We start from the raw sequence: 72,089 nt of genomic DNA on the forward strand, positions 1-72,089 counted from the left end.
GGAGTGCACAAAAAGCAATTCTTTTTGTTTGTTGGGATATGGAGAATTCAGATTTTTCCTTGATTCTAATTTTTGTGAATAATAAAATAATTCAGTAAAGGTTATGGATTTTATATAAAGTTCTCTGGTTACTTTTGTAATTATATAAATATTGTAATGGTATAACGCTGCATCTTTCACACTGTTCACTGTTCAGTAAGTCTATGGATTTATTGAATTTTTTTTTTAATGTTATTTCCCATTAAAGAAGATAAATCCTCAAAGATATTAATCCCCATTTTCTCTCAATTTTTTTTGTTTTAAATGTTGATCTCATTTATTTATATAAATTTAATTCTGCTGTGTTTTTGTTCGATGGATATGGGTCCACTTGTCATTGCCGGACTGGTATCGTAAAGTTTTTTTTTTTGGTTAGGTAATAAAAGGTTTAGTATATTGCTCGACTCATTAAGGTTAATAAAAGAAAAATCAAGAGACAAATTTGTAAATATTGTCAATGTTTTTATTTATTTATTTGATAGAATCAATGCTAAACTAGTATTTAATGGGATTCGCTCATTTTAAGGAAATGTAAGATAGGTGCAATGGATTTTCAGAACTAGGTGTATATTCATTTTTTTGACGCTCCATGTCTAATTTAGGTAAATCCTAATCAAATCCCATTTCTTTGAACTGTGCTAGATCTCACTACTAGAAGTTTGGTAGAATTTTCCTGTCAAAGACAGATATTGAAAATCAATTTTATGGTTTTTTTTTTTTAATTCTTTTTTCATAGGACAAGAAACTTTGGAATTTGTTTCACAAATAAATTATAAATTCTTCTATTTAAAGTAAAGTATAATAATTCATGAGAAACCTAAATTTCTGTACTTTAAATTTTCTTAATTGGTGGAGAGACGTTAGCTCATAGAAACGATGTTTTTACTCAACTTGCACTAATAAAGAGCCAACCAAATTGGTTTGTTCAACGCACAATGTCATAGAATTAATTAATATATATCTTTATTAATATGGTCTTTAATTATATTAATCAACCTTCTCATAATCATAGCGTTTTTGTAACTACTCCATCCATTCACTCTTAATTCACAAGTTACTTTGTAACCAATTTAAACTTTCCCATATGTTTAAGTTATATTTTAATCAAGGTCGTTAACCACACAAGTCATGACTTTTGCTTGTGATTAATTTTTGTTTAAAAAATTAGATTAAAAAAAAAAAAAAACCCCACCAAGAATGACATTTTTTTTTTGTTGGCCTAAAAATTATTCAGGTTGCTAGTTGGGGAGCATATCTTCTTTCACGTAACATTGTTACAGTGTCATTTGCACCAAGAGATACACATGAAGCTCAGGTCCAATTTGCTCTTGAACGAGGAGTACCAGCATTGATTGGAGTTCTTGCTTCAATTAGGCTTCCTTATCCTTCAAGAGCCTTTGACATGGCTCACTGCTCACGTTGCCTCATTCCTTGGGGCCAGTATGGTAATCCAAGCTCTTCATTTCTATCTGTACTACACTACTTCCTCATTTAGTATTTGAAATTTTTTTTTCTTGCTTATAATTTTTTTTTTTTTTTTTAAATTATGGATGTGCAGATGGGCTTTATTTAATTGAAGTTGATCGAATTTTACGTCCCGGTGGGTATTGGATTCTGTCTGGGCCACCAATAAACTGGGAGAAACACTGGAAAGGTTGGAACAGAACACAGCAAGATCTTAAGGCAGAACAGAATGGTATTGAGAATGTAGCAAAAAGTCTATGCTGGAAAAAACTAAAACAGAAGGATGACCTTGCTATTTGGCAGAAACCCACTAATCATATCCATTGCAAGATCAATAGGAAGGTTTTCAAGAAACCACAGTTCTGCCAGGCACAGGATCCAGACAAGGCTTGGTAATAATGTGGCTCTTTTAATTTTAATGTGTTACTATTTTTTTGTTCCTTTTCAAATAATGTCGGGTTCTAAGCCTAAAAAAATAGGAGGGTTGTGACGACCAGACTAATATTTAGTCACTCTATTATGGATAGGTCCACTATAGATACATGTTGCAGTGTCCACTATATATGTGGTCAACCTTAATTAATTTGTTAAGGATGCATAGTTGACCCTAAAATTTTAGGACTAAGCTTTGATTGTTGATTTTGGTTGATTTCTTTTGAGTTTTTGAAGAAATAAAATAAATGATTGACTTCTAGTTGTAAATAAATATTAATTATTGGCTGCCCCATTGAAATCTGCTTTTTGTAGGCTCTTCAAGTAAATGGCTAAAGCAGGTTCTTCTCACTGCTAGAGAACACTTTAGCAGTGATACCAAAACCGATTGAGTGGTAAAGGCAGTGCGAATCAGATGTCGTTCTTAGCTAGTTGTTTGTGGACTTGAAATCCACCTTGTTTTTAGGTCTAACATATCCAACCACCACCTAAACATTTTTTGTTGTATTGATGCTTTTCTTATGCCTTGACCTTTACTTCATCACCATTGTTTGTTTAATTGTTTGGTTGGTTGCTTCAAAGATTGCAACTTTAAAGTCATAAGTTGAAAGAATATTTTAATGCACTAATTGAATCATCATTTGCTCTGTTCCTTTGAGTCTAATATCACCCGCTCCTTTGCAGGTACACTAAAATGGATAAATGTTTGACCCCACTTCCTGAAGTTTCTGACATTAAAGAAGTGTCAGGTGGGACATTAGCAAAATGGCCAGAAAGGCTAAATACAATTCCACCAAGGATTAGTGAAGGAACTTTGAAGGGAATTACAGCTGAGACTTTCACAGAAAATACAGAGCTATGGAAAAATAGAGTAGCACATTATAAGACCTTGGACTATCAACTAGCTGAGCCTGGCAGGTACCGTAACTTGCTGGATATGAATTCTTACTTAGGAGGATTTGCAGCTGCACTAGTTGATGATCCAGTGTGGGTTATGAACATTGTACCTGTTGAGGCTGAGATCAATACCCTTGGAGTCATCTTTGAACGTGGATTGATTGGAACATATCAAAATTGGTATGCTTTTTTCTCTCTAATTAATAAAATTATCCAATGGTTCAATCAAAGGCACTTATAAAAGAAGTTGCCCAGAAAGTGGCTTTATTTTGCTTATTAAACTAATGTGTGAAGTGTGATACTTTAGGTAGAACATAAACAACTGCAAAAAGCAAATGGAAATTCGATAGCAATTCTTGATTGTTGTCTTCACTTTTCTTACTTTTCTAGAAACTTCCAAGAGGATCATTGTTGTTTTGTCTTAAATACCAAGGCAACCAACCTTTTCACAAACAATAGCAATTTCAATATCTTTAAGAAACCCTATATTTAAGGAAACTATATATATATTCACAATTGTTTATATGACCCGTTGTGATTTATGTATAATAAAAGTGATATTAGTACTCAGCATTTTTTTTTTTGAGATATAGTACTCATAATTAGACTCAAGTGAAAGTGATATTAATCCAATTATAACTGATAAAAAGTTATCCTTAACATTATATTAAAAAATTTCTCCTAGCTCACCAAATTGAATTTCAATTACATAGTTAAACTATCCGCATTATAAAATTTTAACTAGAAGTTTGCTATTATATTCTGTAATTTTCATAATTGTTGCTAATAACTCTATCCTCTGCTCCATTTTACTTGGCAAACAAGAATTATTGCTAATAACTTGTCTTCTCTTAGGTGCGAGGCCATGTCCACGTACCCGCGTACTTACGACTTCATCCATGCTGATTCAGTTTTTAGCCTCTACAAAGACAGGTAACATTAGCTTAATAATAGTATTTTCCTTGGAGATTAGAACTTAAACTATATATTTGTTTATATCATTGCACATCAATTACTTGACATTATGGAATTGAAATTGGTCACTAATTAATTGCGTTGCAGATGTGATATGGAAGATATTCTTTTAGAGATGGATCGGATTTTAAGGCCAGAAGGTAGTGTGATATTCAGAGATGATGTAGATTACTTGGTAAAAATAAAGAGCATAGTAGATGCAATGCAATGGGATAGCAGAATTGTAGACCATGAAAAGGGACCCCTTCAGAGAGAGAAGATTTTATTGGCAGTCAAGCAGTATTGGACAGCTCCAGCACCTCAAGAAGGCAAAAACGCTTCATAATGCTAATCTTGCTCTGCTTTATTGATTAAATTCTTCAATTTTTCTGTTAATAATTTAATCAGAAACTGATTCTTTGACACACCCACATTTTTTTTATAAATTTTTTTTTGGGTGGGGGTAGATAACAGAAAAAAAGGCCTTTGTTTTTTTATGCTTTCTTGTTCCAAAGGTTTTTCCTATCAGTAATGATCGTTGCAATACTCATCTTAGCTTAATTCGAAGTTGGGTTCTTTTATAAAAAGAAGGGAAGAAAAAAACAAAAGAATTGGTCCCTCCCTCTCTCTCTCTCTCTCTCTCTCTCTCTGTGTTTTCATTTATTATATTATATTATTTATTTCATTAAGGCAGGTATATTGGAAGCAACTAGGCTATGATAAAAGGGCTGGTGGGTGCAATGGGAGATTTCGTTGTGAAACATGTAGACGTGGGTGGAACAAGAATTTCAAGGCTGAGGGGGGGTATAGTAATAATAATCATTATAAAAATTTAACCGATTTAAGGTTGTGTAAGAAATATGAAGAGTTTTGGGAGTGGGGGAGAAATATATCTTAGGTAAATAAAAGGGGGGAAATCTTTTTATTTTTATATAAATTTATTTTGGTGGAGATGAGATGAGTTTTTATGTAGTTTAATTGACATGTTTAACACAACCCATTTAACTCATCATATAACAAATAAATTTTATAATTATTTTAAATTTATCAAATAACTTTTTATATCTAACCTATATTTTAAACTAAAAAAGAAAAGTGAATAATTAAAAAAACTTATAAGTGATATAATTGTAAATTGAAACTTTACAAACTAATCTCTTAACCTTCATATAAAAACTATGTTATTTTGATTTTGGATCAAGGTATATGCACTTATTTTGGGATTTTTTTTGGAGATAGTTTTAACCTATGACGTTTGTTCGTAATAATAACCTTTATCATTAGACCAAGACACCAATTAGTTTTGGTGTAGACGGAGATTGAACTCTAGATTCCTTATTCAACCATCCGAGATTTCACCAATCAATTTTTGAGATATAAAGAACTTATTTCTAGATGAATGGTACTACATTAAGGACTTAATATTTATTAATTACTTTGATATTATTTTGAATTTTTGGACTATGTGTTTTAAGTATTTGATATTATTTTGAACTTTGATATTATAAGTTTGTATTAAATTTATAACAATATTAATTAGGTGTTTTTTTAAGTGGGTTAAATAGAATGAATTTATGTCAGTCAACCTAACCTGCTTAATATTAAACGGGTTGAAATAGGTCATTACATTATCAATTTTACACGCATTTCATTAAAATATCAATTTTTATTGATTTTTTTAATTGTTTATCTTTCTTTACATGCAACAACAACCATTTGCTTTCTCCCTTTATCTTGGGAAACATAAAGAAAGAATAAAAAATAAAATGCAAAATAAATTATGCTAATGTAAATTTACAAGCAACAATGCATATTTACACAATTTTGGCTTGTCTAATGTGGGTAGTTTTTGAACAAAAATGTTTACACATCCTCTAATGTGAGTGCTATAAGTATCTATAGAGTTAAAAATGTTCTGAGTATTGATAAATTTTTTAATTTAGGGGTGGCTCAACCGCTAAGACCCCTAAATGGAAGAAGGTCCCTTAAAATATAATAATAATAATATATTTTTTTTGTATTATAGTATTGCAAAAATTAATTCTTTGAAAAAAGCTCTCACCTAGCAAAAAAAAAAAAAACCCTACTAGTGGTCAATAGAATGCTTTGGTTCCTTGTCTCACAATATTCAAATTTTAATTAAGGTGGTTTAACAAATAAATTTTTTTTATAAATATTATATTTTTTTAAATGTTGTGCATTTTATAAGTACGTTTTATTATGTTTGCGGCTGTGGCGGGGCAAACATAGGACAAGTTAGCTTTTTACTTCACACAATTAATTAATAGAAATATGATGCCAATCAACCTTTGCTACCCTTGTTTAAATGAATTAAACTTGAAATAAAAGGATAAATGCTAAGAAAAAGTATGAGACAAGGAAATTTGGATTAACAGTAGTCTTAGATTGCTTATATTACGTTCCTCAGAATTGGTCTGAGATACAGATTTACACTTGTTCTTAGGTTGCAATGATATTTCTTTCTTTCTCTCTTTCTCTAGATCTTTCATCCTCTCTTCATAGAGGCCTTTTTGCCTTATATAGTCACCTAGGTTATATCTCGGCCTTCCATTTGGAGGGCTAGGGTTCATTTCCCTTCATAATTGTTCAATCAGGGCCTTACTACAAGGTTTTTACACTAGGCTTTGAGTTGTGATGACATTGTTCAAGGGTCATTTCTTTATTAATGCTGCCAGCTAAATGGGTTTAGAGCATTGAATGTGGAGGTGATGGACACTTTATTTGCATTATTCCTTTTCTTGCTTGATGACAAATCTTCCATCTCTTCCTCGATTTGTGCCTGATGGTCTTTGGAATTGGGCCTCAGCCCTTTTGAGGATGCGACAGTATCCTCGAGGTCCTTGGGTATTATGGTCTCCATGTGCTTGTGGTGAGTTGTTTATATTTGCCCCGAGGATTGCTATCAATGCTTTTCAAGGTTTGTTCTTCTGACATTGGCCTTCTCTCATTTGTCCCTGTTCTCGAATTCTCGTTCTCCCACAGTGGCAATTTAAGATTGTGAAAATTTTTGTTCTCCCAAAAATTTTACTTCGTTTCTCTTTATATTAAAATTAAAATTGGAATTAATAGTTTTCTAGACAAATTCATTGTTAAAACCCACAATACAGTGACAATTTCATATATGATATTTTTAAACAATTTTTTCTGATACTTGTTTATATTAATTTTTATAATTAGTACTTTTATATATTTTTTATAAATAGACGAAAATTGTCAAATTAACATATTAAATTATGAAAAAAAAATACTAGATTCTTTTTCTAAAACACATTTAATTCGCTTATAAAATAGTAACTAACAATACATTTTACTTTTGCACATACAAAAAGAAGTGATTAAAAATTAAAATTGATAACATCATATTTAAGATTGGTTATATCACAAGAAAATTAAGTGAACATCAATGTTATCAATTAAAAAGGGAATCTTAGCGAACGTTGAACACAAAAATATAATTATAGTAATCTTGCATCTCAAAAAGTAAGAAAAATAAATTTTTAAATAAATAAAAATCAAAACATAAATATTATTCAATTAAAAGAAAACTCCAAAATGTGTTGATTTGGTCCTAAATTAGGCCTTATTATTACGAACCACGAGTTTGAGCAAGATTTGAAATGAATTTGTTTAAAGCTAAATGAAGGTGTTTGATAGAAACAATACTATTTAAAATTTATAAGTTTTTTTTAAAAACTTTTTATTTTTTATTTAAAATGCTCCTCACATATGAAAAATTAACATAGCAATGTGGCCATATTTTGAATGAAATGCATTTAACATGCCAATAACATGGTTAATATTTCATGATTTGGCATGATCATCATTTTATTAGTACAAAGAAATTAATTCATTTGAGGCTAAAATTGTTAAAAACACACAAATATTAAATTGATGGCTTTACAACAAAATGTTTAGCAAAGAATACCGTTAAGATATTGGAAGAAACTAACCATTTTCAAAGAAAATGAATTATAAGAAAAGACAAATTGCCGCATTGTTGGGTACCTCACGTATTTTTTTCTTTATGTACAAAGAGAACCTATTGGTTTGAAATCCCCTTCCAAATCTACCAGTGATGCTAGTCCTTGTGGCCATCTTTGCCAGCATTTATTATGGTTTAGGCGCTATTGCCCAAGAGAAAGTGGGTGCATTGGGGTGTAAAACCTCATAAATTGCTATTTTAGACCCACACACCCAAAACCTAGTTTATCCAAGTTGTCATTGCTAAAAGTGTTTAGCAACAATGAACACTAAGAGGGGAAATATAGTGGTGGTTAAGATCAAAGATAGTGGTGAGTTTTGATCAACAGTGGTTAGGCACGGTGGAGTTCTGGTGGGTTTAGATAAATAGTGGTTTGGTGCCATGGAAATCGGTTTGGAGTAGTGGAGATCTGGTGGGCAGAGATTGGCTTGGCATGGTGGAGATCTGGTGGCCAGAGATTAGCTTAACATAGTGGAGATTGGTATGATGAAGTGGTGTTTGTTCTGGTTGTATTTTTTTTTATTGGTTCAATTTTTTTTTTGGTTTTGGTTATGGGTGATTTTGGCGGGTGGTAGAGGGATTGGGCAGGAGAGAGACATGGATGAGAAAAGAGTGAAACATGGGGTGGTAGAGGGATTGGGCAGGAGAGAGACATGGATGAGAAAAGAGTGAAACATGTTTTTTATATTATTAATTTGATTGTATAATTTATATTATTTTATTGGGTTGTATGTAAAAATAAGAACTGAGATGTTGGGTATACTATTAAGTGAGTTAGCAAAATAGATAAAATCGTTTTTTTGAAGTATAAAATTGATATTTTTTAGAAACATAGATGTGAATGCTCTTATGATCCAAATGTGTGAGTTGGCTCTATTTTTATTTTCTATTCATAAAAAATTTCTTTATTTATTTATTTTTGTACATTTTCACTTTTTAAAGGTAAACATTTAAATTGTAATAATGTGTAGAATAAATTATAGCTTATCATTTGAAGTTCAATCATCAAATGATTCATTTGGAGTGAGACTAATCAATATCACAAATGGTTATTTTTTTCTTCTTAGATTCTCTCATCACCAGAGATTTTTTTCACCTTAAAAAGTCGAATGGTCAATTTCTTTCCAACCCATGTCTTCACAATGTACACATAATTGTATTTCATACTTATAGATTTTTTGTTAATTACCTCTCAAATCTCAATTTTTAGTACCTAAGTTTTGAGTGGTCCATTTACAAAAAATGTTGCCATTCATATTCAAGAGCAAATTACATAATTATTCTTATAGTTGAGGTAGTTTTAAATTAAATCTATATCGATTTGAATTGGGTTTCACTTAAAATGCTTTATCTTTTAAAGTCTATTACCTCAAATTGTCATCCTTAACTAAAAGTTTATTTGTATAAACTAATTTACGCTAGACTTGTTTGTGTACTAAAAGACTCGTCACATAAAAATCATGTATATTAACATAAATAACCACAATTCATTAATATGAAGTTATCCATTAGGATTATTAAAAAGTTATTTTGTAAGTTTTTTGATACCAAAATACTATACGATTCATATAGAGGGATTTTTTAAAAATTTAATTTTTTGGATAATTACACTTTACCCACTTGTAGTTTGCCTCTAATTCGATTTGCCTACCTGTGGTTTCATTTTTGACACTTTACCCACCTGAGGTAACTTTTGTTTATGCTCCGTAACCCACCTCTATTAAAATTAAGGGTAAATAGGTATTTTTGCTCACGTTTTATGTCTCTCTCCTCTCAAAACAAAAAATAGCACAAAAATCCAAGAGAAAGAAGATCAAAAAGTGGTATTTGTCTTGAACATGAAGAACATACCCAAAAAAAAAAAACCCAGATCAACCTACAAGATCACTGACTTAATGAAACATCTTCGAAAAATCATTTCTCCAGTTGGCAAGAGGCGCCACTGAAGCCGAATCAATTCCTTGTCCCTCAAAATTGGGTTCTAATCTTGCAGCTTAACTCTTCAAAACCCAAAATTTCCCAATGACAAATTTATATTGTCATTGGGAAATTTGTTCTTGATAATGATAAAGATTATCATTTGTTGGTTTATTAAGAGAAAAACAAAACAAAAAGATCATATTTCAGGAATTGGCATTTACCACTTGACTCATACAAGAGAAACAATTGCGCTTATCATATTTTTTACAGTGAAAAGACTTGTAGTCTTCGAACCTCATCCTCCCCACCCCTTTTTTCGTAGAGAAGAAAAAATTGCTAAAGATTTTGTTTACATTTGTGATGAGAATATCCTACCCAAAAAAAAAAAGATGTACCACATCTAATATTGATGAGAAAGCTTTCACTAGAAAAAGTTACAAACCTCCTTCATAGCAATCTCAGCTACCATATGCTAATGAAAACACATTTTACCACCAGTTGAATCCACAGCACAAACCTCCTTCTATTTTCCTTGTAAATATTATAAAAAAAAAACTACATATTATAAAATAAAAAACATTCTTTTTCTTCTTTCTTTATTTCTGTTTTAAGCCATCCCCTTAAATTTTTTCTTTATAAGGAGTCAATTTCCAGAATTGGGCACCTGGAAATTCTAAAAAATAGCGGGTCAGTGCCGTAGCCATTGTAGCTGTTGTGATTCATTAGAAGAAGAAGGGCAGCGAACATTGAAATGAGTGAAGGCATCGTTGTAGGCCTGGCGGTGCAAGTGGTTGGACTCGAGGATCACGCCGTTGCAATCGAATACCAAAGCTTGTAGAGAAGCCGAAGCCGAAACTGAGAGCTGTTTCTTGGAGGAGTTGAGAGATTTTGATCTGAAGGTTCGGAAGCGACGAAGAGTGGTGACTGAAGCTGAATCAGTTCCTTGTCCCTCCATGAAAATTGGGTTCTAATCTTACAGCTTAATGATTTTTCGAAGGTGTTTCATTAAGTCAGTGATCTTGTAGGTTGATCTGGGTTTTTTTTTTTTGTTGGTATGTTCTTCATGTTCAAGACAAATACTACTTTTTGATCTTCTTTCTCTTGGATTTTTGTGCTATTTTTTGTTTTAGGAGGAGAGAGACATAAAACTTGAGCAAAAATACCTATTTACCCTTAATTTTAACAGAGGTGGATTACGGAGCATAAACGAAAGTAACTTCAGGTGGGTAAAGTGTCAAAAATGAAACCACGGGTAGGCAAATCGAATTAGAGGCAAACCACAGGTGGATAAAGTGTAATTATCCTTTAATTTTTTTTATGTATACTAATATTTAAGAAGAAGAAAATTCCTCTCGTACTTTGATTTAGTTTATTTATCTATAAATACTATATAATCGAAGCTTTTGACTTTTATTTGACTTCATAAGAGCTTGCCATATAAGCTTTAAAACTCTCATAATTTTCCACATCATTTATATTTTTTAAGATTAATTTAATTTATTTTAACTTTGTAATGATAAGCACTCCCATTCTCCCAATATTAGCACCCTCCTCTCTTTTTCTAGCAGATGTGTTTCAGCGTCTCTCCACGCTTAGCACCATTGTAAAATTTTCAACCAATTTCGAACAATTCCTCCATGCCTCTCTCTACAGTCTACACGTTGCCTTGCTTCCAGTCTAATATATAGTAATTCATGCTTGTGATTAGTCAAAACCCTTATCATTTCATTTATCATCATCCCATGGCATTAGAGGTAAAATAACTTGGATGACCTTTGGAAGATAAGTTGTAAAGAAAACAGAGATCTAGTTTTCTGCAAATTGAGAGAGAAAAGAAAAGAAGAACCTTCTAGAAGAAGTTTCATTCACTAAAAAATGATATATAAAACTGAAACATACAATAGGGTTCACTATTTATATTACACAATGAATAAAAAAATCACTAACCTAAACATGCTGAAAACTAATTACACTAACAAAAATGCAGCTATAGTAATTACAAGAAACTTGTGCATCAAATAACTTCAAGCCACGTGTCCCACTTACTAACTAATCCAAACCTTTTAATTAAACGACCTCGTTTCATTCTTCTATTCATTTAAGCTTTCTTCAAACGATGTCGTTTTCCTTCTGCCTTGGTACTCCTGCTCTGCCTCTCTGCCTCAATCTTGACACTCCCCTCAAGTCCTGAACTGATGATTATTCAGTGACTTGAACTTGTGAATGAGGCTTGATGGATTTAGGAACAAATACGTTTATAAGACCAAGTATACTTGCCAGCCTAGTAAAAGCTGATATTCCCAATGCTTTGATGAATATGTCAGCAACCTATGAGTTGCTAGCAACATGAAAAGTTTTGATCTTGCCTTCTTGAATTTTCTCTCTTACCAGGTGAAAATCGACTTCAATATGCTTTGTTCTCTCGTGGAACACAGGGTTAGCAGCAATGTGTAATGCAGCCTGATTTTCACAGAATACCGTTGCTGGTCTTGAATGATGAACTCTCAAATCCTTAAGCAATTGTGGAACCCAAGTAATTTCATAAGCTATTGTTGCCATAACTCTGTACTCAGCCTTAGCTGATGATCTAGAGACTACACCTTGTTTCTTTGACCTCCATGAAACTAAAGAATCTCCAAGGAACACACTGTAACCTGTCAAGGATCTTTTAGTGTCAGGACAGCCAGCTCAGTCAGCATCACAATAAGATTTTATCTGCAAATCTGAAGTGCTAGAGAAGAATAATCCTTTGCTAGGCGAAGCTTTGATGTACTGAAGCACCTTGTTCACTGCCAACATGTGAGGTTCTCTAGGTTGAGCAAGAGATTGGCTCAACCTGTGCACTGCATAACAACCTTCCTATGAGCCTCCTATACTGATCTGGGTCTACTAAAGGTACACCCTCATACTTAGACAACCTTAAATTCTGCTCCATAGGTAATTTGATAGGTTTGCAGCCCAAATAACCTTGAGTATCTCAAGTGCATATTTCCTCTGATTTAGGCTAATCCCTTTATTAGTTTTAGCCACTTCAAGACCAAGGAAATATCTCAATGATCCAAGGTCCTTAATACCAAACTTTTTGTCAAGTACCTGTTTCAGTTGCTTAACACAATTTGGATTATTTCCTGCCAGCAAAATATCATCCACATACATTAACAAGATAGTAAAAGAAGAATCTTTTGAATGTGAAAAAAGGGAATAATCAGCCTTTGATTGCACAAAACCCATGCCCAAAATGGTTGTGGAAAGCTTCTCAAACCACTGCCTGGAAGCTCGCTTCAAACCATACAAACTTTTGTTCAATTTACACACCAAATTCTCACCCTTGCTATGAAAGCCAGGTGGCAAAGACATGTAGACTTCCTCAATCAAGTCTCCATGTAAAAAGGCATTGTTTACATCCATTTGATGTAAAAACCATCCTTTTACAACAGCCAGGGCCAAAACCATTCAAACCGAAACAGATTTGGCCACAGGAGAGAACATTTCAGAGTAATTGAGTCCCTCCTTTTGTGTGTACCCCTTTGCAACGAGTCTTGCTTTGTACCTTTCAACTGTGCCATCAGGGTTATACTTGATTCTGTATACCCATTTACATCCAATTGGAATTTTCCTAAAAGGTAATTGAGTGAGTGTCCATGTATTGTTCTTTTCTAGGGCAGCAATCTCTTTGTCCATTGCTACTCTCCACTCTGCAGATTTCACTGCTTGATGAAAATAAGCAGGCTCTGTAGGTGTAGCAGTAACAGACATGACAAAAGAGTGAAAGAGCTACCAAGTTTCTCATAGTTGAGATAGTCTGAAATGTCATAAGGTGATCCTAGACAGGGTTTGGAAACCATTGCCTTACAAGAATAATCTGTGAGATATGCAGGTGCATTGTGAGGTCTAGTTGATCTCCTAGGAAAAATAGGAGTTGATGTAGTGGAAGTTGGAACAATTTCAGGGGAAATAGGAATGATGTCAGTGAGAAAGGAGGTGAAGATGGATCAATGGAACAATGAGAATCAGAAATAAGAGAAACAACATCAGATGAAGTGGGAATAGAATGATCTAAAATAGGAACAGAATCTGATGGAATGATGTTTGACATGAAATTAGGGGGTTCATAAGCAGATGGAGATGCATTTAAAAACTCACAGAACCAGTATGAGGAAAATCAAAATTGTCAAGGTTAGAAGACATTGAGGAATCTATTTGAGCAAAAGGATATACATATTCATAGAAAACTATATCCCTGGAAATGTGTATAGAATTAGAATCTAGGTCCAAAACCTTGTAACCTTTAATGCCATGGGGATAGCCTAAGAAAACACACCTTCTAGCTCTAGATGCAAATTTGTAGATCGATCCACAATTCTTGAGCAGTATTGATATACCTCACACTTGCTTGAATATCCTTGCTAAGTGAATTCACCAACCATGAAAGAACCATGGTGTTGCATCTACACCAAGAATTATACAGAGGTGAAGTAACCTCTGGTTTGGAAATTGCTCCATTGACAACCACAAATTTGTTCTTCGCACTCAAGGCTAAGAACACAAATCTGGTTCAAGCAGCATAATTCTCTAGACCTATCAAAGGTTGTGAAGAGAGAATAATCCTTGGATTTTCAGCAGTAGGAAGAAAGTATGGATTGTTGGCTGATTCATTTACCATCAATGAATTCAAAGCATTTTGTGAGGATAAACTTGCTTGTGGAAGAGTAGTAGTGTTGAGATTGGAAGCCATGAATGGAGCTTCAAGCTTTGATACCGTGTAAAGAATATAGAGATCTAGTTTTCTGCAAATTGAGAGAGAAAAGAAAAGAAGAACCTTCAGGAAGAAGTTTCATTCACTAAAAAATGACATATTAAACTAAAACATACAATAGAGTTCATTATTTATATTACACGATGAATCAAAAAATCACTAGCCTAAACAAGCTGAAAACTAACTACACTAACAAAAATGTAGCTATAGTAATTACAAGAAACTTGTGCATCAAATAACTTCAAGCCACGTGTCCCACTTACTAACTAATTCAACCCTTTAAATTAAATGACCTTGTTTCATTCTTCATTTCATTTAAGCTTTCTTCAAACGATGCTGTTTTCCTTCTGCCTTGGTACTCTTGTTCATGAAGTATTTAGAAGTTTGTTTCTAAAGAATGCAATAGTTTTCCTAACTTGCTTTAGAAAAAAAGAAAGAAAACAAAAACGACTCAAACAAATATTAAAAATCACTTATGTGTGTTGGAGGGCTTTGTTATATATAATTTTAAGTGAGCTTTGAATTTGGATTTCATTATCATTGTGTTCCTATGATGTTTACTGTTGCTCAAATATTTTTTTAAATCTTACATTCAATAGCTTTCTCGTGCACTACATGGTTTAACGACTAATTTATATAATATAATTGTCTCTCAATATATTGCATTGTGGTTAAAAGTGAGCTGGGCACTCGCTTAGGAGCCTAACTCTAAGGCAAGGCGCCTGCTTTTAGAGCCTTGGCTAGCATGACAAATACCTCAAGCCATAAATAAAAAAAAGGCGCTAAGGCAAGAGGCCAACTTTGCAAATTCAAGATTTTTTTTCATTGATTTGTCAATGAATGTAGTGTGTAATCCAGAAGAGGATCAAATTGAATCCAAATTCGACAATATCAAAGTACTCGTTGGAACAGTAGTGGATGGTTAGGGTTTCTATCATAATTTGTAATCTTAGATTGTTGTTAATTGATTTTCTAGTTATTGTAAGCAAATACTATCCATGTCCAATGTAGTTTGTTGATAGTTTGTAGTTTTTTGCTATTTTGGTGTCAAATTCATTAAGCAAAATCTGCTGAACCTTTCACAATTGTCAAGTGGAATAAACTTACTTTTGTTACCAACCTAGTTGAGTTATACACATTCATATGATAAAAAAATCTATATATGATTTAAATTTTAAGTCACAATATTTTTTTATTAATTTTGTTGGTACTCAATGCAATTTCTGTGTGTTATGCACCCTTAATGATAGCCTCCAGTTACCTCTTTCTATAGGGATTCAGTAGGTTGATTGCTAAATTGAATAATCTTATTTTGGTTTCATTTTTGAATAATTCTACTAAAGTTAACCTAGTATTGTTTTCTCTATTTGAAGATTGCAAGTCTCTCTTTCACAGCTTTCTTTGCAAGAAAATTATTCATATGTTTAGGGAAGCTAACTAGAGTCCTGACTTTGTTGTATTTTCTTCTTTCGTTTGGGAGTTCTTAGTTGTATTAATTTGGACTTGTCTGGTTCCTACTATCATACTTGTTTTATGTATTCTCGGAGAATAGGTATTTTTTATGCAAATGATTACTGATTGGACAAAAGAATTCCATCTCACTATAGTTTTGTCAACATATAAGTTTGATATCATAGGAGTCTAATGCGGATGTTCCGGGCAACATATAATAGAAACAAAACCACCATCTTCTTCAGCAAGCAAACTTTTGAGGATAAGAGAGAACACATCATACAAGCTTTGGGGGTTCCAAAAATAAAACAATATGAGAAGTACTTGGGCCTGCCATCTTTTGTAGGGAAGAGGAAAAAAGCCAGTTTTAATTTCATAAAAGAAAAAGCGTGGAGGAAGATGCAAGGGTGGGAGGAAAAATTATTATCACAAGCAGGAAGAGAGATTTTAATTAAAGCCGTGGTTCAAGCAATACCCACTTATACAATGAGTTGCTTCAAACTTCTTTTGGGGTTATGCAATTATATTGAAAGCCTCATTCGAAAGTTTTGGTGGGGACAACGAGGAGAGAGATGAAAGATTTACTGGGTGAAGTGGGACTCTCTATGTCAACCAAAGTCTGATGGAGTTATGGGGTTTAAAGACTTGACCCTTTTTATAGGCACCCTTTTAGCCAAGCAAGCCTAGCATCTTTTACAAAACAAGCAGTCCCTCTTTCATAAGATCTTCAAAAGCAAGTTTTTCCCTACATGTTCTTTCAAAATTTCCCTGGAGAGCTCTAGTGGGTCGTACGCATGGTGTAGCAGACTCCAAGGTAGAGAAGTCCTAAAACAAGGTGCACGTTGGAGAGTGGGGTGGAATGATTCGATTAAAATCTGGGATACCCTGTGGCTACCTTCCTTTACTCACCCAAGAATTCTGTCACCTATTCTTGAAGGCATGCAGGAAGCTACAGTAGACATCCTCATTGACTAGCCATCCAGATGTTGGGATGTAGAAATCCTCAATGGTTTTTTTGCCCCGATGGAAGCAGACCTCATCCTCAAAATTCCACTCAGCTCCAACTATGTAGAAGACAAAATTTTTTGGCCCTATGTTGCAAATGGTATTTACTCGGTTAAATCTGGGTATAACTTTCTAGCTAAAGAAAAATCCTTGCTCTCGCCGGCTTCCACTTCTCAAGGTGATATTTGAAGCATCTGGAAAAAACCTTTGGAGTCTTTCGATGCTGAATAAGTTAAAAAACTTCTTGTGGAGAGCATGTAGAGAAGCGATTCCTATAAAGAAGAATTTGGTTGTTCGAAAAGTAATAAATGAAGATGTATGCTGTCATTGTAAAGTAGCCATCAAAGATGTCCACCATGCCTTGTGGGACTGCCAAAAATTGTCGGGCATCAGGGAGGCTGACTCGTTGTGGTTGTTTCACAGAACAAAGAAATTTTCAATTTTTTTTTTGAGTTGACAAGCTTCGTTTTCGAGGAAAAGAAATATTTGGAGCTCTTTGCAACCTTGGTCTGGACTATTTGGTACCATCGAAATCTGCTTCAGACCAGTAACAAGCCCTTCCCACTTTCTCAAGTGATCCTATCAGCCTCACAAACTCTTCAGGACTTCACCCAGTTTCTACCGATCCCAAAGATGTAGTCTAGTGATTTGCTTAAGCCTCGAATCAGCTGGACTCCACCTCCTCTGTCGCTCCTCAAGATCAACTTTGATGGTGTCGTGTTCCGAAAGATTGATGAAGCTAGCTTGGGAGTGGTTGCTTATGACCACTAAGGAAGGGTGATGGCCTCCATGTTCGAAAAAATCAGGTTACCAATGTTAAATATTAGCATTGATACACCATGTTGAATATGCTAGTGTAGATGCGGAAGTGAAAGCATAAAGTATAGAACACAATAACACACGAGGGTTACGTGGTTCAGCTTAACGGCCTACATCCACGGAAGAAACTCTAAAGAGCTACATCAATAATATATTAGAGTGTAGTACAAATCCTGTGTTACAATGAACCATAACATGTGTATATATAGTAGACTAAACCCTAGACTAATAGACTTTTAGTACAAGTAGAAGATTTGGCTTGCACACAAAGTAGAAGTAGGCTTGGGTTTTTACTAATGGGCTAATATATCTTTAATGGTGGCGTGTGGGTGTGTGTACTACTTGGTGGAATCCTGACTGTCATCAGAGGCTCCATGCATCGATCACAGTTACGACAACAAGATCAGAGAAACCCTGGTGGCGTATGGGCGCGTGTATGATTTTGCCGTAATTGTGACCGGTGCGTGGAGCCTCCTATAATGGTCAGGATTCCACCAAGTAATAGATTGGCGAAGGACGATCTTAGTGGTACCTGCAAAAACTAAATCGGGGCAAGGATCACGACGACGATGAAATGGCAGTGGTCTTGAGACTCTGAACGGCGGTGGCTGCAGGTCCGGAACTAGAGACAGTGACTGAGATGCATCATGTATTTAGTATTTCTAACATGGTATCAAAGCCATTACTTTGACTTTTTCTTTGCAATCTTGTCTCTCATTGGTGTTATTCCAAACTCACAATTGCTTACGCCGTTACAACTGTTGCTGCAGCCATTTGCCGCTAAACCTCTAACGCATTTCAATCATCGTCTCTGGTTCCGGACCTCCAGCCACCGGCGTTCAGAGTCTCGAGACCACTGCCATATCGTCGCCGTTGTGATCCTTGCCCCGATTTAGTTTTTGCAGGTACCACTAAGATCGTCCTTCGCCAATCTACTACTTGGTGGAATCTTGACCGTCATTGGAGGCTCCATGCACTGCCACGTGTCGGTCACAGTTACGGCAAAATCATACACGCGCCCACGTGCCAGGGTTGCTTCGATCTTATTGCCGCTGCCACTATCGGAATCGTCTTTCTCCGATCTACAACTTTGGAAAAGAATCGGCTTCATCGGATAGGGCATGTGCTCCCATGTATCACCAGTATACCCACCCCATGTCACGCACCGTCTACGCTGCATCACGTGTGCCATGCACAACATGCGCCAACTGCTCTGCCATGTCAGCCCTAGCTGACGTTAGCATCCTGTCAGCTGCTGATGTCATCCGTTGATCGTTGACCGTTGACTTCTAGAGTTGACTTTGACCAGAGTTGACCGTTGACTTTTTCCAGAGTTGACTTTTTGCAACCTAGGTGCTTCTTACCTAGTTTTTCATGTAAATTTCATTTTTGCAGTCCATTTTTGCATTTTTTACTTCTAAATGAAGAATAAGGACATGTTTTCTTCTTGTTGCAATAATCGTCGCTAACAATCTAGCAAACGTTTTGACCACAATATTGAGACTTGCTATCATCGCAACAAATCAGCTGTTTCAACTTCTGCTGCTACTGTTGCTAACACTGAGAGTATCCAACCAGTGACTCCCATCTCTGCACAGTCTAAGTCTTCAGGTCACACTTTCACCATGTCCACAGATGACCTTAAAAACATCATCGCCAATGTCATTCGTATGGTTGGTAATGCATCTTATTCCTCTTCTCTCTCAACTTTATTTGGTATGTCTCTTTCCTCTTGGCTTATGGATTCTGCTTGTTGCAATCACATGACACCTCATTAGTCCTTATATTTTAGAACTCAAACCTGCACCACACCCTCTTAATATTCGCACAACAAATAGTTCCACAATGTTTGGTCATAATATAGGTTTCGTTTCGACCTCCAACCTTTCAGTTCCTAGAGTCTTTAATGTTCCTGACCTTTCTTACAATTTGTTTTCTATGGGACAATTAGCTGAGTTGGGTTATTATATTATATTTGATTATTCTGGGTGTATTATGTAGGATCCAAGGATGGGACAGGAGCTTGGGACCGATCCCAGAGTTGGGCGTATGTTTCTTGTGGACAACCTTCGTCTTCCACTTGTTGCTCTTGTTTATGTTGCTGCAGCTGCTGCAGTTTCTTCTATTCCTTCCCTTGCACTTTGGCATGCTCGACTTGGTCACGCATCTTCTTCTCGGGTACAACCGTTGGTTTTTACTAATGGGCTAATATATCTCTAACAACCAACTTCCTCAGATGAAGTCGAAGCGATGGTAGCTGTTAGAGCTATCCCTTTCACTCTTGACCTTAATCTACCCTCTATTATTGTCAAGGGAGTTTCAAAGGTGATTATTTCAGCCTTACGAAGGGAGGAGGAATCCTTTTCTTCCTTTGGTCATTTGATTTCATCAGTCAAATAGAATTTAGAAGCTTTCTCTTGTATTTCTTTTTCGCATACCCGTAGGTCGAGTAATTCTCTAGCTCATAATCTAGCTCAACATACAAGACATATCAATGATCTCATAGTGTGAATGGAGGATGTTCACCCACATCTTAATCATGCTCTTCTAGCCGACTTTGGCTGATTTTGAATAAATATTTTTTGAGGTCTTGATTCTCAAAAAATTAAAAAATAAAAGTTTGATTTACACATGATTGGTCCTTGTAACATTTTTTTCCCCAAAAAACTCGTTGGTAAATTTGATTAAGGACTTTATGTTATTGTAACTCTGTTTTCATTGATTCCTTATTGAACCTTAACGATAATCCCAAAAAAGACAAAAAAAAAAAAAAAAAATTGTTGAACCTTATGACCTTATCTACAAATTCTGGCATTCTACACACTGAAACTTGGGTTGGGCCGATATGGGTTTATAAAATTGCACACAAATAAGTGAATAACCTGATTTAAGGCATTGTATTAATAGTTTTAAAATATATATATATATTTAAATTTGTTACTTTGATTTTTTTAAAATAGGAGTTTGATTTATTTTGAATAAAGAACTCAATTTAAATTTATTAGTTTGATTTATTTTGGAAATTGGAGACTAGTTTTAATGAAACTGAAACTTTAGTCTCAAATATGTAAATTGTAATCAATTTATTGAATAATAGGTTTTTCAAATGAAATAAATATCAAAACATAAATATTATTCAATGAAGAGAAAACTCCAAAATGTGTCGAGTTGGTCCTAAATTGGGCCTTATTATTGCGGATCGTGAATTTGTGCAAGGTTTGAAATGAATCCTTTTGAAGATAAATTGAGATATTTAATAGAAACGATACAATTTAGAATTTACAAGTTTTTTTTTTTAAAAAAATATTTTATATTTGATAGCTCCACACGTGAAAATCATCATAGCAATGTGGCCATATTTTGAATGAAATGCGTTTAATATGGTTAATATTTCATAATTTTGGTATGATCATTGTGGTATTAAAACAGAGAAATAAATTAAATTGAGCAAAAATTGTTAAAAACACAAAAGATTAAATTAATGACTTTACAAAGAAGTATTTAATGAGAACCACCATTGAAATATTGTAAAAAACGAATAATTTTCACATAAAATAAATTATAAGAAAATGCAAGCTCTAAGATGCGTGAGCCAACTCTAGAAATTATATATTTTATTACAAATTAAACTCATAAAATGACCACAATTTGTCAGAGTTTGGATAAGTGCATAGATAAGAGCAAGAAGGAGAAGACCGATGCAAGCATTGAAGTGAAGAATAGTTGAAGAGTTAGTTTAGGCAGAGAGGCAGAGCAATGGAACAGAGTGTTGGAAGAACAGCTTGCTAAACGACTGACCTGAGTAAATGAGTTCTAGTATACGACTTGTAGTTTAGTTTAAGTTAAATAGAAGATGTATATAGGGACACATGTAATACTGGGTTTGGTTGAATTGGGAGTTAGAATAGGATCCGTGTAATGTGGAGTTAGTTAAAGTTAGTTATTTTAGCTTCCTGTTGTTAGTTCTAGTATAAATACACATTGTACAATGAGTTTTGATTCATTCAATACAATTACAGAAATTCATCAATCTTCTCTCTCTAGCTTATCTTCTCTCTACCCTAGCATTTTGTTTTTCTCATACAATTCATTAATCTGAAATTGTCCATAAGGATTATTAAAAAGTTATTTTGTAACATGTGATTTATATAGAAGTATTTTATTTTATTTTAGTTCTAAAAATCTACAAAAATAAGAAAATTAAGTTTTTCTTAATTAATATAGTGCATTGTAGTCAAAAGCGAGCTGGGTGAGGCAAGACAGCATTAAGGTACCTTCAAAGCTATAAGGCGAGGTGCTTGTTAGAGCCTTGACAAGCCTTAGCTTTGCAAATCCAAGGATTTTTCGGTTGATTTGTTGGGGTCTTATTTGAGATCATTTTGGCCAATGGATTTGTGGTTTTATTAAAAGATTAGTAGAAATTTTAGTATAGCAACTGTGTTATGTACCCTTAATGATGGCCCCCAATTATTTTGGATTCACGAGGTTGATTGCTAAATTGGATAATGTTATTGTGGTTTCATTCTTGAATAATTCCACTGAAGTTAACATAGTGTTGTTTTCACTAATTAATGATTGCAAGTCTCTCTTTCACTACTTTCGCTACAAGAAGATTAATTATTCGTTTAGGGAAGCAAACTACGACGTCATTCCTTGCGGCAACCACTGGAATATTACAGAACGATCTAAAGAGGGTCATAGCTTATTCAACTTGCAGTCAATTAGGCTATATGATCTTTGCTTGCGGCATCTCTAACTATTCGGTTAGCGTCTTTCACTTAATGAATCACGCGTTTTTCAAAGCATTACTATTCCTGAGTGCAGGTTCGGTGATGGATTTCCTTTTCTAACTGGATTTTATTCCAAAGATGTGATCTTAGAGCTCGCTTAGTGCTTACACTAAGAATACTCTGTCCTTTTCACTTCTTATTATTCTTTTAGTTTACTTTTTCTAAAATTTATAGTACCAATGACTAATTCATTCGGGCGAGACATCGTAAGAGTGCTGATGGTTTGGCCCAATTGGTCATGGTTAAAGTGTTGGCAGACTTTGTTGTATTAATTTGTTCTTAGTTGTATTAATTTGGATTTGTCTAGGCTCCTACTTCCTACTATCACGCTTGTTTTTTTTTTTTTAGAGAGTTTCAACCTATGGCGTCTGCTCCTGATAATAACTCTATATTATCAGATCAAGACATCAATCAGTTTTTGGTGTAGGCGAGGATTGAATCTCAAATCTCTTTATTATCACGCTTGTTTTATGTATTCCTGGAGAATAGTTTCTATACGACTATTGGAATGAAACAAACAAGGATTCAACTAAAAAAATAGTTGCACCAAACAGTTGATTAGAAATAGAAGCGTCTTTTACGCAGGTGATTACTGATTGAACAAAGAAATTTCATCTCGCTACGGCTTTGTCAAAATATAAGTTTGATAAGTACATGATTGGTTTTTTTCAAACTTCGTTTTGAAACTACGCTTTATTGTTTCAACAATGATGTTTTCTAGAAAATGAGTCATTTTTCAAAAAGTATTTTCTATAGAACTATCTCATTTTCCAATGTTTGGTAGTGACTTTAAAGGAATTGAAAAACAAACTCCTAACTTTCCTTATTTAGTTTGCTGTGAGATAGAGTTGTTTTCCAAAAAAATTTAATGGAAAATAATCTCTAAAAATAAGCCATATTTTTTATGTTGACCAAAGATAGTTTTCTTTTGACTCATCTTTTTTTATACTATCAAACACTAAAAATAAGGAAAACTATCTTTACACAAGGTTTTTCATTGAAACAAACGGAGTGTTAATAACTTTTTTTTTTTCTTCATAAAGCTCGTCGGTAAATTTGATTAGGTACTTGTAACTTTGTTTTGGTTGATTCCTTACCGAACCCCAACAATGATCCCAAAAAAACAAAATAAACTTTTATGTTTGTCTGAACCTTATCTGCACACTGAATCTTGGGTTGAGCCAATCTAGGTTGATAAATTTGCACACAAGTAACCTGATTTAATGCATTGTATTAATATTTTTTAAAAACTTGTTACTTTGATTTTATTGTTAAATAAGGAGTTTGATTTATTTTGAATAAAGAACTCAATTTAAATTTATTAATTTGATTTTTTTTGGAAGTTGGAAACTTAGTTTTAATGAAACTAGAGCGTTAGTCTCAAATATATAAATTATAATCAATTTATTGAATAATTGGTAGGGTTCAAGTGATAATCCAATGACAATAACATTTTTTTTGTAGCCTCCCATATTTCTGCTTTGAATCCCCACTCCTTAAAAAAAAAAAAAACTAGCAACCCACCTCTAAAAAATTTAAAATAAAAAACTCCTTTAAAAGATTCTCTTTTGATGAAAAAACGATATCAATAGATGAGAGAGGGTCATTTGAGATTATTTGGTCATACTTAGAGGAGAATGATTAATGCACCAATAAGAAAGAATGAGTTGATTCAAATTGGGGGAATTACAAAAAGATAGAGAAGGATCTAAAATAACATTAGAAGAAGTAATAAGAAAAAGACTAATCAATTAAGGAAGTAACGGTGAATTACTTTTGCAGTTTTACCATCTCCAACTACAAAGCACCTACTCAAATTAAGGTTCTGTTTGGATTTTTTTTCCCTCATCCATCACTCATCACTCCTCACTCAATTTTCATCATTCATCACTCATCACTTAAAATATCCCAACTCCCTACACGAAATCTGTTTGGAACCATCACTCAACTTGTCATTACTCAAACTTTTCAACTATTTGTGGGTCCCATACCTGTAACCTGGTGCAGCATTTATTTTTTTTATTTTTTTTTCCTTCAACCCCCAGTGCCCAAACTCACCGAACCTAGTGAAAAAAAAAAAAAAAAAAAAAACCCAAAAACCCAAAAACCCGAACCCAGTGAAAGAGGAAGGAAAAAAAAAAAATTAATGAAGAAGGCCAAGACCCAGCATGAAAGGGAAAAGAAAAAGAAGAAGAAGAAGCCACTTGGTGTGAAAGGAAAAAGAAAAAAAAGAAGATGAGGAAACCAAACTCATCGAAACCAGTGAAGAAAAAAAAAAAAAAAGGGTCAAAAGTTGCGGCTGACTCTAATCGTGGGACCCAGTATGTAGTTTTAATTACGAAAATGCCATTGAAAACAGAGTGATGTAAACAAAAACTAGAAACAAAATTCAAACGGACTTTTGAGCCATGGATCTCACCATTTTTGAGTTATGAATTATGAAAACAGAGTTATAAATTATGAAAACAGCAAATCCAAATAATCTCTAACTTTTTCCAAACCCATATGGAATTCAACTCCCTTCCTCTTAGCCAGTAACAGTATTCAAAAGAGCCATATTTGGCCTTGAGGATTTTCGTACATAGTTTATCTTCATTGACACCAATCATTTAACTGATTTTTGCCAACAGTGCAGAGATGATATCTTTGAAGGCAGAGGGAAATAGCTTGAGTCTATGACTTGACTTAATCATAGTGACACGGCCATCTCATTCTCAGGAAAGACCCTTATTGACTTAGCTTGCTTTCCAGTTTTTGGTTGAAAAACTGAAAATCCTTTGCTTACATTCTGGTTAAGAATAGAGGAGACCCAAGGTATTTCGAATTGGCACCAAGTCTTTTGAAACCAGACCTTTGACAAAAGCTTGTTCACCATGCCATTACTCACATTCCTTATAGCAAAGAGTAGTCCACATTTGGCTAAGTTCATGGCTTGTCCAGATCATTGGCAATATTTCTGGACACATTGCTAGACACTAACTCCACCTTTTCTGTTCTTATATGTTTTTTATTCTACCAACAAGACACTAAATTGACATGCCATAGTCTAAACAACAGAATCAATCATTGATTGCTTATACTAACTGCCACTGATATTGTGAATGGCAATGTAACCAATCCCATCAATTTAGTTTTCAATTCATTGCCAGCAAATTTCTGCAGGGCAGCCCGTCTCAGATTTCTAGTACTCTTAGCCAAACTATTTACAAGTCACAAACAAGTACAGAGTATAGACTGAGTTGAACATGATATTCTAATTGGTAAATTTTCAGTACAAAAGAGCGGCAATGTCAAATCAACTCCAGGAACAATGCTTCTTGTTTGCTGGTCAGGCCTAGTTCACTCAAAGTCAATGAACAGTCACTAATGCTGAAAGTACGCAGGGGGTATGGCCTCACCTGTTCATCATGGAAACAAAGAAACAAGAGTAGGTAATTCTATCAACTCCCTCCACATTACACATTCCACATTCCAATCAATTCCTGTTGCTTTCTTTTTCATTGAAATATACTTTCCAACTTCTCTACCACTCTATACATATTAGCAACAGCTAAATATAATCGTTTAATTGCCAATTATGGCTTAAAAGAAAGAGAAAAAATATATGAATCCTAAAATAGCTACAAATCACTCTACCATTAAATACTTAAAAAAAAAAAACACTTGAATGAAATATAGATCTACCTGGCAACCATATTAAAGGAAAAAACTAACAATTTTAGCCCACTTTATGAAAGGATTCAGAATTTCAACAGCATCACATAAAACCATAGATTAAATATTGAGATTTGCGTATATTGAAAGCAAACGCCTCAGTCCCAATAAGCTTAAAAAAGGCATCCTCTCACATACAAGATGATTGCATTAGGATCAATATTTTCTGTTATAATTTGCCCATTACCCCAAATTTCATATATCTGTTACTGCTGTGGTTTGGACCAACAGAAATGCATTGACAAGAACAACAAATAAAAATATCCACACAAGATACAAAGTGTAAAAAGTTGTTTGACCAACTCCATATCTACAAATACGAACAACACCAACTAAAATTGATTCTCAATGAGATGGATTACAAATTTACAACCACATGACTAACTCTCATAAACCATACAATCACTCACAAACCTCACAAGCACAAACACACTCATAAACACAAATCTCATTACACCAGAAACAAACTTTTAATGCCAATACACCCAGTGCTCTTATACTAACACAAATTACACAATAACAAACTCTTAACTCACACATACAGGTATCTTTCAAGTCCAAAAACTACCACATATTTTTTCAGCCTTTAAACACTATCAAACATCACATGTTTCAAAGCAGGTATCTTTCAATCTTAAAAGAATTACTACAATATTTTTTGAAGAAACCAACTCCAGGTTCTTTTAAGAATATTCTCCTCTCCCACCCCACCCCTCCTCCCCCCCAAGAAGGATGACTAGAGTCAAAACCACCAAAGTCTTTAGTAGTTGAGGAATTTTTTTTCCCTTTTTAATTATATTTTGAATTAAAATAAACTATAGATAAGAAAGCACTCTTAAAAAATTAGAAATAAATTATGTGTGGACTCAAATGTTTAAATTAATTATTAAATAAAATTGACAGCAACAAATGAATTAAATTCAACTTCAATGGTTATCCTTTACAAACTTTAGTTCCAGAACTGAGCATATGCAAACCATTTACTGAAACTGTATTGCCAGAAGCCTGCACTTTGAGTTAAAGCAATGATGATTGAATTTTCACAGTTTTCTCTCACTCAGAAAGGTGAGCAGCATGCCAACCTAATGAAATTTAACAGTTCACAGAAGGAAATCAGAAATCTAGAGGAAATGGGGAACCACTTACCACTTTATAAGTGCCTGGTTTCACCACTCTACTAACATCTATGAAGTTGAAAAGAAGCTAAAAAGGAACAAATCCATGGTCAGTTAAGCCAACAAATATAAATATTTTTCTTGGGACAGAAAATGCACATACTCATTTATATCTTTAAATATTTTTACCTGAAGCTTGTCAGACTTGAGAAAGCGACGACCAGGGCGACTACCATCTGGCATCCGAACAAGGAGAGTTACTGCATTCTCATCATCTTTTGCTGGTTCCTTTGAAAGTGAAGCTTCTTTTGCAGCTAGTATTCTCTCCAGTTCCTGTCATCAAAAAGAGAGAGAGATATGAACAGCCTAGCTACCACTAAACAAATCATAATGGGAGTTCCCCCTCTATACAAGAAAATATACATAACCATGCATTTATTTCTTACAATTTAAGACATATACCTATGGCTGGCAACAATCACTCTCTCACCAGGAAAAATGTTTCATTACTTTTGTAAAATTCAAAACCTCATTCTCACATCAATAATTCCATTTCATTCTGGATTATTTCTTAACCTCAAACCCAGGCAATATAACGTACACTCAGGAAAAAAATGGTGGGGATAATATATATATAAATCTTTAAGCATGTAAAACTGTCGTAAATAGATGAAGCACTCAAACCTTATTATTCTAACCTTGTATCTCATGCACTCTCTAATTACAAAAGAATTTAACGCCATCTTAAACAAACCCTGTTGACTATATTGATATGATAAAAAAAGAAAAAAGAAAAAGAAAAAAAGAAACATGCCAAAAAAATGTCAATGTATCTTCAGTAAACACTAGGATAACATCTGCAAGAACACCAAAACCCAACAGACATTTGAAACTACCTCTCCCTCAAGCAATTTGTTGCAGAATTTTTCTTCCCTTAACTGATGAGTTTCAGTCTCCTGTAAGAAGGATGCAGGATATTCATATTGCACAGAAAAATTGAACAATCATATCACACAGAATGTTATCATCACACTGATTGCAAGAAGTTAGTTAGAACCTGTTGTTCTCTTAGAGATTGCTGTTCTGTTAGAAAGGGTGATGGAGGATGAGGTACAGAATGAGAAGGGGAGCTTCTATCTTGACCACTTTGCATATTAAGTGCATGCTGAAAGTGATTTGAAGTCCCTTCAGGAATTTGTCCAAAAAGTGCAGCTTCAATCATAGCTGCATCATCAAGCTCTTCCAAAGAAATGCCTCCCCACTTTGCAAAAAGATGTAAACAGAGAATTTAGTGAAGCAGTTGTTACTGTTACTTTTTTTATTTATTATTTGCATGAGCTGATTCAAAATTTCTATCAGCAAACAAACAATACCTTGTCAGTATGAACAGCATCTGTGTTGTGTTGTTTCCTACTTTCAGCTTTTTCTTTGTGCGATGAGCTTCCGAGCTTCAACTAAAAAATGTTTCTCAGTTAGAAGAATGACATCCAAGCCTTCACAAGGCAGGAGAACAAAATATTTTATTATATAATTTTGGTAACTATCATTTTATTATTAATTTAATTTCTTCTTTTTCTGTGGACTAGTAATATGCAGGAAGGAATAATTAGCTCCACAAATCTGCATCTGAGCTGAGCCTAAGATGAGCTGAAACAAAGTGATATGCTAAAAATAAATTTTTAAAAAATTAAGCCAAAAAGACCTTCCATCTAAGATCTTGAGCATGGTGTTCTCAAAGCGCAGGCCCCTTCTCTCTCTCTCTCTCCAAAAATAAAAATGGGGGTCAGGCTGCCTACCAATCACCTCACAGACCCTGCAAAAAAGTGAGTTTTGTGTATTGTATACAACTTTTTTTTTTTTTTGCCACAATATCCAGACAATTAGTTTATCATGCACTAAAAATGAAGCCTGAAAGTATGCTTGCATTTCCCACTAGATGGTGCTGATATACTCAAATGGCATCTCAATAATGCATTTTGATGAAAAGTAACACAATTGCTTTTTGTGTGTATTTGTGATAGACAAATGTAGCCAGCTATAGAAGAACACACCTTCCATTTACTTTTCTTAGCCTTCTGATTTCTACCAATCAAATCAGAAGATCCAGCTCCTTGATCTTCATTTTTTACTTGCTTCTCACGATTTGCTATCTCTTGCTCTGCTGTCTGAACTCAATTCATGTTTGGGGGAACCAAGAATCAACATAGGGAAAGCATGAATAACTTACAAAAATACAAGATCCAAAAATAAATACCTTCAAGGACAATGAAATTGCACGAGAAATATCATCATCTTCTGGATGATGTTGGTTATGCAGTAGCCCAATACCAGAAGAATCCTGCACAAGTATGTTGATAAAAAGAACTTAAAGTAAACAATTCAAAAAATTACAGGCCAAGGCAGTAAAATTAGCCATAGCATACATTTGAAGCACTACGTAGCTGATTCAGATAATTCCTTTCAGCCTCCTGCTTTGAAGCCTCAATAGCAGCTCGAATCATTTCTTCCTCTACATTCTCATTGGTTCCCGGACCATGAGGTAATGAAGTTCCAGTATCATACTCAGTCGGCCTTAGTCCTGAATGATGAGGCTGCTCATTCCCACTATTCAAGTGTTGTGGAAACTCCCTGCCCTCCCCTGGATGTGAAACATATGGCCCACGAGTACCGAAAGCAGAAGCACCAATTGAACTATAGAGATCTCTCCTGTAATTGGCGTCAAGCAGTAATGAAGGCCTAAAACTTCTAGCAGCAGATAATAATGGTAAAATTCCACGTGGTCCGGCTTGAACTGGACCATTCATGTTCGGGAAATTATATGGCTGGGAAGCAGCAGCTGCTTGATTTGTACTAGACAAGGAAGGAAAAAAGTATTACTTAACTTAGTGGTAGCTTAAAACAATAATTAGCTCAAAAACTGATAGAGGACTTAAAGGAAATTATTTTTATATATATATATATATATATATATATATATTGATAATAAAGTGAATTAAACTGATATTCCATACATGTCTCTGCCGACATCACCATAATGTGCATTTACAGCTTCATTGAGATTGCCTCCATGCTCCTGTTTACCAACCAAAATATGTCAAAAAATTCGCGAAATGCACGGAAGCCCGCATATAGCAAGGAACTTATCTTACCTTAAAAAGATGCACATTGTACTTTTTTTTTGCTTCTTCTTTCAATACTTAGTCTAAAATCAAAATAATAACAAATTTTATCAAAAGAATTCATTCTGAAACACTCCAGGGGCTCAAATTCCCGATCACAGCCGAGTTTAAGCTACATTTTGTGGTGCAATTTTAGTAACCGATGTAGCATTCTGTGATTAGGTCCTTAAACTACACATGTACAATTACTTACAGTGATTAATGTTCAACAAAATAGACTAATAATTGAATTCAAACACGTTCACACACAAAGCACACTAACTATTTCAATTTATGTACGAAACAGAGTCCCTAAGCTTGATTACTAAGCATGAATTTCCAAATCATAGTACATTATGTATCAAATTTCTCACAAGCTAATAATCAGGAAAGATAATCAAGAATTAGAGCAAGAAGTAGCTAAAAGATACAAGAAACCCTAGAAATACAAAGTGAGTGAGTGAGTGAGTGAGTGAGTTGAGTTGAGTGATGTACAAGGATGAGGATGAGAGATGAGGAAAATGCACCTCCAGTTTACGAAGAGCGACTGACTCAGACGCGCCGGTGATGGCGACGAACGTGTCGATCTCTTGCTGTGATGGCCTCGCCATTGTCGTCGATTTCCCGAAAGCTTCAGAGAGAGAGAGAGAGAGAAAGAAGTTTGGTTTGTGCTTTGGCAAAGAGAAAAAGTGTGCGTTATGTGTTGTGTGAATTCTGCGACTTTTTGGCTTTTGGTTTTTTTTTTTTGGGATTAAACAGTGAGGATTGTATTTATACTTTATTGAGGGAAAAGCAACGGGTATGCGCGCTTTTCTTTATTTATATTTTAATTAATTTTTCGGTGAGTGGATTAGGATTAGGATTAGGATTAGGATTAGAACAGTGTGCATGTTCGGCTGCACGTGGCTGCTCCAGTTGGCTTCCACGTTCAAACTTTGAAGGTGATAGGCTGATAGCCCAAATTCCAAATTGAATATTTATTATTTTAAGCTGCGTTTATTTCAGCTAAAAATGTATTTGAAAAAACAATTTACATGTGTTTGTTTATGCATGAAAAATTTGGTCAAACAAAAAATCATTTTCGTTGACTGTAAAATGAGCTTGGCTAAAGTGTAAAATAGATTTCAAATCTATTTTACTTTCAAACCATTTCCAGAAAAATAAAAAGAATCAAACCGAGAGAGAGAGAAAGGTTGGTCACCGTCATAGAGAGAGAGAGAGAGCTGCCCACCGTTAGAGAGAGAGAGAGAGGCCGGTCACTTGAACTTGAGATCGACTCCACCGCTGTCTGGGTTGTGCCTCTCATCGCCGATCAAGCAAAGATTGACTCCACCGATAATCTACCCTGTTTCTCTCTTCCTCCCTCTTTCTCCCTCTACCACCCATGTCACCGATCTACCCTTTTTCTCTCTACCCATGTCGAGCAAACTACCGCAAGACGAGCGACCCACTGTGACCCAATCGCCTCTGTTGCCTCTAGATCAAACCCAGTTTCCTCTCTCTCTTCCTTCTCTCAATTTTACCGGATTTGATGAATTTTTTTTGTTGGGTTTTATTTCTTTTGTGTTTATCTATTGAGAAATGATATTATATATTTGTTTGGAAGCTAAGAAAATGTGAGCAATAAGTAGAAAATGTGTTTTCTATAGTATTTTCAAGAACACAACCAAACACTAAAAAATATTTTTCAAAGTTCTTTTTGAAATGGCACCAAACATCTGAAAATTTTTTCTTTTTCAAAAAATATTTTCACCTGAAAATATTTTACACTTGGAAAACATTTTATATTGAACCAAACACAGCCTTAATGTTGAAAAATGTTTGCAGTTATTATTTTTACTACCGATTATTTACAAATCTAATTAATGAATATTTAAATTTATGTGAGGTGGATCGAGGTGAGTTAACATGGGACGAGAGAGCAACTACCATGTAGAATAGGGCTAAAGAATTCATGGTATGCCTTCATTCCATTCCGTTGACATTTCTTATTATAAATGAAACATCATATTTTCAATTTTGTATTATTGATACTTGAACTAACAAAAATGACCACTTCGTCTCGGCTCCATCAACTACCATCGTAAAAAATAAATGGTTGATTTAGTGAATCATAATACTAATTGATAAATATCACTATGAGATAATACTCATATTTATGTTATTTAGTTGGATTAGAGTGTGTTGATAAATGTAATTGTAAGGGAGTTATAATAATGTGCATAGTATTTATGCAAATAAATAGGTTATAATCCCACTAATCTTGAGTAATTGGGGTGGAAGTCTAATACAAAACAAGGCATTGGATCAAAATAAAATCTGTGTTAAAATCCTCAAAGGCAAATATGACAAGCAATGAATAGATGCAGGATTGGGAAGACATATTGACTTCTTATATTTGGCGTGAAGGTTACAAACATGACGGATTGACCATTTCAGAACAAAATCAAAGATTAAGCAAGGAGCTAGCACAGCCACCTATAATAGCTAGCTAATCTGATGAAGCAACAAAAGTGAACCGAACATTGAGAAATTGGAAAATTGTTTGACGAAGAATCTCAGACAATCATTCTTAAAGTTCAAATTGCAGCCTCACAATAGCAAGATAATACACTTATCTGGGTTGTCAACAGAAGTGGAACTTTATAGTAAAATCAGCCCACTAGCAATACCAAAAGGGCAGATTCAACGGGGAAGATCTTGGTCTTAAAAGAAAACTGTGGTCTTCTAAAATTCATGAAGGAACGAGAATGTTATGGAGAGTGTATGTGGATGTTTTACCATTATGAAGTTCAATTGCTCGTTTGTAATTAATGAAGTAGAAGACATAACTTTTCCTCCATGTCATATGGAAGAAGAATTATGGACCTCGTATTAATATGATAGAAGACTAGAATTACGTCATTAACAATACCACATGCACATTATCTAAGTCTAGAAAATGAAAAGCAAAAAATAAAGCCCAAGTAAAATTCAAACAAATATTTATATATATATAAACCAAAAAAAAAAAAAAAGAAGAGAATATCAACCCAGCAACTTATAAAATAGCATGGGTTTCCAGCGTAATGCTAAACCGAAATTAAAAACCAAAGTAATTAATAGACCAATAAAAAACATATGCTAGCACAAGGAATTTAGACTTGATCGACGATCTTCAGGCATGAATCTCCTCCAAAACCAATGCTCCTTCCACACAAGCGTCATTTCTTCAATGGGAATGTTCTTGGTCTCCGGCAAGAAGAAATAGACAAAGAGGGTCATGAGTACCACGAAAAAGGCAAAAAAGATGAACAAGCCAAACTTCAAGTGACATAGCATGGTAAGGAATAGTTGGGCCACAATGAACGTGAAGAGCATGTTCACAGAGACAGTGATACTCTGTGCAGCCGATCGAATCTCTAGTGGGAAAATCTCACTTGGCACTAACCATCCCAATGGCCCCCATGACCACGCAAAAGCAGCTACATAGGCACATATGAAGAACACTACAAGGCCAGCAAACCACTTGGGCAAGTCTATAACTTGACCTGTTACTCCAAATTTCCATCCAATGAAGATTGTTACCAAAACCTACAACATGAGCAATGTAATTTACATTATATCAAAATTTATGGATGCAACTTTTGATATAGGAATAAAATTGAATACACATAAAAAGAATAGTTGAGACGTGTGTTACCTGAAATATGAGCATTTGAATTCCACCCTCTAGGAAAAGAAATCTTCTACCCCATCTATCAGTACCATAGATGGAGACCAATGTAGCAACACAATTGATTCCACCAGTGATGAGTGCGGATAAGAGTGAAGCATTATCCCCAAACCCAATTGTTTTGAAAAGCTGAGGAGCATAGAACATGATAACATTGATGCCAGTAAATTGTTGGAAAAATGGAATGGCCATAGACATGATCAATTGAGGCCTATACTTTCTATTCCGAATGTTTCTCCAAGGGTGTTTCACAACTTTAGAGGCTTCACTTGCTGCCACAAGATCCTTGAACTCAGCCTCAATTTCCTTATCAGAAACACCACGAATTCGCTTGAGTATCGCTCGAGCTTTTTCAGGTTCATTCTTCTCAAGCATTGAGTTTGGAGTGTTGGGGAGGAAAAATGATGAGATCACAATGAAGAGGGCAGGAACAGCTGCACCACCTAGACTTACACGCCATCCATAGCCACCTTTGATCTTGGGTGTGAGGTAGTTAACAACATTGGCTATCAAAATTCCTATTGTAATACACAGTTGGAAGATAATGTTGAGAGAACCTCGAAGTTTGTATGGAGCCATCTCTGAGAGGTACAATGGTACAGCCTACACACAATTGAATAAATCAAAGTTATTTAGTGATACATGTACAGATTATACACTATATCTATAAGTTCAGTTTTGAAAGAAATAAAATAAGCTTTTGAGTAATTCTATCAATTAATATATAGAGTAAGTGATAAAGTTAAAAGAATTTTTTAAAGTCATATATAAATTGAGGATTTTAAGAATTATGTACTTCCCTAAATTTAGGATAAACTCATGTAACCCTAAGGCAACCCATGAATTAGGGTTAGGATTGCTTTTCCAAGCTAGTGCCTTCATTATATTACTGAACAAAAATTTATATATTTATATTACTTTTTGGTAACAAAAATCAAATGATTAAAAATTAAAAATATAAATAAATTTTAAAAAGTTGATATTAGATACCAACAAGAAGTAAATAAATGGGAACAAGCAAAAAGTACAAATAAATGGGAACAAGCAAAAAGTACTTTTTGCTTGCTTGTTCCCATTTATTTACTTCTTGTTGGTATCTAATATCAACTTTTTAATTGTTTTATTATCACAAGAAAGATTATTATTATTATTATTATGTATTTCCCTTATAAATTTAGAATAAACCCATGTTTCCAGAAAAAGAAAGAATTAATAAAAAAAAAAAAGGATAAACTCATGCAACCTTAAGCAACCCATGAATTAGGGTTAGGATTATGTTTCGAAGCTAGTCGCTTCAATATATTACTGAGCCTACTATATTAGTTTTCAATAATAAAAACAAATTACCCAATGCTAGTCCTAATTACGTAATAAGATCTTTGAAGGATAAAATTTAAAACTTGCATGTAAAAGACTAAAAGTAAAAGCAAAAGAGAGAAAAAAAAAATTCAAGAAAAGCAAATAATTAAGAGATTTTATATTTACCTGATTAGCAAAGCCTACACCAATACCCAATAAAATTCGACCAATGATAAGCATAGCAATATTTAGAGCAGCAGCATTGATGATAGCTCCGGCCAAGAAAACCAAACCACCAGTGAGCATGGATATTTTCCTACCCAACTTCTTGGTCACCCATGATGCACCAAACGATGCCACAAGTGCAGCCAAGTATAGAGATGATGTAAACATGGTCAGTGTGACACTGTCAAATTTACAGTACTGATTGGTTGATTTATCCAAGGCCTCCTTATGATAAACCGATGGGAAAAACTTTTGCAAGAAGGGAGCCATGGATGTCACACCACCTATATAAAAATCATATATGTTAGAATCAAACTAAACACATAAACATATATACGTGCATGGAACGTACGTGAAAGAAGAATTAATTATGGAAAAAAAGAAAAATATAGTATTATATTGTGGTTCTTGAATTCTTACTTACCTGAGATACCAATATCGTAACCAAAAATCAAACCCCCCATGGCAGCGACAATGCAAGTTACCAACACATAGAAAGTGATTTCTCCAGGGTAATTCTTTTTAGGATCACCGTTGTTGGGATCAGTACATCCAGCACCCATAGCGAACAACAAGAAAAAGAGAATAACAAAGATCAAGAAGAAGAAGAAGGACGAGAAGAAGGCAAAAGTATGAAGAAAGAGATATGGTCTAATTAAAGGGTTTATGGTTTCTTATATATAAAGCTTAAGGCGGTGTGTAAAAACGTTATCCTACTAGTAATAGAGTAAGTATATTGTACAATTTCATTGAAATTAAACCGATAATATATAGGTTATTAAATACAACTGTTTAATCCTAGTTCAAATTAACTACGTTTTTCGTGGCGTGTAGTACTCTAGACTTCATCTACTTATCCAAAAAAAATTAAAACTCCACTTAATTATAATAATTATTTGGAGTTTTATCCAATTACGGAAATGTATTCTTAGTCTTAGACACCATAATTAATCTTTATAATATGTTGGTAGATAACTTTTTCTTGGATTTTACGTTCGTAGATAACATATCAATCAGGGGCGGGGGCCATGGCCCCCCTGACTTTTTTAAATTTCCATTATACTAGATAGGAAGAATCTTAATTAGCTTAGTATTAAAATTTACTTACCGGCCGCCCCTAAGATTTTGGCCTTCCTGAAAGTTAATTTAATTAAGAGAAATTTGATATAAAGAACCTAAAAAAAAAAAAACTTCTGACACATTCCTTAGCCCATATTCCCCCCAAATACAATCAGCAAAACAATTTAAACAAATTCCATATATATAAAAAAAAAAAAAAAATCCCTTCTAATTGGGAGTTCTATACAATGTAAATTATGACTTTTCCAAAATAAAATATTTTAAAAAGGCAAAAATGCAAAACTGACCCTCCAACTTTTACCGTTTTTCATTTCAGTCCTCTAACTTTCAATTTTATCAATTCAGTCTTCTAACTTTCAATTTTTGTCAATGCAAAACTCCGTTACAATTCAGTTAGTGGCCGCCGTTAGAACTCCTGAAAAGACGTCGTTTTGCATTTTTTTTTTTATAAATTCGGAATTAAAAGAAAATAAGAAAAATCTGGAAAAAAAAAAAAACATTACCTTCCCCTGAAATCAAAACAAAACAAAGAAACATTGTCCGACCCCAATGCCTAACGTAAATCAAAACAGAGAAGTTGTTACTTGATAGATCCAAATGCTGCAAAGTAGTGATCGTGTCAAGAACTGGCTCGACCCGACCGATGAAGTTGTTTCCAGCGAGTCTGAGGTTTCTGAGCAATTTGAGTTCAGTGAGAGCGTGAAACTTCAACTTGCCGGCAAGTGCAAGACATTCGAGGACGATAGCAATGACATTGCCGGAGTTTGCGCCATTGCCGCCTTCGTAGAAGACGTCGTACCAGGTGAGGGACAGTCATTGGCGTTCAACGACGCGATGGTAGCCGAGTCCCAAGACGAAACGACACCGTTGGGGTCGTTATGGATCCCTTTCTTGAATTCGAGTAAGGATCGGAGCTCCGAGTCGGGATTTGGGTCCATCATTCCCCTTAATGTTTTTTTTTTCCCAGATTTTTCTTATTTTCTTTTAATTCTGAATTTATTAAAAAAAAAACATGCAAAATGGCGTCATTTCAGGAGTTCTAACAACAGCCACTAACTGAGTTGTGACGGAACCTTGTATTGACAAAAATTGAAAGTTAAAAGATTGAATTGATAAAACTGAAAGTTAGATAACTGAAATGAAAAATGGTGAAAGTTAGAGGGTCTATTTTACATTTTTGCCATTTAAAAAAATATGTATCAATATATATATACAGCACATAGTTGCTGCAGTTTATAACTTCAAAAAAAAAAAAAAAAAAAAAAAAATTGAATAGTAAAAAGAGAATCCTCCTTATGCCGCCGTACCATGTCAATATTAGCACCGTCGCTTCAACTCTCTCTATCCAGACCAGCGTTGTGGGTAATGGTATCTCTCTCTATCTCTCCCTCTTTGAATGTGCAGTGAGTGTGTAGTTTGTTGTGTATTGTATATTTGCTGTACTGAATTGGTGATATCCAAGTGAAAAAGTTACTAGTAAGTGGTAACTAGTGTTAAGTGTTAACTCTGATGAGGTTTAGATTAGTGGTTTCTTGCTTTTTTTTTTTTTTCTTTTATTATTATTTTCCAATAGTGGTTTCCAACCTTGTTTATTATGTGAGTGTTTTGGATCCAACTTATTCACGGCTGCGTTTTCTTCTTGCGTGTTTTCTCTCTCTTTTTTTTTTTTTTTAAGCCGCAGTTGTTGACTTTTCTCTTGTGAATAGTGCACCCGTGCACTGTTTACGGGACCCACAAATTTCACTTTCAGCAACTTTTTTATTAAAAATGGGTCTCACAACACTATTCACACATTTAAAAATTATTTTACTACAGTATTTTCAGTTTTCAGTAACAAATTCTTGATTATATGATTTTGTTTGATTGCACCCACTTTACTATTTAATCACGGTTTTTTTTTTTTTAAGTTTAAAACTTTTTTAGCACAAGTTTGCCCGTAAGAAAAAATTTCTCACTCCGCCACCATATATCATCAATATATGATAATTTACATTGACTATATATTCTGTAGTAAAAATTAGATTTTTACAGAGCTTTCAAAATCACATTAATAAACTGGCAGTTTACACAATATTGTATATGTTTTAGTTAATTTATCAAAAAAATCTAAATTTCTCTAATATGTACGATTGTTCCAAATAAGACTATAATATCAAAGAGGTTGATTGTGACGATAAATTCAACAAAGACTCAATGTAAACCCTCCAATAACATTTTAGATACATCATCACTCTTCAGTTCACACATCAAAATTACTCTCACACACACGTGAAATTGATTAGATTGCATCTTTTCCAAAATTGGGATTTTTTTCACGTTAAGAATGAATAGCTGGATGGTGAATGGGTACTTGATTTTATCAAAGTATAAAGATAAAAGTTATATATTGGTATACTTCACAGTTCGCACATACCCCTAAATGAACTTTTGCAGAACACAATTCAATAGAAGAATATATTTCGTTTGTTGTTGCTACAATTGGTAAGGCGTATCCGGGAAGTCATGATGATAATTGTTTGTACTCAAAAATAAATTAAACCATATTCAGATGAGAAACGTAAGTACAAAGACGATTACATGTACCATTCAACCATTTTTGGAATAAGCCAAAGGTTGAATAGAGAAGAAGATTCTCACCATTTCACTTGAAATGAAGAAAGTCTATTTCATGTCAATAGTGTATAAAATGTCTCCTCATTTAAAATTATATAATATTAAATATACATTTAAAATTGTAATATTTTACTAATATCATGAAATGATCTATTTCAAATGAAAAGAGAATCCTAATGTGTTGAAGAAATAGTCTTAGATTTCAAAGCTATGGTAGCAACTTGTCTGAGAAAGTTGCTTGTTAAGTTTTTTAGTTGACAAATTCCATGACAATGTAATAATTCATTAGTATTCATGAGTTGAGTCATTTAATATTCAAGATTGAAGTGTGAAAATGCAGCTCAGAGAAGGCATACACTTTGTATAGATTTTGAATGTCATTCAAACATTTCTCGATCAATTGAAATCTCCAAGTTTTGATAAAGGCTCAATCCATCAAAAATTAGTTTTGAGATGTTTTAATTTTCTAAATTCGATCATTGTCTAGAATTTCGTACCCTACTTGCAGGGACGGAGCCATGCTTTGGCTTGGGGGGCAATGGTCCCCCCTAGAATATGAAAAAAAAAATAGTATATATATATAGGTACTAATTTAGCATTTTTGTTCAATAAAATTACATCTAGGAAATTGGCAAGCTCCAAAAAAAAGTAAGCCCAATAACAAAATCACCAATAGCAAAGTTACAAAAATATATAATTAAGCCCAATCTACCAATTTTACCAAAACAAAAAAGCCCAACCCTTTAAAATTTTTGAAACAAAACTAGTCTTTAAATTTAAAGTTTCGATCCTTCCATCAAATTCCCAAAGGAAAAAATAAAATAAAAATACCATACTGAGAGCACTGTTTTTAGACCCGGACTAAATCAGGAGGTCGAACCGTGAAAACCGAAAACCGAGATGAAAACCGATTTTTTAAGCATAAAGAACCGGATTTTTTGTTAGTTCCGTGAACTCCTAAAACCAGGGTTGGACCGTACGAACCGATGGCCAGAATCGTGTGGTCCAACCCCTTAGCAATTTTTTAAAAATTTTATTTTATAAAAACAACTTAACACAATTTTATTCTACTTAATTAAATTGTCCATCTCTTACAAGGAATAAAAAAAATTATAATTAAAATCCTTCAAAGATATTCAACTTTACTTCAAAAATTAATCATAAATTTTAATGTTTTCATGGTTATTATTCTATTTTATTAACTTTCTTATTTAATTATTAAATATATGCTTGAAAATCATTAAATTTTCCTCACATATATAGATATATTAGTCAATTTTTCTAGTTTTATAAATTTAATATCTATATTTAGGCTTTAATTAATTATTAAATTAATTATGACATCATCACGGTTCGACCCCGATTCAACCTCAGTTCGATCTCAAAAACCTTGAACCTGTCCCTTTTACGGTTCAATGAACGGTCCGAGTTTCAAAACCATGACTGAGAGAGAGTGAGAGGTACTGAACTGAAAAGAAAGGCAAAGAGGTAGAGTCTTTACAACACAACACAATAGCAAATTGAGCATACAAATACGTGCATAATTGATGTTTTGAATGACACTTGAGAGAGAGAGAGAGAGAGAGAGAGAGAGAGAGAGAGAGAGAGAGAGAGAGAGAGAGAGAGAGAGAGAGAGAGAGAGAGAGAGAGAGGGTTTACAGTGGATGAAATGAAGAAAAATGAAGAAGATGAAACGAGGAAAGAGAAACAAACTGAAGAAGGAGAGGAGAGAAATAAAAATGATTAATGGTGTGGATATGGAAAAGGTAGAGAAAAAAGAAAAGAAAAGAAAGAGAAAGGTCTAGAAGATAAGGAATGGGTGGAGGAGAATAAATCAGATGAAAAAAAAAACCTGGCTTGCGGATGGGTCAATGGGTGGGAAACGGAAAACTAAGGTAAAGATAATATAATTCTAGTTCAAGTATAATATATTTTTATATTACTATATATTAGGTTAATATATTGATATTATATAAAGTGCAATATATATATATATATATATATATATATATATATATTAAAATAGCGGTAATTTCAAAAAGGTATACTGGTATCAACTGGTACAGAAATATTTTGTTTTTTTAGTCAAATTGACAGCCTTGATTTATTAATACTCATTGGAGTTTCATAATATTCAAAAAAAAAAAAAAAATTGGAGTTTCATAATTTTTTTTTTTTTATACTTCAGCCCCCCTTAATTCAGAGTTTTAGCTCCGTCCCTGCCTACTTGCATATCTTATAAAAGACAATTTATACACGACTTCAGTTGGGAATTTGAAGGCTATTGCCATGCACTTAATTACATTATAGAATATCATAATATATTTATTACACTCTTTTAAAGTCGGGTTATTGCCTACAATTTCATAACCTACTTGCATCTCTTATAAAAGTCAGTTTATACACAACCTCAGTTGGAATTTTACAGGCTATTGTCGTGCATTTAAGCAATTATAAAATAAGGATAAACAATTAATTAAATTTCTCTTAAAAATGATTTACATCTATATATAACTAAACTAATTTACATCCATATTTATGTACGATGAGAGTTTCAAGTGCTATATAAATTCCCAATGCATTCATATGAAAAATCTCTAACGCTCAATCCTAAATTCCTAATTATATACGTACAAATATGTAACACTCAGTTCTCATTTGTATGACCCAACCCATCTTACCAACCCATGAAAAACAAACTTGCCAAACTTGTGGTATTATATAGGGTTCGTTTAGAGAGAACTTATTGCTGAAAACTGAAAACACTGTAGCAAAGTAATTTAAATGTGTGAATAGTATTGTGGGACCTATTTTTAATTTTTTTTTTCTGAATAAAGTGCTTGCGGGTCTCATAAACAGTGCGTGAACAGTAACATTGTCTCTTTATAGTGAATCCATGTGCATAAACAGTACCAATTACTGTCCACGCGCTGAAAAAAAAAAAAAAAAAAAAAAACTGAAAACACAAACTCAAAATGTAGACTTGTATCCAAACGGATACATAGTGTGGACATTATGATGCTTAGCTTATAAGAACAAAGATAATTTTCTTTGTCAATTAGGAGTGACTTGGCAACACATCAAAATATTAATAAAGTTGCTAGGTGTATCACATCCTCTCAAATAGGGTTAGCCCTCCACATTATAACAGGAAAATTAGTACTGGGGCCCTCATATGAGAGGGCGGTGGAGTTGATCACACCACTTCTAAAGAGGACAAGCTAACATCTAATCATCTATACTACCTACCATCTGAAAACCACAGAAGGATATTGATCAAAAATAAATAAATAACAATGAAAGTTGATTGCATCGGCTTCTATAAGTAACTTCCCATACCATTTTTGTCTATAGAAGTTGCTACTTTCTCATAAAGCTAAAACAATTTCTGGAAAAGATGTGGGTGTTTGTTATGTGCCTTACAGCTTTGTTTGTTAAGCTCAGCCATTGGATTTATACTCAGGCGAACCCCAGGTGCAATGGGAAACTGCCTCCTGGTTCAATGGGCTATCCCATCATTGGGGAAACGCTCGAGTTCTTCTCTCCTTATTCTTTGCATGATATTCCACCTTTTGTCAGGAAGAGAATGACGAGGTAACTATTAGTATACCACTGCAATATTCTGATTTTTTTGAGAATAAATAGGAACTTTTGAAATTACTTAATAAGTTCGTATACCATGGGAACGTTTGATATGAGTATCATTTTCAATTGACTCACTAATTATTAATATAGTTTCAATTTATTTATATATAATTTTTTAATTAAACGGTGTATCATATGGGCATTATACTAGCTATATAAAAAAAAGTTGGGTTCTGAAAGCCGCAGCAAGTGGGTTGATATCTTGCGCGGGAAGTTCCCATATGCGGCACCATGGTCATCCATGGGGTTGGAAGACTCACTTTAGACGGTGCTGGGGTGGAAGGTCAGTTAAGGGAATATATATGTTGGAAGAGTCTGTTGTGGATAGCATCAAACAATTGATTATAAAATCTTATACCCATCAAATACTTGATACATTCAGTGGGAATGAACATGCCCAATGGCAACTTAAATTTGTTGGTTAGGGGGTTCAACCAACAAATATATATATATATATATATATATATATATAGACACACACACATATACACATGCGGGCGCGCACTATGATTGAAATCTTGGATACCCATCACAAATAACACAGATCAGCTCATCTCACAACCAAGCAGCAACACATACTATAGATCACTCATTCTCTATTTGATCTTATCTCTAATCTCATTCTCATGAATCTCATCTCTCTTCTCTATTTGACTATCTCAATTTCTCTAACTTTAAGAGTAAATAGTGAATGTTTGTAAATTTTGAGTGCCTATCTTTTTATTATACACTATTCACAGACTTGCGTGATGCACTTGGAAATTTGATATGATTATTTTTTATTGGATAATTATTGAATTAATATATTAGATTGTATATTTTTTTTAAAAGTCAATATGTACATGTTATTTGAAATTATGTTTTAAATTAGAATTTTTTTATAGTGTAACAAAATATATTTTGTAGTTAGGTATTATATATAGTAAGATATGTATGAAATATAATGCAATAATTTTTTTTTCTTGAAATTTTATAGTGTGAGAATTATTAGACCAAGTTGTAACCATATATATATTTTTCTCCAAAACATAGATCCGCATCTCTTTTTTCCTAACAATTGAAACTAAATAAAGATAACTATACAATAGATCATAATCAATAAATTATATATTATAAAGTGAAAATATAAAATAAAATAAAATGCAAAAAGAAATTTTTTTTTCATCATATGAACGTATGAACATATTAAATCTTCAAATTCATAAACCACAAAATTTCTTAGATTTTATAGTAAAATAATTAAGACCAACCCATCAATCGTGACATTACAGTATCGTCTAGATATAATTATATAAGAATTATGTTTTGTTGATCTTGTTTCATAAACCAAAAGTACCATCTATATCTCTAATAAGATCTTTAAAGAGTAACATATGATGGAGAGTTTGAACCACAAACATAGGACATCATAAGGACTGTCGCTAGGCTATCACTTGAACCCCCAAAAATTAATATAAGATGATAGGCGTAAGGATAATAGGAATTTCAATAAAGAATTAATCAAGTTCATTAAGTATCTATACATAAAAACATTAATAACATAATGATGCTTTAGAGTAAATTATATTTTGTCTTATTCTCTTTTTGGTATTTTCCTTAAAGATGATCAAGTAAGCAAAATAAAAGCTTACCAAGAAAGTTAACTCAAATCAGCTAAAAATTTGATGGTGGAGATGCCGATTATTTATAATAGAATGACCAAAATAATACGAAAGGATTTGAGAAAAACACATAAGATTTCTAAAATAAATTTTACCAAACACATGAATGCAATGATAACAAAATTACTATACTAAATCTTTTTTTTTTTTTACTTTTTTGATACTCTACACATAAACACAAAAATTTTTATTATCATTATGTTTCATATAAAAATCAAGAATTTTCACAACAATGATAAGTCAAATAAAACTGTGTTAATAATTTTAAGTCAATTAATAGCAACAAAAGTCAATATTATTAAAATTTTGGGAAGGAAAAGAACCAAATCACTTCACAAGACTAAATGCAAGAATACTAAAAAGAAAGGGGTGGGAAAAAGATTATTTATGATTGTGCATTTTGTTCACCTCAATAGTCTTCCTATTGCCGCCTTAACTTTGAAATTTTCTAACAAAAACAATCAATGTCTTATCAAATTAGTGAAAAATAAAGCTTGATTGAAAAATATGGAGAACAATTAATATTGCGCTAAATTTTTTGTTGTAAATGATAAGGTGGTCGTATCTAGAATGTGCATTGGTAGATATAACATTGTAAAACTTAAATAAATAATTAATGTGTGAGTGAGAGAAAGATAAGGTTGTGAAAAACTAAAATTTTGGAAGAGGACACACTATAACTGTAGATAAATGAAGAGACACTAAATGCATTTCTTGGCTGGAGATTTGGGTGCTAACATTTAATTTGGATACTTGAAATTGGATCCACTAAAAAGATAATACATTATTCAATTTTAAAAATTACTCAAAATTAGAAAGAAGAATTTACTCAAAAAAAAAATTAGAAAGAAGAAAATTAAAAGTTGAAATCAATTTAAATAGCTGAATAAATATTTGTATCTAATGAATAGTAATGTTTGTAATTTAGAACAAAAGTATTTGCATTTAAGACAAATGAATAGTAAATGTTGAATAGTAATGGAGTGCATCAACATGTTTATCCAAGATCTATATTTAATTATTTTATATAAAAAATAGAATAATCATAAAAGAAAAAGTGATTTAAAAAAAATATGACGTAATTGATGAGGTGGCCGGAATAGTGCAATATTAACTACTATATCTCAACTTTTAGCTATAATATAGAATTTATTGTATGTGTATAAGTGGATCCAATTAAAATTGAATAATTGGCCTTTTTTTTTTTTTGAGAAACACGCACACACACACACATATATATATGGGAAGTGGATAAGATAAGGGAATAATTGGCCTATTTGGCATCTACTTTTTGCTGATTTTTTTTTCCTGTTTATTGGTCCTAAGGAAGTCCCACAAAAACTCAAGCTTATTCATTTCATGTTTCATGTTATCAATGACAAAGTTTTAGTGAAAAACTCCGTTCCAATTAACTGCTAGTGGTCCCTTTCTATGATTTTCGCTTAAAATATAAAAAAAAAATATTTTTTTTTTTATTATTGCCAGCCTCACTTTACTTTTTTGCTCCAATACTTTCAGCAAAAAAATTAAATAAGTTGTTTCCAAACAAACACATGTTTTATTTATGTATAAATGAATGTAATTATGTGAGTCAATAATTAATATAATGCTAGTAGGTTGAGTTTCATCATTTAGTTTAAAATATTTTTATAAAAATATAAACAAATAGATAATTACAATTGCATAAAAATAAAAATATTATAAAAACTTACAAAATAATAAAATGGCTACACCCACCCACATTGATAATAGATAATGATTATTGATAATGAATTATCATATAATGATTTCAAAATATAAAAACTTGTTGAAGAAAATTGTAAAATTTCATGTAATTGTATTTTTGTTTTGATCAATAACTCTATATATTTGAGTTTAAAAAAAAAATAATAATTAAATTTCTTAATAGCCCTCTAAAAGCGAAATATTTGGAGCTAGCCTATGTATAGAATACATGAAAGATCACTATACTAGAGACTACACTTCATAGACAACAAAGGACTCACAAGGCGCGCGCGCGCGCGCACATATATATATATATATATATATAGTCATATAGCCTATCATCTGCATAAATAACGTCAGGATAAGGTTGCAAGTCTTGAATTTAAAGGAAGAATAGTCAACAAAAGCAACCCATCTTCACGGTGTTAGTTTTCTTCCCAACTTGAATGTGAACAAAACTTTAAATCTGCAAAAGAACACATACAAAATGTTTTTAAGACAAACCATCGTCCAGTGTCGGTGATAAATTTTACAGTTGCATAAATTGACTCAAGGTATTATTACTTACAGCGGAATTCTATGGACAAGTAGCAGTAAGCTAGAGTAAATTTCAAATTAAACTTCTGTTTCAGTAAGTGCAAGCATCGAGTAATGAGTCTCTATCATTAGGAGATGACTGCATATTTTGATCAAGTGGAAAATGCATTGGCTTGGCACCAAGAAATTTAATGTTAGAAAAGAAAGATCCCTTTTTTTGTAGAGCGTGAAACTTGTATCCCAACTCCCAAGAAATGTTTAAGTGCGAATTGATACTCTGATATTGATGATATAAGTTGATAATTATAAAACAGTAAGAACTAAACACACATGCATAACATAATCAACTCCGTTGTCTTTCTAATTAACCACATGGTCCACATCCAGTTTGCAATTTTTGACTTAGTTTCGAAGCCACCTTTGTGATGTGATGTCACCCCTTTTGTTGAATCTTTGGTAGTAGTTGCAATATTGAAAGTGTTTGCAAATTATATTGGTCTCATCTTGACTATCAATAGTATCAAATTGTTACATGCAGAACTCAGTAAATTATCAATGTCGACGAAGCCCTATATAGTAAGGTGGTCTAGACTCTAAAATTCTTCCATTACATTACGTGCAGGATTCAGTAAATTATTAAGAGTTACTCAAACCACTAAATAGTCAAAAGATCTTTCACTAAATAAGAAAAATAAAAAGAAATTACATCCATCTTATTCAACTGCGGAGAGAGAGAGAGAGAGTGAGTGGCAATTGCATACCTTCCTCCATTTTGTTCTTCATTTGTCATGCATGTTTTTTTTAATAAATTATACACTCAAAAAAATACACACCAATATAATAATTTTAATAAACAAATTAAAATTACTATTGAAATCGTATTTCTATTTGATAATAATCAGGGGCGGAGTTACTTTGGTGACTGGGGGGCCATGCCCCCCCCCCAAGTTTTAAAAAATTATTTAGAGCAGATAAAATTGGATACTTGAACCATTTTTCTAAGATCTGGCCCCCACATGAAAAATTATTCCCCCCCCTTCCCCCCACATTTGTCCACATTTAGAGGGCATTTGGATTCCACTGAAAAATGCTGCGTTTGCGTTTTCAGTTTTTTGGTTTTTTTTTTTTTTTTTTCAGCCGCAGTTATTGACCCAGTCTTCTGTGAACAGTGCATTCGTGCACTGTTCACGGACCCACAAATTTTACTTTGCAGCAACTTTTTCATTAAAAATGGGTCCCGCGGTACTATTCACACATTTTAAAATTATTTTGCTACAATGTTTTCAATTTTCAGTTTTCAGTTTTCAGCAATAAGTTCTATCCAAACAGACCCTTAGTATTCCTTCCAAAGTTGCTTTTCACCTTTTAATATTTTCACTCATTTATTATTAGTTTTTACTATTGAAACTCCTCACATGTCAGACCACTGGCTTGATTAGAAATTTTACTTTTTCAATTCCCAAGCTTCAATATATTTTTTGGATCTGGTGTAAGCTAATATTGCTCTCTATTGTATGTTGATAATGTTGTCTACATCTGTTGCTAGTAAATATTGCTTTCTGTTACTAAATATATTTATTGTTGTTTTTCCTTTTCTGTTTTTTCAACTCTATTTTGTTGTGGCCATGCTTTCAGCTTTGTATTCTTTTTTTTTTCTTTGCATAAAATTTATAATTTTGTCTAAAAAAAAAGCGCTGAGCCTAGTTGAAACTAGCAAAAATGACTTTAAAATCTTAAAAGGTATTAGAGTATTCTTCTCATTTTTTTATTAAACCAATGGATAAGTTTTATTCAAAATTTTAGTTTTGGCTTCTATTTGTTGGTTGCATAAAGCACGTGGTTCAACACATAATGTAAAAGCCCACATATGGGCTTGTATTAATATTCCGTGGCTAGCAAGTAGTATTATAGACTCCAAATTCAAGTGAATTAGGATTCGTGTGCTGCTAGGAGTGTGAGTCGGTTGGGTATATATATATATTCTAGTATTATGCATATGTTATGATTGTGTTTGTATATGGAATTAAATAATATTTTTTTTTTTAGAAAGTTTCAACCTATGGCGTTCGCTCCTGATGAGCGCTATTTGTTATCAAACCAAGACACCAATCAGTTTTTGGTGTAAGCAGTGATTGAACCCCAGATCTCTTATTCAACCATCAGAGACTTTACCAGTTGAGCTAATTGGAACTCACGAAATTAAATAATACTATTTCAAAAAAATATAATGTACTAAGATTCTAATGGAGTGTGTAAATAAATAATGAAATTTAAATTCAAATTAAAAGTATATATTAGGATTATAACATGTAAAATTGTGAGATTTCAAAAATTTATGTGGTACAATATTATGAGGTCAACCAAAAGTAAAACAAATTTTATAGATAACCTAAGCTAAGGCTCAACTATTACACAAGTTGACCTTGAATATAATAATATGATCATGAGCCAATTTGTGAATATGAAACTCAATGTGTGTGTGTATTACATTGTGTAATTATGTATACATATAAAAATTTTATAATTAATTTATCAAATTATAATTTGTAATTTATTGATAATATAAATAGTCCATTTTATAGTATAAAATATATAATTTTTAATTACAAGATTAATTAATCTAATTTTTATAAGTTCATAAATAAAAATAATTAAAATTCAACTATAGTTTAGTTACTAATTACTAGTTGTGAGGGGTTAAAAATTGTACTCATAGTATAACGACTCAAAGAAAAGTATTAGACACATTTACATTATACTAATTTTTTGTAAATGTTTGTAAAACTCAAGTAAATTTAGAATATGTCCAAAGTAAGACTCAACACTTACCCACACAATATTCAATCAATTTGGGCCCACACATACTTGTCAGGGGCCACCCTGTGGGGCGGTGATGAGCCCACATAGGGTTACTAGGTGGGCTGTGATACCATTTGTAATAATCTAAGAAAAATACGCAAGTTATATTTGTGTTATACCTTTAAAATGATTAGTTTAATTATAATTAAGATTCTTTATAGTCGTTTATAAAGCCTAAGTCAATCTAATGTATGCCTAATGTGATACTCAACAAGCACTCAATCAATATTCAATTAATTTAGGGCATCATATATATTGTTTCTATATATAGGAAAAAAATAAGTTAATCCAACAGCCCATAAACTAGCTCATGTTTATTCAACAAGAAAATAACCGAATTTAAACATTTTCTAGCTTGGCGATGAGCTCTATGTTCGATTTGTATTTGAAACAAAAAATTTATAGACTATTATAAATTTCTTAGTTGCCAATTAAGCTCGTTTATAGATATAATGGCCATCTTTTGGTTAGAATATCTAAATCATAAGTGCACTATTTAACTGTGTGAATATTTCATAAATTATAGAAAATAATAGATGGCCCCCAAAGCATCTGCATATAATATGATATTGCTATATATATATATATATATATAATATGACATGTCAACTGTTTTGAATTTCTTCTTTGTTTTAGATAAATCGGGGAAATGTGTCTTTCATTCTTTTCTTTTTTTCCTCTACTAGATATGGGTCATTGTTTCGAACCAATCTTGTTGGTCGGAACGTGGTGGTATCAACTGATCCAGAAGTCAATCATTTCATTTTCCAACAAGAGGGGACGTCTTTCCTAATATCGTACACACAGAGTTTTAACGAAATTTTTGGGCAACAAAGCCTGATCTCGTATCATGGAATGGTTCACAAATACCTCAGGAACCTGATACTACAGCTTGTTGGCCCTGAAAATTTAAAGGGAAAGTCAATGTATGAAATAAATGAAGCAACTCGCAGACACCTTCATTCATGGGCTAGACATGGCACTGTGGACATTAAAGAAGTAACCTCAGAGGTAAATCATCTTCATTCTTGGGAGAGTTAATCATCTTACAAAATACTCTTTTTTACAAGAAACAGTGAAAATTTCAAAATAGAAATAAAACTTGATGGGAATAACGATGATTCTCTCACACTCATTATTGCTTTTTTCACCTTTAAAATGTGTATATCAGCACATACAATCAACAATGTTGTATAAAAGAGTACATGTAAAATGAGTGTAAGAGAATATTTATCAATTTTTGTATTATAACTTAATTAGTTAAAATTGACCTGACGTAAAGCTCTTCCATTTCAAGAAGGCACTCTAACCTATGTCACCATGAACCCAACACTCATTTTCATTCATGCTTTACCAAAATATTGATTTAATTATTGGCAGATGATATTCCAGTATTTTGCTAAAAAACTGATGAGTTATGATGAATCAAAGGCCTCAAGAAAGCTGAGAGAAAATTTCAAAGCTTTTATGGATGGCCTTATCTCATTTCCTTTGAACATCCCGGGAACCGCATACCATGCATGTTTACAGGTACTAAATTCACACTACAATGCATATGTACAAACTATTTGGTGCAAACACAATGATAATGAAAATAACACAACGAGAAATTGAATAATACTTCTGAATATTATTAATTTGAAGAAGAAAAATTACACAACACTATTTGGATTGAGGCGCGGCGCTCTCTCCACCCTTCACCTCCCCCTTGCGCACGTATCTGTCTCAATATCTGAGACAATCCATGTTAGCCTATTAATCACCACAATTAAAAAGAACAAAATAGTCTCTCTCATTTTTCAATGTGGAATTAAACATTTTTACTAACTCCTCATCTTCCATATTCACTCCCACATCTTTACATTTATGTTATAACATTTATTCATTTTAATTATTTGATATTAAAATGCTCCAACACAAACTATTAAAAAAAAAAATCCATCTTATTAGAAAAATGGGTATATATGACTCATGAAAGGAAAGAATTTTTTTTTGAAGGAATTAGAAAGGAAAGAAAATTTATATATAGCACCAAATAATTTTATGGTTTCTACTTATTTCTTCTAAGTTTTATCATTATACTATCTCAGTGTATATCTCTTCAAGGCAACTACATGAAGCAACTAAACAAATTTTACTGAAATGAATCAGGGACGTAAGAATGCTACAAAGGTGATTAAGGATATTTTAGAAGAGAGGAAGAAATCTACAACACCTCACCAAGATTTCTTGAACCTTATACTTGAGGAAGTGAGGAAGGAGGACAAAATTTTAAATGAAGCAATCGCTGTGGATTTAGTCTTTATGCTCCTTTTTGCTACTCACGAAACTACATCCTCGGCCATGACATTACTTATTAAGTTCATTTCTGACCATCCTGAAGTGCTAGCAGAATTAGTGGTTTGTGTTACATAATATAAAACTTGTTTACCCTCAAAAAAATAATAATAATAAATAGCAAAAAACAACATGGTAATTGATTTCTTAATCACATTGTAGAAAGAACAAAAAACAACATGGTAATTGATTTCTTAATCACATTAATTGTAGAAAGAGCATGAGACCATTATTAGAAGCCGAGATAATGAAGATGGTGAAATTACATGGCAAGAGTATAAATCGATGACATTTACACAAATGGTGAGTTGGATTAAACCAGAAAACCATATATATATATCTAGGTTTAGGATTTCTAGAGTCTCTTTTATTAGTAAATTTGCTTTGTCACTTTGGCAGGTAATCAATGAAACAGTTAGATTGGCAAATATTGTCCCAGGAATTTTCAGAAAAGCCCTGAAAGATGTCGAAGTGAAAGGCAAGTTCAAGTTTCTTATGATCAAATGGATGGTGTTTGATTGAAATTTCAGAATAGAATCATGTTGCATTTCTATTACACATACCAAACACAGTTAAAAAAGATTGCATAAATTAATAGAAGAATAAAAAATAAAGTTACATAGCATAAGCCATAATTAAGGAACATATAAAAAATCCTTTAATTTTCATTTGACATGTTGTCCCTGGTGTAACCAAAATCAACAGATGATGAATAGAGAATTGTAATTTTACAGGATATACAATTCCAGCAGGTTGGACTATTATGGTGGTTCCATCAGTCCTTCATTTGAGTCCAACAGAATACGATGACCCCCTTGCATTCAACCCGTGGCGATGGAAGGTAAATTTATATAAGCATTTCTTCTTAGAGTTTTTTCTTAATCTATTAAATTTTATTTTTCTTTTCTAGTTCTAATTGAATGTTATGGGGGGAAAAGGGAAAAGACTTGCATGCAGGGTCTAAAACTTTCATGGCCTTTGGTGGGGGAGTGAGACTTTGCGTAGGAGCTGACGTTGCCAAGCTGCTGATGGCCAGTTTTCTCCATTACTTAATTACAAAATACAGGTATTAACTATTAACATAAAATTTGATATCATTCAGTTTTCCTTTTCATGCCAATTGATCAAACCAAAGGTGTCAGGTTTTATTCATAAAAAGGAAGAAAGATAAAATAAACTATTTAATCATCTACCTTTCTCCAAAAAAAAAAAAAGCTAATATCTCAAACCAGCACCAAAAAAATAAAAAAAAATCAACTACACACAAAAACACCAACATTATGTGGAAAACTCTGTCATCTGCTGGTTAAGGCCAAATTGGCCTACTGTTTAAACAGTGTGTGTTTTGGCTGGTTCTAATACAATTTTTTGCTCATTCATCATAAGAAAAAGAAAAAAGAAAAAAACAAACATGGACCAACTTCAAATAAATTCACTACAACTAAATAATACTAAGCTAACATGGACCAACTTCAAATAATACTAAGCTAACATCTCAAACCGGTAAGAAAACAAATCAACTACACACAAAAACACCAACATTACGTAGAAAACTCTGTCATCTGCTAGTTAAGGCCAAATTGGCCTGCTGTTTAAACATTGTGTGTTTTGGTTGGTTCTAATACAATTTTTAACTCATTCATCAAATGAAAAAGAAAAAGGAAAAAAAGAAAAAACATTGACCAGCTTCAAACAAATTCACTACAACTAAATCGGTTTATATCCATACTTGAGTTCATAGCAAATAAAATAATATCCCTTCTTTAGGAATTAATACAAACTCACATAACATTCATATAAAATATTACAACTCTCTATGGTTATAATACCCAAAAAATCTTTCAAGAGAAAACCCCACCTTGTTCCACATGTGTCTCATGGTCATTCACCTCAAATTAGAATATTGATTGTAAGGATTATTGTAGTTTGGTGCATATTACAAATACCTCATAATTTTGATTTAAAAGGAAGGATGTACACTTCAAATTAATTTTGAATTAAGACGTAATTGCAAAATTTTCAAAATTATAATATACATTATATAAATGCTCTCATAATTTACAGTACATGGTTGTGATTGACCCAAAACATGTTGAATTCAAAAATTCAAATTCAAATGCTATGAAAAATGATTGTGTAAATGGTCTTCTTGAAACCATTAGGTGGACTGTGACCAAAGGAGGGGACATAATCAGAAAACCTGGTTTGGTGTTTCCAAACGGATTGCATATCAAAATCTCTGAAAAATAGAAGTGACGACTGGTGATAAATAAAAGCAAATGATCGCTGCAACAAAATGATCATTTGGTGTGAAGAGTGACTACCATTACAAGGATGTATGACTTCCTCTATCATTGTCAATTAGGATTCTCTTTGCTCTTTTATATTTTCAATAATAGGATGTGATCTACATCTTATATATGTATGTATATCTTGGCTTTCAGCTTTGTTCCTGTGCATGGTTTGTGGACACAGGACAATATTACCATTTAGCGCAATATGCATGTGAAAGCCTGAAAGATTATATATTAAACTGTGTAGTGTACAAGTAATCTACAATTATATACCTAAGCCCATTAGGCTTACACTCTAACACTGTTCTAAAAATACCAATGAAACACATGTAAAAGCGACTTTACCATCTTACTAAACAAAAGTGCTTGTTCATCATTAATCAATGTGCCTAACATTTGAAGCAGCAATGTGTCTTTTTTTTTTTCTTAATAATTTGAGAGTTACAATGGGCTAAAGGATTTGAATTTGAATCCTAGATATTTCTATTGAAAATACAAAAATGTATTAGTTGAATTACAAGGATTATAACATAACGTGTAAAAAACTTAAAAGAATGTTGCTATCTTGTGCAAAGGCCAAAATGGGGTTTTACCCATTTCTGCAAAAATTTTCAGCATTTTGCCCCATTTCTCAAACTATATAGGGATATGCCCCTGTTTTAAAACTCGATAATATGAGGGTTGAGATTCATTGAAGAACTCGATGCTCGTATAGTCGAGTTAGCATGAGATTTGTGCCACGTTGGCAAAGCAGATGTGACTTTTTCCAATAAAAAATGCTTATGTATACATCCATAACTCAGTAACTTGAAAATCGAGTTTGCCTTAACAACTTGAATGCCTAACATCTCACAACACTTGTTCACTCTCTCCCTGTACACTCTCCCTTTCTCTCTTCCATCACTCTCCCTCACTCTCTGCGATCAATATTCCTCACTCTCCCCCACTCTCCATCAGTCTCACTCTCCCTATCCAATCTCCCTCACCCTCTTCGATCAGTCGTTGTTGCCAGAACCCTGGTGCTTCCGTTGAACCCTCACCGTACCCGCTACCGTTGATTACAGGTACGTTGCTTAGCCGTTGATTACTGTTTTGTGCTGCATTTGTTTTGTGGGAAATCGATGATTATCAGAGGGGGATCTTGCATTACCAAAATCTTCAAGCCCACATAAAAGTTGGGCTGCCAAGTCACTTTTAATTGCCTCATGTAGGTATATAAATTTGATAATATTTTGTTTACCAATATTTAACACATACCATTAGAGACTTAGAGGCCTTTTGAAAGTTAAGTATGTTTCTGTTTCAGCCTAAAGTGAAAGTTTAATCTTATTTATTGTTTGTTTATTGTTAGTGCACATATGCACTAGTAAAGTTGAGGCAAATTAGTTCCCTTATTAAACAACAATGTAATCTCAAATTTCAAGTTGTGTTTTGAAGGTTTTCTTAATTTTCCTTTTAATTAAATTAAGTGGTAACTTCATATATAAAATCCTCATTCTAAGGGGTATAACATTGTCATTTGGATAACCATTTTGAGGACCAACAACATTTAGATCCTATGTCCATTAGTTTGTGATTCTCATACATAATTGTGAGGATAACTATGTTAATTTTAAATTTATGAATGTCCAATTAATTTAAGTAATTAATTATGTTATGTTAGAACATATGTGTTTCACTTGTTAGGAACATATGTCATTATTTTATGTAATTGGCTAATCATTTGACAAAACCCACTTTACTTGTATTTGGGTAGATCTAGGATGTTTTTAATACTTCAAGAAACAAGGTTTCAAGATCAAGTGTTAAAGCCATGCAAGTTTTTCCGAGAAACAAGCTGAAGAAGTGACTGTCATTAAAGCTCGACAGCTAGTATCTATCAAGCTTAAGAAGCTGTTTCAGCCCCGTGGCTCGACAGCATCTCAACACATGCTATCTGTCGAGGTTTAAGAAAAACAGAATTTCAGATCTGTTTTGATTCTAATCCGTGGATATGTCTTTGGGCCTTCTTTTCTCATAACCCTAGACATATAAAATGATTATCTTAAGGACCGTCAAAGAGAACACAAGTTGTACAAGCATTGAGCAAAGTCTGTTCAAGAAATTTGTGACCGGAGACAAAGTTTGCCCTAATTCATCTCTATTGTGAAGAAGCTGCTGTGTTTGTACACCATAGGGTTTTGTAACCGAGCATCTTCTTGTTTTTCATCGTGTGGATGAACTGAAGAACTTTGCAGTCAACATCTTTCTCAAGTTGGTGATTGAAGTCGCGTACTGGGATCCGCGCAATTGGTTAGTCACGTACTGGGAGCCGTGCATCAAAAGGAGAGATTGTCACTACAGAACAAGTCCAATTGGGTATTAGGGTAAGGGTTCAACTGTAAGTTGGTAGAAGGTATTGGGATTTCTTTACTTGTAACCGCTTGTTTTGATAATAGTGGATTCTTAGGAGTGGTGACCTTAAAATCACCCGGTGGAGTTTTTGCCTTGGAGGTTTTCTCCATTCGTAAACAAATCACAGTGTCAAATTTATTTTCCGTTGTACTTTAGTTTATTGGTGATTTGTTTTTGCTACCACGCGTTTGCATATTAAATTGATTAATTAATTAAACTCGACTAATTAATCAAATTAATCCATCACAAGGGGTCAATACATTTTTGGTCTATCATGTTAGATATAAATTGTTTATTTATGTTAGAACCCTGTTCTCCTTTTATGTGTGTTTGTTTCTATAACAAAAAAAAAAGTAACTGGTATATACCATTTAATAATTTATACATAAGATTTTTTTTTTTTTGGTCTAAATGGGGGAGCCAAATCCTAATGGCACTCCGCCAATGGTTAAAGATGTTTTACGAGCATGGTTTCATAGGTTCTTGTCTTGTGTTATTGTTAATATATTATGTATGCATATTCATCAAAAAATAAAAAATAAAATCTCTCTTACACACACACATATATATAAAACCATATGCGAATTAATTAGATGGAACCCAATTTGCTTTCTTTTTTAATTTTTTTTAGTGATTAAGGAGAAATAAAAAAATAAATGAATTTTTTTTTAGGGATATTGCAAATGGCAACCCAACATGTAAAAAAAAAATATCATAGAAATTGTATCCCCATAGCCCCCGATAGTCAAAAGTTTGATAGTGATGATGACCAATTACATTGACTTCATTTTTAAATCGTGGAGAAAATTGGTTCCAATTGGTTCTCTTTCTTCAGTTATCTCCTTTTTTTTATCTTTATTTTTTTCTCCACTGAATAACAGGAGTTTTGATTGAACAGAAACAGAGCGGTAGTTGCTTTCAATTGGTTTATCTCGTCAGGCATATACTTTGTTAATAAAAAAAGTCTTTGTTAAACTAGTTTTATATATAATCAAACAGTAAGTCATGAATTTGAACATTCGGAAATGGCGGTGTTGGCACATATATTCAAATTAAAAATTACTATTATATTGTATTTTTAGTACCTTAAATCACTTGTTCATTGATAAAGGAATATAAGGTCAAGTTATAGCTCAGAGCGCGTGCTGTGTGCAGTCAGCTTCCTATAAAAGTATTTGGACTTAGCTTAGGTGTACTGCAATAGATTCATTACAATGATAACACATAGTCAAAAAAGATACTTGTCAATGTGTCATTATATCAACTAGGGGTGTCCACGGGTCGGTCCGGGTCGGGTTTGTGCCCAACCCGAGACCGACCCGATAGAATCGGGTTGAACAACTACTGACCCGCCGCCGACCGGCGAGGGAGTCGGATCGGTGCGGTCGGTTTTGCACCGGAAGCACGGTCGGTTCGGTCAGAACCGTCCATGGTGAAAAATCCTGCCATAATTGTTGATTTCAGGCGAAAAAACGTCAAATCCGGCGGAGACTCACCGGATCTGGTGAGATCTCACTAGATTTGGACAAAATATCACTCGATCTACTTGATAAGTCACCGAAATATGAAAATCTGGTGCCAAAATCTGAAAATTTGAAGTCGGGATCTGGAAATTTGAGGCCGGAATCTGGAAAATACCACCGGATTCTGGAGAAAGTCACCGGAATCTGGAAATAATTGCCGAAATCTGGAATTTTTTTCTAGAAATACCTAGTACATCGGTCGGATCGGGTTTTTTCGGGTTCTAGAGAGGAAAACCGAGACCGATCCGCCGCTGTCGGTTTTTGGAACAACAGACCCGTCGCCGACCGGTGACTTGATCGGGTCAGATCCGGTCGGATTCTTCGGGTGGGTCGGATCTCCGGATTGGATGGACAGCCCTAATATCAACAGTCTAATGCACTGAGCCCAATCTCTTCCTATTTGGCATTAATTTCTTAGAGGGTAGAATAGCTACTAGCTATGGCTTAATTTTTGCCTCCTCCATCCTTAATCTTCAACAAAAATTGTGGGGTAAACAATTATATAAGATCATAATTGATAATTGTATGGCTTAAACTATAGTGGACAGCGCGCAGTGCCATGTGAGCACTTTCCCACATGCCAAAAAAATCAAAGTTGGTTCTAAAAATATATGTGAATTTAATCTTTTTGGATATCTGGATATTATGTTATTTAGATTTATTGTTTGTTCTAATGGAAACTGATGTTTTTTTTTTTTTTTTTTTTTTTTGTGTGGAGATTTAATTATTTTCTTGAAATGATTTTTTAGAAAATTGAGTCATTTTGTTTGTTTGTTTGATATCTTGAAAATGAACTCGGAAACATTTATATTGTTTGGCCAATATGGAAAATGGTTTATATTTCATGTAATGTCAACTAATTATATGAACAAAAACTTCTACTCATTAAGTATTAAATGAAAATGTAATCTCACTTTTAATTGCCTCACGTAGGTATATAAATTTGATAACATTTTGTTTACCAATATTTAACACATACCGTTAGAGACTTAGAGGCCTTTTGAAAGTTAAGTATGTTTCTGTTTCAGCCTAAAGTGAAAGTTTAATATTATTTACTATTTGTTTATTGTCAGTGCACACATGCATTGGTAAAGTTGAGGCAAATTAGTTCACTTATTTTGAGTTTGAAAGACATAAATTTGTAAACACGTATCATTACAGATTTGGGATACCCAAGTCACTTTTAATTAGTTCGTGTCTTTTGAGTTTGGAAGGTATAAATTTCACATGCTGATAAAGACATACCATATTAGAGATTTGAGATTTGCTGATAGTTAAGTATGTTTCTGTTTCAACCAAAAGAGAAAGTTCAATATGTTTATTTGTTTATTTTCAATGCCCTCATGTGCACTAGTAAAGTAGGGATTGATGCTCTAATATGTAGGAACCTATGCAAATAGCGATAGACGGAGTCAGACTACTAGCCTCTTCATTTTTCCATTTACAGTAAAAACAATGCAATCACAACCCAATAACACTAAGGATTACATAAACAATAACTTCGACACAAAAAAAATCACAATTGTTCAGATAACATATTGTGATTAGTGCAGAATAAGAGTGGTGTTAGTATAGTAGACTTATGTGGAAGTGAGATTACATTAATTATAACTTAATATATAGTTTGAAGATCTCATTTTCTACGCATTAATTATTGCTTCTAAATAAAATAAGTGGTTGGTTACATATAGAACTGCCCATATGGCTAAAGAGGTCATGAAGTGGGCAAGAGAGATAGTAAGCCACCCTAATATATATATATATATATTAGGTCCACACTTTGGCAAAATATTACGTACAATTAATATAGAGATACAGATAATTGAGGTATAGCTTTGATTATATGATCAGTTCATGAACTGAATCCAACCAGCAAATTAATTTCTATGGCTTAGCCTTAGCATTGTTAATTGAAGGGTATAGTATAGCATTATTTACGCCTTAATTACTAGTATGAGGTTCTAAGAGCACTTGACTTTTGTATTACGCCTTATTAATATGGGGTGATGAGTCATTAGTGTAGTTCTTCCATCTCATGGGCGCGTTGGAATATTTATTTACAGGTAGGATTTCCTTATAGGTGGTCTTAACGTGTTGGTTAGAAAACGAACCCATGATCTCACGTGTTGGTCTTAGCGTGTTCCTTATGAATTCACATGTTTAGGAATGCATGATGCTAGAGGTCTAAACTACGATGATATATGTATTGGTTAATAATGGACGAAGGAGTTGATTTTTAATTGGCGAATTTAGTGTTCCCCTAAATTTGTAGATATTAAATTATATAAGTTATAATTAAGATTCCTAGAGTAATTTTTAAATTGGAACCATGATAGTAATATCAATGTATCAAATTTAGCTGAACTTTGGGCAATCTTGTGATTAGTTGTACAAATAGTTGCTTCTTCTAGTAGATGCAGTATTGATGTATTTTTCTTTATACTTATGCAGATATGAGATTTGTGGCAAAGAGACAGTTTTTGTGGCTCTACTTGAACCCAAATCTCTTTTTGTAAAGTATGAGAAGACATCATTTATGTATAAATGGTTGTACTTACTTTGTGAACAACTTGGTTCAATTGTTTTAAAAGTATAATGGCTCTTTATTTCCTTTGTAGATTGTATGGATGTGGTTGGAAATGAATGGATGATTTGTTTATGGATGTGGTTGGAATTGTATGGATGATTTGTTTATGGAAGTGGTTGTGAACAGATCAAATTTTATGATGAATAAACAGGTAAAATTAGTATGGTTGTGAACAGTTCTGCAAGAGTTTTCAATTTAAGGTGAAATGCATTCTTCAAAACTCGATTTTTTTGTCATTGAGTTACGTTGCACGTAACTCAATTATAGGGAAATCGAGTTATTCACAAGACCCCTCTGGACACTTGGATTCCTCTTGGATTGCATCTGGATTCGTACAAAGTTCTGGACTGGACCTGGAACCAAAAAGGAGTAACTTGATTTTGTTATTATCGAGTTACGTTGCACGTAACTCGATTATAAGGAAATCGAGTTACTCACAAGACCCTTCTACCTCATTGGATTCCTCCTGGATTGCATCTGGATCCGTCCAAAGTTCTGGACTAGGCTTGGAATCAAAGGTGCATAACTCGATTTTGGTGTTTTCAAGTTACATTGCACGTACCTCAATTATAGGGAAATTGAGTTATTCACAAGACCCCTTTAGACACTTGGATTCCTCTTGGATTGCATCTGGATCAGTCCAAAGGTCTGGACTGGACCTGGAACCAAAAGGGAGTAACTCGATTTCATTGTTATCGAGTGAAGTTGCAAGTAACTCGATTCTTCAATAATTAAGTAACTCGAGTACCTAAAAATCAAGTTATGCCCTAACCTACGATGATAAGTTCACCATTTCTGCAAAATCTGCATTAATTGAGAATAAGGTTTTCGATTACTCTCGACACATTTGGCTAGAATCGACAATTTCCCACGCAAATTCTTTGAAGATTTTATGCACTAAGACTCTTTTAACCGTTATTGTCTTTAAAATTACACATGGTGGTGCATTATTCTCCAAGTTTTGTTCTCAATTTCAAATTTCATTGTCTATGTAGATTGTGATGAAATTGGGTGTTTGGATTTGAAATGCTTAATGGGTTAGGTAGTATGAATGTTGTTTGCCTGTTTAATACTCTGTAGTTGCAAAAAGTACATTAGATTTTGTTGAAAACTAAAAATCTAGGGCTAATAATGCATGCTTGGCAATTTGGGGATTTCATGATTGTGGGTGCAAATGTTAGAACTGGTTAATGGGCCCTTGTGTATGCATTTTGTCGACAAGTTTTATACATCTCATTGAAAAATGTCATGGACTCTAATGAAATACAAAAGTTGGAGGATTAGAATGTGGGTTTGCAAGTGAAATTGGGGATTTTCATGAACGTGGGTGTTTAGTTCTATACGAGTCATTGCAAACTTAGTTGTTGATAGGTTTTATACCTTTCATGGCTTTGATAGTTGGGTTTGGTTTAGCATATTATGTACTGTTGATGGATTAAAAAAACCAAGACGAAAAAAAAAAAAAAAAATATATATATATATATATATATATATAATATGAAGTTACAATTGGGAAATGAGTATGTGTTTGTGTGTATATATTTGTCCCCGTGGCTATTTGTGTGTTGGTGGGTGAGAAAGTATGAACAAATTTAAACGAAGTTGGAAAATGAGTATTTAGTGCTGAAACATTTATCGTTACTTTGATGAGTATTTTTGGAAGTAGTTTTCCCCCTTTAAGCTATTGTTAATAATTGTTTAAGACTTTGATTAGTATTGTTTCCTAATCAAGATAATTGCCGAATATATTTAGGGTTTACCGAAGTAGTACTTCATGCACAATGTGTGTCTATGCATCTTGTGCAATAGGAGGATTAGAATATGGGTGTTGTGTTTATCTCTTCGTAATGCGGTTTTTGGTTTTTTTTTTTTTTTTTTTTTTAGTGAGCTAATCGTGTTTCCATTGCTGACCATCAGTTAGTTATGGCTCTGAGGAGGGCTAAGAAGGGAAAATCCAAAGCTGCATTCGAACCTAAAGTGGTGTTTGATAAATTAAGGTTCCAAACACATGTAAATGAGCAAACCTTTCAAACCTTGATTAAGCATAGGTCTATTTGGGGAGAAAGGCAAATCAATCTAGATGAATTGTATCTTTCTGTCCGTGGGAATCTATAGTCTAGGCATTGGTTGTCTCTGTATACAAATATACAACCCCCTCCAACGGACTTGATTAGAGAATTCTATTCGAATCTCTCAGTGTGTGAGGATGTTTGCAATGGTCAATACTTGACATCATGGATACATGGTGTAACGTTTACAATAACTAGGGACATCGTATCTAATGCTCTTGATGTACCACTGGTTTGTAGACCTACTTATCCATACTCTGAGTCTCCTCGTATTGATGATGTTATAGATGTTTTTTGTGGAAGATCAGTCACTCGGGGTTCTGACCCAAGTATTACCTCAAGTGAGTTAACTGAGCTTAATTATATCTTCTTTAGGATAGTTTGTCACAACATCTTCCTTATCTCTCATGTCCATACAATCCCTATAGACAAGTGTTTCTTTCTTTATGCCCTCATCACCAATAGTTCCATTTGTTTTCCTTCATTTTTCATTGAAACCATTGTGGAGGTACCTAGGAGCAAGTATAAGAGGCATGGTCTGTTCTTTCCAGTTTTCATCCATAGGGTCCTCAAATACTTAGGATTAGAGAACTTTTTTCCCCCAGAGTTGGTCCACATCCTTACCCCCATAGGAACCAAATTTCTAAAACAGCGAAGTGCCCAAAAGAAGTTTGTTGATCCTAGTGTTGGTTCATCTAAGAGACCACGAGTAGGGTCTACTGCTAGAGATGTTCCAGATGAGGACATGCATGGGGATCCCACAACTGCTATTACCGAGGATGGTGATGATGAGGTAGATGTTCACACTACCGTTGTAGCGCATACAGGCCTACTCCTCCCTCTCTTCATGCTATGATGGAGACCATTATGATGATTCAGGCAACCTATAGGCAGCTTTTAGATGGTCTTTTTGCCGAGGTTGCAACTCTGCGAATGGACTTAGCTGACTATAGACGTCATGTTCCACCTTCTCCACCATCTGACTCTTGATGATTGCCATTGGCCATTGTACCCAAGGGGGAGACGAAGTTTTTGTAGTTGTTGAAGCATATTTGGAGAATTGTATGATAGTTCTATGTACTAACTTTCAACTAGTTGTATATTTTGTTATTTTAGTGGCAGTTTGAAGAACATGGTATCTGTGGAAAGTAATTTGATATATTCATTTGATGGTTAGTTTCATGCCCATCATTATTATTATTAGTATTATTGAAATGTTTCTAACTGTAAGAATTTTTATGTTATTATGTGATTCTATATAATATTAAGTAGATCCAAAAATATAAATAAGATTTATTTCATAATTCTTTACAGTGTTTACATGTTATTAGATTATAGTAATTATTAATACAATTTGAAGGTTTGTGAAAGCACAGTTGGTTTACAGGGATTGATATTGCCGATGAACCACCTAGGAGATTTTCCTTGGAGCAAGGAAAGACTATGAAATATCTAAAGGGAAAGCTACTACCACCGTATTGAATGCTTTGCATCTAACTCTCTGGCCGCATTAATGAGAAGGTGATGCCTGTGCATCAATGTGCAGCCTTACAACTACTTTCAAAAGTTTCAAGAAGGTGCTGATGGGACAAGTATTCATACTAACAATCTTATTTATACGTGGAGGATAAAGAGAGGGGGAAAGGATGGTATAAAAGGGGGAGGAAACCTTCAGAATGGGGGATGGGATGAAAAAGAAAGAAAACACAGTCGACCAAAGAACAATATTTGTAATCTATCTTTAAGTGAGATATACAGAAGAATTAGCCTCCTCGGATTGAGTTTGAGGACGATTTTCCTTACATAAGTTTGTATCATCTTTACTTCTTAGTCATCTTGGCCTATGGCAATTGATAGACAAACTCATTAGAACCCAGATTTCAAACTCACTCTCTACAAATTCATTATATTGGGCCTTTTGGGCCTATCCCCTTCCTATTTTGGGCTTAGGTGCAAAACGTGTCCTTACAATTGGCGCCGTCTGTGGGAATCTTGGTGTTTTATTGAGTGTCACGTCCAGTTATGGTAGGTTTAAGTCCCCACCAGGCAGAGTCTTTGGGGTCCCAACATCAAGATCATCCCCTTAATCTTGAGCAAAAAGGGGACCAAGAAGGGAGTGTGCACACCACCCATACTGACACGAATCAATCTCGGGGTGGAAGCCACGTTTCTCATGCGGATAGTGTCATGGCCATGCAACTAGAGATCAATCATTTGAAGAGGAAGTTACGTCACGAACGACAAAAGCAAACTCCTTCCATTTCTGACCCTTCTTTTGATGATGGTGGAGATAGCATTTACAGGCCCAGGTCAAGGACTCCCCTTAGTAAGTCTCTCTCGTATGAAGAGGACAACCCTCATGGCCATAAGAATAGGAATTCATCATGCAAAGGCCTAGGAATGACGCTATGAGCAGAGCGTTGAACCAGATTTCTAAATCACCATTCACACGTAGAATTGACGCAGGGAAACTTCCTCGGCACTTCACTCAGCCAACATTCACCATGTACAATGGTCGAATAGACCCTGTGGAGCATGTGAGCCATTTCAACCAGAGGATAGCTGTGCATTCCAAGAATGAGGCTTTAATGTGCAAAATTTTCTCATTTAGTTTGGGACTTGTGGCGATAAGGTGGCTTGACGACTTGGGGCAAGTTCTATTGATTCTTTTAAGGAACTTACCCGGGTGTAGACGACTAAATTCTTAGTTCGAAATAAATCAAACAAGTAAAATAGTTTCACAAATGCGAATTTGTATTGATGAATATGTGGTACAATTCTCTGTAATTACAAAAGTGATCCTCTGATTCGATCTCCTTGAAAATTTTTTTGTTTAGAATTATGTTGATGTGATTTTAATTCGAACACAAGCTATCCTTCAATTTGGTTGAGGAATGGATTGAAGATCTTTGAAACAGAATTACAATAAATCTCTGGCTATGAGCTTGTTAGAAATTCTTTGTTCTTCGTGTTCTTCGTGTGTTCTTCGTGTTCTTCGTGCGTTCTTCTTTTCTGAAGGTTTGTGGTGGAAGTTCTTCAGGGCTTTGGAGGCTTGAATCCTTAGAACTTCACTGATTTGTGGTTCGTTGAGGTTTCTGAAGGCTTTTGAGCTTGATTCTAGTGACCTTTGAGATATGGACAAGTTGTTTGGATGACTTTGCTTCGAATGTTGTTTGTATTCGAGGTTGAAGTTCTTGAAATTCTTGGAGGCTTTGGGACTTGATTTCGGCAGAGCTTCTAGATTTCTGAACTCAAGATATCTTCTTCCTTCTGTCTTCGTCTGTGTGTCCTCCTAAATGTCTTAGGAAGGCTTCTATTTATAGGAGTTTAGGGGTGGGTGAGTGACACGTGGCAGAGTCTGATTGGTGACACATGTCACAACCTAATTGGTCCGCTTATGTCATCGCTTACACGTGCTGATTGCTTGTGTCATCGCTTACACGTGCAGGGCTGCTTGTGTCATCGCTTACACCTGCTGATGCAGTTTCATGCCTTTATTTCAATGACACTTGGCAAATTTCTATTGGTTTCTGAATAGTGATGGCAAAACCTAGCAGCAGTACGTGGCGCTTTGTAATTGGTTGTATTTTGTGGATTTGGTAGAATGATGTGTCAGCTTGTGATAGGTCGGGAATTTTCCCTCTCTACACCGGGCATTTGGATCTTACTTCATTATATTCAGTAAGGTTCCTCGGCCTTTTGATTACCTGCTTTCTATGACCATGAGAGAAGGGGAGACCTTAAAAACATACTCAGACAGGTACTGGGAAATGTTCAATGAGATTAATGGAGACTTCGATGATGTGGCCATAAGAACTTTCAAGGTCGGCCTACCTGCCGAGCATGGTCTAAGGAAGTCATTAACAGGAAAATGGGTTAGTAATGTACGCCAGCTCATGGACTGCATTGACAAGTATAAAAGGGTCGAGGAGGACCAACAGTTAGGAAAGGGTAAAGCGAAGGTGGTCTCTCAGGATAGGAGGAATTTCAGGTCGGATAAGTATAACAATAATTGTCATCGGTGAGATTTTTCTATGCAGTTTGGGGTTGCTACTGCACCTCAGGCGGTTAACGCGTTGTTTCGAGAGCCAGTGCATCAAATCTTAGAAAAATCAAGAATGAACCTTTCTTTCAATGGCCCAATAAAATGGGAGGAGACCCCATAAGGCACAACCAAAACCTTCATTGTCAATACCATCAGGAGCGAGGACATGCAACTGAGGATTGTTGAACTCTATGTAGCCATTTGTAGCAACTTGTCCGAAGTGGCAAGTTAAAGCAATTCCTATATCACTTTAACGGGCAGGGACTCCCTGCAGGATCGGGATTTCAGAGGGATGCTTCTTCGAGAACAATCAATGTTATTCTTCCTGCCCCGGGAGGAGTTAGTTCTCACTACTCTAGGGTGTTATCTATAGCCCAACCACCTATAGGGACATCCTTCCCAGAGCTGAAGAGGAGCAGGACGAGGGCCTGTCAAGCGTTGAGTTTCTCTGATGAGGATAAGGCTGGTACCTTACAGCCACATGACGATGCATTGGTGGTTACTCTCAAGATAGGAGGGTATGATGTAAAGTGGGTATTGGTTGATCAAGATAGTAGGGCAGAGATTATGTACCCTGACCTGTATAGGGGTTGGGGTTGAAGTCTAGAGATTTAACCAGTTATGATTCACCCTTGGTAGGCTTTGATGGGAAGGTAGTCATACCAATGGGGCAGATCAAATTGCTAGTGCAAGCTGGGTCGGAGGTAGTAGAGGTGAATTTCATCGTGGTAAACGCGTTTTCTCCCTACACAGCCATCCTGGCAAGACCCTGGCTTTATGCCTTAAGGGTTGTCTCCTCTACCTTGCATTTGAAGGTGAAATATCCATCTGGTGACCAGGTCAAGGAGCTAATAGGAAGTCAGTCTATGGCTAGGCAATGTTTGGTAGCCGCGATTAGACATCAAACTAAAGGAGAGTCATTGACATCAAATGAGACAAGTTTGTAGCAATAAAAAGAGCCAGTGTTATCTAGGGATCCAATGGAGATGGTAGAGTGTGAAGGGTTAGAAAAGGTTATTATAGGTAACGATAAGGAGAAGTACTTTCAGGTTGGAGCTCAACTGCCTTCTTAGGAGAAGGACGAGTTGATAATGTTTCTTAGGAAAAACATTGATGTGTTTGCATGGAGTGCTTACGAGGCCCTGAGGGTGGATTCGAGCTACATTTGTCATCATTTGAACGTCAACCCAACTGTCATACCCAGGAAGCAACCTCGTTGGCGAACATCAAAAGAGCACTCTGAGGTTGTCAAGGAGGAAGTAATCAAACTCAAACAAGTAGGGGCTATCAAGGAGGTATTTTATCCTGAATGGTTGGCTAATACAGTGGTAGTGAAAAAAGAGAATGAGAAATGGCGAGTATGTGTAGACTTCACAGATTTGAACAAAGCTTGCCCTAAGGACCCCTTTCCAATGCCTCGTATAAATCAATTGGTGGATGCCACTGTTAGGCATCCTCAGATGAGTTTTCTAGACGCCTTTCAAGGATATCATCAGATACCCTTGGCTCTGGATGATCAAGAAAAAACTGTCTTTGTCACTCCTACAGGAAATTATCACAACAAAGTGATGCCCTTTGGCTTAAAAAATATAGGGGCTACCTATTATAGGATGATGACCAGGATGTTTGAGCCATAGCTAGAAAAGAACATTGAGGTTTATATAGATGATATGGTGGTCAAGAGTAAGATAGAGTCCGAGCATGTTAGTAATATCAGGAATATCTTTGGGATATTGAGGAAGCACAATCTTCGCCTTAACGCTTCTAAATGCTCTTTTGGCGTTGGTTTAGGAAAGTTCTTAGGTTATATGGTTACTCATCAAGGAATTGAAGTCAATCCTAACCAAATTAAAGCAATCAACAATTTACGGCCACCTCGAAATCCCAAAGAAGTCCAGAAGCTGACGGGTATAACTGCTGCTCTAAACCGATTCATTTCTCGGTCAGCAGATAGATGCAGACATTTCTTCCAATTGTTGAACAAATGGAAGGGATTTGAGTGGACCGAAGAGTGTGTCTTGGCATTCCAGCAACTGAAAGAATACCTTTCTCGGCCACCTATCATGTCCAGACCCGAGGTGGATGAAGTTTTGTTTGCATACATAGCTGTTGCTTCTCATGCTGTGAGCTTGGTGTTGGTACAGGTTGATAATGGTGTGTAGAGGCCAGTCTATTATGTGAGCAAATCACTTCATGAGGTAGAGGTTTGTTACTTACCACTAGAAAAAGCCATTTTGGCAGTGGTACACGCTACACGTAAACTCCTCCACTACTTCCAATCTCATACGGTTGTTGTCCTAACTCAACTTCCACTTAAATCGTTGCTTCGGAGTGCTGATTATACTAGAAGGATTGCTAAATGGGGTATGATCCTAGGGGCTTTTGATATTAAATACATGCCTCGTACCTCTGTTCAGGGTCAAGTTCTTGCAGACTTGGTAGCCGAGTTTGTTGAGCCTTCTATAGAAGAAAAAGAAGACAAGTAGAACATAGATGGAAAATCAGTTGGCATGGTCGCCCTCCAAAAGCCTACATCTTGGAAGGTGTATGTTGATGGTGTGGCAAATCAAAGAGGATCAAGAGTGGGTTTAGTTATAGCTTCTCTCGAGATGATCATTATTGAAAAATTCTTAAGGTTAAGTTTCTCGACCACAAATAATGAAGCTGAGTATGAGGCCCTAATGGTTGGGATGACCATAGTCCAAAAGTTGGGAGGAAAGGCAGTAAAGATGTTCTCTGACTCAAGATTGGTTGTTGGGCAAGTAGAAGGGGAATCGGAAGCTAGAGATCCAAGAATGCAAGAATATTTGAATCAGGTAAGACATTTGTAGTCAAAGTTTGAATCTTTCACTTTATTGCAAGTCCCCCAAACCAAGAATACCCACGCTAATTCCCTGGCCACCCTCGCAACATCCTCAGCTTAGGGCTTACCTCGGGTTATCCTCATTGAAGACCTGTACAAGTCTACTGAGACTAAAGGTGATGTGACCCGAATTCATCATATCAGGGCGAGACCTAGTTGGATGGATCCCATAGTGCTATTCCTTAAGGAAGATATCTTGCCTAAAGAGAAGTTCGAGGTGGATAAAGCACATAGAAATGCTCCTCGATTCTGGCTATCCAAGGACCAAAAGCTGTACAAACGCTCTTTTTCTAGACCATACCTGCTGTGTATACATCCTGAAGCAACAGTGCTACTTCTAGAAGAGTTGCATAAAAGGATTTGTGGAAGTCACATAAGAGGTAGATCCTTATCTTATAGGACTCTTATCCAAGGATACAGGTGGCCAAATATGCAAAGGGAAACACAAGAGTATGCGAAGAAGTGTGACTAGTGTCAGAGGTTTACTCCTAACATTCATCAACCAGGGGGCATCCTCAATCCTCTATTCCGCCCTTGGCCTTTTGCTTAATGGGGCTTGGATATTGTAGAACGCTTCCCTAAGGCAGCAGGGAATAGGAGGTGGCTGCTCGTCGGCACAGATTATTTCACTAAATTGGTTGAAGCTAAGCCATTATCAAATATTAGGGACTTGGATGCAAAAAAATTTATTTGGAAAAATATTGTCACCAGGTTTGGAATTCCTCATACCCTTATCTCAGATAACGACTTTCAGTTTGATAGTAAAATCTTTAAAATATATTGTTGCGATCTCGGCATTACGAACAGATATTCCACCTCGGTTTATCCATAGGAAAATGGACAGGCCGAGGCTGTCAATAAAGTAATAGTGAATGGACTCAAGAAGAGGTTGGACGATACTAAGGAAAAATGGATAGAAGAACTACCACACATCCTTTGGACCTATCAGAATACACCTCGCAAGTTCATAGGAGAAACCCCCTTTTCAATGACTTATAGGGCCGAGGCTGTAATTCCTCTCGAAACCAATTTTTCAATGCTGAGGACGAGCTCTTTTACTCCGAGCAACAATAATGGGTTGTTATAAATGAGATTGGATTTGATTGAAGAATGAAGAGAAAACGCCATGGTTCAGTTGGCGTACTATCAGCATAAGCTCAAACAAGGCTATAACTTGAACGTAAAATCAAGGCCACTGGCACCAAGGGATTTGGTATTAAGAAAAGTTTTGGGTACTGCAAAAAACCCAGCCTGAGGCAAGTTAGGGCCCAACTAGGAAGGGCCATATCGTATTACTTCCGTAGCTGGAATAGAGGCTTATTATTTGGAAGATCTAGATGAAAATGTTGTACCATGTCCCTAGAATGTAAATATCTTGCGAATGTATTATTATTAATGAAGGTCTTTTCTGTTATATATCGTTTATTACTTTATGCGTTACATTTCTCATTATAGTTAAGTATCAAACAGAACCTTGGCTATGTCTGGCTTTTCGGACCACATGCCTTGGGTAAATTGATATTTTTCAACATTTTTCTAAGTGTTAAACAAAACCTTAGTTATGTCTGGTTCTTCGGACCATCTACTTTGGGAAAATTAGAGCTTCAAGTTATCTTACTAAGTATCAAACAGAACCTTGGCTATGCCTAGCTCCTCGGACCACATACTTTGGGTAAATTGATATTTTTCAACATCTTACTAAGTATCAAACAGAATCTTGGCTATGCTTGGCTTCTCGGACCACATACCTTGGGTAAATTGATATTTTTTTAACATTTTAGTAAGTGTCAAACAGAACCTTAGTTATGTCTGGTTTCTTAGACCATCTACTTTGGGTAAATTAACACTTCAAGTTATCTTACTAAGTATCAAACAGAACCTTGGTTATGCCTGGCTCGTCGAACCACATACCTTAGGTAAATTGATATTTTTCAACATCTTACTAAGTATCAAACAAAACCTTGGCTATGCTTGGCTCCTCGGACCACATACCTTGGGTAAATTGATATTTCTTAACATTTTTCTAAGTATAAAACAGAATCTTGGTTACGCATGGCTCCTCAAATCACATACCTTGGAGATTCTCACAACAATAATCTA

The 72,089-nt window shown here is 34.3% G+C and overlaps 4 protein-coding genes across 4 annotated transcripts in view; 2 read left to right on the top strand and 2 right to left on the bottom strand.

Moving 5' to 3' along the window:
* Positions 1-4,213, top strand: part of LOC142637849 (putative methyltransferase PMT15) — a 5,559-nt gene extending 1,346 nt beyond the window's left edge. The window contains exons 2-6 of the mRNA XM_075811807.1: positions 1,274-1,484; positions 1,598-1,895; positions 2,620-3,012; positions 3,688-3,765; positions 3,895-4,213. Coding sequence (XP_075667922.1) covers positions 1,274-1,484; positions 1,598-1,895; positions 2,620-3,012; positions 3,688-3,765; positions 3,895-4,132 — 1,218 coding nt within the window. The 3' untranslated portion in view covers positions 4,133-4,213. The remainder of the gene's footprint in view (positions 1-1,273; positions 1,485-1,597; positions 1,896-2,619; positions 3,013-3,687; positions 3,766-3,894) is intronic.
* Positions 4,214-25,576: 21,363 nt separating this feature from the next.
* On the bottom strand, positions 25,577-31,246 carry LOC142638184 (plant UBX domain-containing protein 9). Its single transcript, XM_075812197.1, has 11 exons — positions 31,046-31,246; positions 30,372-30,433; positions 29,784-30,210; positions 29,615-29,698; positions 29,412-29,525; positions 28,734-28,814; positions 28,418-28,621; positions 28,257-28,316; positions 27,550-27,693; positions 27,392-27,448; positions 25,577-25,929 (listed from the first exon to the last, which is right to left on the bottom strand). The coding sequence occupies exons 1-11, from the start codon at positions 31,127-31,129 to the stop codon at positions 25,822-25,824; spliced, it is 1,425 nt and encodes a 474-aa protein (XP_075668312.1). The 5' UTR covers positions 31,130-31,246; the 3' UTR covers positions 25,577-25,821.
* A 2,395-nt stretch (positions 31,247-33,641) lies between these two features.
* Positions 33,642-36,320, bottom strand: LOC142640207 (sugar carrier protein C-like). Its single transcript, XM_075814291.1, has 4 exons — positions 36,182-36,320; positions 35,719-36,041; positions 34,201-34,836; positions 33,642-34,091 (listed from the first exon to the last, which is right to left on the bottom strand). The coding sequence occupies exons 1-4, from the start codon at positions 36,318-36,320 to the stop codon at positions 33,642-33,644; spliced, it is 1,548 nt and encodes a 515-aa protein (XP_075670406.1).
* A 6,527-nt stretch (positions 36,321-42,847) lies between these two features.
* LOC142641446 (cytochrome P450 87A3-like) lies at positions 42,848-54,878 on the top strand. The gene is made up of 9 exons (XM_075815882.1): positions 42,848-43,044; positions 50,564-50,888; positions 51,258-51,407; positions 52,029-52,277; positions 52,428-52,517; positions 52,614-52,692; positions 52,949-53,055; positions 53,153-53,280; positions 54,377-54,878. The coding sequence occupies exons 1-9, from the start codon at positions 42,848-42,850 to the stop codon at positions 54,462-54,464; spliced, it is 1,413 nt and encodes a 470-aa protein (XP_075671997.1). The 3' UTR covers positions 54,465-54,878.
* The last annotated feature ends 17,211 nt before the right edge of the window (positions 54,879-72,089 follow it).

The sequence above is a fragment of the Castanea sativa genome, chromosome 6 (assembly GCF_040712315.1).
Source record: "Castanea sativa cultivar Marrone di Chiusa Pesio chromosome 6, ASM4071231v1".
In the NCBI taxonomy this organism is placed as follows: domain Eukaryota; kingdom Viridiplantae; phylum Streptophyta; class Magnoliopsida; order Fagales; family Fagaceae; genus Castanea; species Castanea sativa.

What these genes read in the sequence shown, in the direction of transcription:
- LOC142638184 (XM_075812197.1), bottom strand. Translation starts at nt 31,129, where the DNA reads ATGGCGAGGCCATCACAGCAAGAGATCGACACGTTCGTCGCCATCACC. An exon ending in GGTGATGTCGGCAGAGACAT is followed by an intron (nt 30,211 to 30,371) that starts GTATGGAATATC and finishes TTCCTTGTCTAG; the next exon opens with TACAAATCAAGCAGCTGCTG. An exon ending in AGCTACGTAGTGCTTCAAAT is followed by an intron (nt 29,699 to 29,783) that starts GTATGCTATGGC and finishes ATACTTGTGCAG; the next exon opens with GATTCTTCTGGTATTGGGCT.
- LOC142641446 (XM_075815882.1), top strand. Translation starts at nt 42,848, where the DNA reads ATGTGGGTGTTTGTTATGTGCCTTACAGCTTTGTTTGTTAAGCTCAGC. An exon ending in CGATGACATTTACACAAATG is followed by an intron (nt 52,518 to 52,613) that starts GTGAGTTGGATT and finishes TCACTTTGGCAG; the next exon opens with GTAATCAATGAAACAGTTAG. An exon ending in TCAACCCGTGGCGATGGAAG is followed by an intron (nt 53,056 to 53,152) that starts GTAAATTTATAT and finishes TGGGGGGAAAAG; the next exon opens with GGAAAAGACTTGCATGCAGG.
- LOC142640207 (XM_075814291.1), bottom strand. Translation starts at nt 36,320, where the DNA reads ATGGGTGCTGGATGTACTGATCCCAACAACGGTGATCCTAAAAAGAAT. An exon ending in TTACGATATTGGTATCTCAG is followed by an intron (nt 36,042 to 36,181) that starts GTAAGTAAGAAT and finishes ATTTTTATATAG; the next exon opens with GTGGTGTGACATCCATGGCT. An exon ending in GTGTAGGCTTTGCTAATCAG is followed by an intron (nt 34,837 to 35,718) that starts GTAAATATAAAA and finishes AATTGTGTGTAG; the next exon opens with GCTGTACCATTGTACCTCTC.